This window comes from Anopheles cruzii, chromosome 2, assembly GCF_943734635.1.
Source record: "Anopheles cruzii chromosome 2, idAnoCruzAS_RS32_06, whole genome shotgun sequence".
In the NCBI taxonomy this organism is placed as follows: domain Eukaryota; kingdom Metazoa; phylum Arthropoda; class Insecta; order Diptera; family Culicidae; genus Anopheles; species Anopheles cruzii.
The window spans coordinates 33,544,582-33,608,827 of NC_069144.1; the positions used below are offsets into that span (position 1 = coordinate 33,544,582).

At 41.2% G+C, this 64,246-nt stretch overlaps 6 protein-coding genes and 3 pseudogenes across 33 annotated transcripts in view; 3 read left to right on the plus strand and 6 right to left on the minus strand.

The window, feature by feature from the left end:
- Window positions 1-13,904, minus strand: part of LOC128268247 (microtubule-associated protein RP/EB family member 3) — a 15,256-nt gene extending 1,352 nt beyond the window's left edge. Inside the window, exons 1-6 of one of the 11 annotated variants that reach the window (XM_053005293.1) lie at window positions 13,765-13,904; window positions 7,956-8,248; window positions 3,340-3,586; window positions 1,348-1,371; window positions 205-424; window positions 12-81 (exon numbers count right to left, since the gene is read on the minus strand). In XM_053005293.1, the coding sequence (XP_052861253.1) occupies window positions 12-81; window positions 205-424; window positions 1,348-1,371; window positions 3,340-3,586; window positions 7,956-8,222 (828 nt within the window). In that variant the 5' untranslated portion in view covers window positions 8,223-8,248; window positions 13,765-13,904. Of the gene's footprint in view, window positions 1-11; window positions 82-204; window positions 428-1,347; window positions 1,372-3,339; window positions 3,587-7,416; window positions 7,655-7,955; window positions 8,249-8,674; window positions 8,758-11,524; window positions 11,640-12,033; window positions 12,120-13,764 lie in introns of those variants that run through there. The other 10 variants (XM_053005295.1, XM_053005296.1, XM_053005291.1 and 7 more) reach the window with 10 other exon arrangements.
- A 1,074-nt stretch (window positions 13,905-14,978) lies between these two features.
- On the minus strand, window positions 14,979-16,015 carry LOC128277557 (40S ribosomal protein S17). Its single transcript, XM_053016032.1, has 3 exons — window positions 15,947-16,015; window positions 15,467-15,618; window positions 14,979-15,394 (listed from the first exon to the last, which is right to left on the minus strand). Exons 1-3 carry the CDS (start codon window positions 15,947-15,949, stop codon window positions 15,154-15,156), a joined length of 396 nt encoding a protein of 131 aa, XP_052871992.1. The 5' UTR covers window positions 15,950-16,015; the 3' UTR covers window positions 14,979-15,153.
- A 747-nt stretch (window positions 16,016-16,762) lies between these two features.
- Window positions 16,763-23,506, minus strand: LOC128278904 (ADP-ribosylation factor-like protein 5B; annotated as a pseudogene).
- Window positions 23,507-31,142: 7,636 nt separating this feature from the next.
- LOC128277997 (G2/mitotic-specific cyclin-B2-like) lies at window positions 31,143-33,557 on the minus strand (annotated as a pseudogene).
- Window positions 33,558-34,788: 1,231 nt separating this feature from the next.
- LOC128267983 (ADP-ribosylation factor-like protein 5B) lies at window positions 34,789-36,240 on the plus strand (annotated as a pseudogene).
- Window positions 36,241-41,062: 4,822 nt separating this feature from the next.
- Window positions 41,063-45,854, plus strand: LOC128268689 (SANT and BTB domain regulator of class switch recombination). Of its 9 annotated transcripts, none has more exons than XM_053005873.1 (5): window positions 41,063-41,124; window positions 41,432-41,705; window positions 41,913-44,055; window positions 44,123-45,050; window positions 45,122-45,854. In XM_053005873.1, exons 3-5 carry the CDS (start codon window positions 43,265-43,267, stop codon window positions 45,818-45,820), a joined length of 2,418 nt encoding a protein of 805 aa, XP_052861833.1. In that variant the 5' UTR covers window positions 41,063-41,124; window positions 41,432-41,705; window positions 41,913-43,264; the 3' UTR covers window positions 45,821-45,854. The 9 variants fall into 9 exon arrangements, with proteins under 9 accessions (XP_052861833.1, XP_052861834.1, XP_052861835.1 ...); XM_053005874.1 differs by lacking the exon at window positions 41,063-41,124 and having other exon boundaries at window positions 41,187-41,705; window positions 41,913-42,130; window positions 42,204-44,055; XM_053005875.1 differs by lacking the exon at window positions 41,063-41,124 and having other exon boundaries at window positions 41,187-41,705; window positions 41,913-42,060; window positions 42,204-44,055.
- Window positions 45,855-46,271: 417 nt separating this feature from the next.
- LOC128267811 (ubiquitin-conjugating enzyme E2-22 kDa) lies at window positions 46,272-49,080 on the minus strand. 4 transcript variants are annotated; one of them, XM_053004743.1, is made up of 5 exons: window positions 49,034-49,080; window positions 48,902-48,948; window positions 48,432-48,608; window positions 47,577-47,729; window positions 46,272-47,496 (listed from the first exon to the last, which is right to left on the minus strand). In XM_053004743.1, the coding sequence occupies exons 3-5, from the start codon at window positions 48,492-48,494 to the stop codon at window positions 47,113-47,115; spliced, it is 600 nt and encodes a 199-aa protein (XP_052860703.1). In that variant the 5' UTR covers window positions 48,495-48,608; window positions 48,902-48,948; window positions 49,034-49,080; the 3' UTR covers window positions 46,272-47,112. The 4 variants fall into 4 exon arrangements, with proteins under 4 accessions (XP_052860703.1, XP_052860706.1, XP_052860702.1 ...); XM_053004746.1 differs by having other exon boundaries at window positions 46,272-47,370; window positions 48,902-49,080; XM_053004742.1 differs by having other exon boundaries at window positions 48,902-49,080.
- LOC128267810 (ribose-phosphate pyrophosphokinase 1) lies at window positions 48,101-60,147 on the plus strand. Of its 6 annotated transcripts, none has more exons than XM_053004736.1 (7): window positions 48,103-48,266; window positions 50,102-50,456; window positions 51,984-52,167; window positions 54,546-54,599; window positions 58,792-58,890; window positions 58,981-59,439; window positions 59,512-60,147. In XM_053004736.1, the coding sequence occupies exons 1-7, from the start codon at window positions 48,212-48,214 to the stop codon at window positions 59,602-59,604; spliced, it is 1,299 nt and encodes a 432-aa protein (XP_052860696.1). In that variant the 5' UTR covers window positions 48,103-48,211; the 3' UTR covers window positions 59,605-60,147. The 6 variants fall into 6 exon arrangements, with proteins under 6 accessions (XP_052860697.1, XP_052860696.1, XP_052860698.1 ...); XM_053004738.1 differs by lacking the exon at window positions 48,103-48,266 and adding an exon at window positions 49,902-50,020; XM_053004737.1 differs by lacking the exon at window positions 54,546-54,599 and having other exon boundaries at window positions 48,101-48,266.
- A 1,737-nt stretch (window positions 60,148-61,884) lies between these two features.
- Window positions 61,885-63,785, minus strand: LOC128277942 (UPF0046 protein C25E10.12). Of its 2 annotated transcripts, XM_053016553.1 has the most exons (3): window positions 63,356-63,785; window positions 63,248-63,273; window positions 63,084-63,179 (listed from the first exon to the last, which is right to left on the minus strand). In XM_053016553.1, the coding sequence occupies exons 1-3, from the start codon at window positions 63,618-63,620 to the stop codon at window positions 63,144-63,146; spliced, it is 327 nt and encodes a 108-aa protein (XP_052872513.1). In that variant the 5' UTR covers window positions 63,621-63,785; the 3' UTR covers window positions 63,084-63,143. The 2 variants fall into 2 exon arrangements, with proteins under 2 accessions (XP_052872512.1, XP_052872513.1); XM_053016552.1 differs by having other exon boundaries at window positions 61,885-63,273.
- Window positions 63,786-64,246: the final 461 nt, after the last annotated feature.

The following is a 64,246-nucleotide window of genomic DNA, read 5'->3' on the forward strand; positions in this document are numbered from 1 at the left end:
CCGACGCTTACTTCTGTTGCGTATAGAATTTCCAAAATTTTTTGAACGAACGGGCTCTGGCTCTGTTCATCGTCCTGGCACCTGATTAGCAAGAAAAAAGTCCGAATCAATCGCCGGTATAAGAACAAATAAGGTTAATATGTTTCGCTACTAAGCAAACAACTCTACGCTTAAATTTAGGGTCAAAATGAAAAAAAAACTTACAAAATTTCAATATCGCGTAACTTGCTGAAATAGAAATCACGCTCCTTCTCCAATCCCTCAAAGTTTAATCGCATGTCCGTTACTTGTGAGGTCAGTTCTTCGATCTGTTGATTTGTTACACTGTTTTGCGAGGATGATTTGCTAGTGTTCACATTGACGCCACTGCTAATTCGAGCGGGTGGACTCTGAACCATCTGTCGGGTGGGTGCAACTTTGGACACTGGATAATGTTAGACAGGTTTACGTAATCGGGTAAGTGATTACAAGCCCGAAAGAACGGGTGTTTTTAAGTACCAATGCATGCCCGAAATGTTTACAGAAGGAAATCATGCAGGATTATTTTGTGATGAAAAAAGAGATGAGGATATTTTTTTGGGTTGGTTGCAGTACATTATTGTGTATAGATTAAACGATCAGATCGATTAAAAGATTTAAGACCAGTTTCAGAGTATCCAGGCGAAATCGCCAGGAAAGTAATATCGTTGAACCAAAAATGAAAAAGAAATAAGAAAAGGTCAGATGAATGTAGGATTTAAATAAGAACGGAGCAATAAATATGTGTGCAAGTGGAATGAAATAACTACTCTACTCCAATATGCTGCATGCGAGGAGCAAGTCAATGCCCGATAGAGAATTTTTACGGATTTACGGATGTTACGCAGAAATTTTTTTTTTCGGATTTTTCAAGGGAAGGGACGACAGTTTTTTATGTAATTGACAAAAAAAAAAATAACAAACAGCATTCGTTAACAAATGTAACAGCATAATACTCAAACACAAAAACGAATTTTAACAAAAAGAACACATTTAAACGTGCATGTCAATTATGTTTAGGTTTCATTATAGTACTATATTATTAAATACAGACAGTAAAATAACATGCAATATGAGTTTGATTGTAAAAATTCTTATCCATTGTTGAAAAAATAAAAAAAATAAAATTTTAAAAGTAAAATAATATGTTTTTCAGACGAAAGGTTGGCGTAATACACGGACTTTTATGAATATCTCTATACACATACATGGTTCTCCTATTTGTTTCAAATTTTTACCAAAAAATAAACAAGAATACACGGACACAGGCGTTGGCTGGGCGGGCGTATACTTCTTCTTATGCGACTATAAACACTGAGCGATCTTTGCCTGCACCAGAGGCAATGTAAATCTCTGTTGCTTTGAGTAATGGCGTGTAACACTAGTGTATACACTATAACAAAAAGCTGTGATCCCATTGGCTGAATCAGCAGGTCACAGCTTTTGAACGCCTTGATTAGTTGGATAATGCGTTCTGATGGCGTTCTTCTTCTTATTTGACCTTATACTGGATATCCGGATACCGGTGCAACCATCCGGTCACATCGGTATCGAAAACCCAACCCAGGTCAGCTGCGGGATAACGAGGAGCGTTACCGACTACTAGAAGTCGTTCTAATGACATTGCCAGTGAAAAATATGACAAAAATTGTGATTGATTAAACTATTTGTGCACTATAATGTATGATATTTTATAGCGTGTCCCGATTGTACATAGTTCGAATATATTTGGCCGAACCAGACCGAAAGTTTTTGACAAATTTCAAGAGTCTGAATTTTCCATCATGACTATGAAACTAAAAAGAAAACCATGTATATGCCTTTAAATTACATTGTTCCAAAAACATATGAGAAGCTAAATTGGTATTCTCACCTACAATAATGACACTCATGTATATAAATCATCGACCATGCATTAAACAAGCAAACTCTACCCATATTTCGGGTCAATCTCAAAGGAGCGTAAAAGTTCCATATTAACACACATGATCTAAAAAACATAATCCAATGTACGAGAGCTGTTGAAAAAGTTGTGGAGCTTTTGAATTTCCGCGGGTTGCGTATATTCGATTTTTAATTTTTTGTGACGTTATGTTGGTACTCATGTCACTCACTTAAGTTGACAGGTTCGGCAATTTTTAATGAACAGTCAATTTATTCCAGTTGCTATGTTTGATCGTGTTTTGGCTCATCGTCGATTTTTGTCTATTCCAAACAATTGATGACAAAGAATCTGTATCAAATTTTGTATGAAAACCATAATTAAGTGCGCGGACGCATTCCGAATGTTGTGGTTTATGGTGAAGGTAAAATGTTCTCAGAGAACTCAGTGAACGACGAAGAGCCAAATTCGGTGGAATGTGAAGGTTTTTCTTACAGTTTTCTTCGATTGCAGGGACGTGGTGCATCATGAGTTCTTGCCATAGGGTAGAACAATCAATAAGGAATATTAGCTGTAAGTTATGTGCAATTTGCGCAAAGCAATCTGCCACAAACGCCCCGATTTGTGGAAAAACAAAAAATTACTTTTGCGCCCTTGCTCACACATCGTTGTTTCTGTACCGTATTCCGCAGATCTGGCCCACTTGTGTCAAGCCCCACGATTGAGCAGATAAACAGACGGAGCAGAACAAGATCACAAAAAAAATTAAAAGTTATAAAAAATTATTTGAAGTGCTGAAGGATTTGCTTTGCGAATGAAGTGCTTCGAGGATTGGAAAAAAATGCTGGTACAAGTGTATCTGATGGGGATTAATTTAAAGGGAACAAATTAGATATTAATGAATAACCCAATATAAAAAAAACACACACGCAGAAGTCCCAGAACAATTTAAACAGCCATCGTATGTATCAAAGCACCGCGCAGATAACGGCGATCATGAGTTATCATAGACAAAATAACATAAAAATCAGGAAAAAATGCCGATATTTGATTTTGTAAGGATGGTTACACTATGTTGTATATAATTTCTGCATATTACATAGGAAAAAAACAAATTTAAAAAAAATTACTGACCGTTACTTTTGCAAATGCAAAAAGCCGTTCTATACAGAAAATAGTGATGGAAAGAGGAATGAAACAAAACACAAAATGGAACGAAAGAATAAACATAAAAGATGGAGAACTGCCTCGTCAGTTTTTTTCAGAATATTGAATTAGTGTTATTAGTTATTTAATACATAAAGGGGTAAAACTGCTACGAGATAAGCATTGTAGCTCCTGATCGTTTAGAATAGGAGCCATAACGACAGGATGGACATAAGGTTAAATCTATTTTGTTGATCAGAATACGATAAACTATTTGATGTTGCAAAACGTACTCGGCTTTATTCTATCACGTTGCGCAGCTGCGACGATGGGCATTTTCCGGGGCGCTGTAACACCCGACACACCGTTGCCTTTAGGAGCACAGGCACCTGAACCCATACCCATCGGCAGGTTATCACGCGCGAGCATCGCATCGTATTCACGACCATCATAGTTGGCATCGAAAAACTTTTTAAACCATTGCAAAAACTCAAAATTATCTTGGAAGCGACCTTTTATTAGCTTATCGATTGGTATGATCTAGAAATGAGTAAAAAAAAAAGTACATTAAATAAAATGGTAACAAAACTACCATCAACCTGTAAAAGCAAAATATGTTAAGACCTGTAAGTGCACACATGTTGAAAAAGTATTGAATAAGCATAATTAACCAAAATCTATTAAAATCAATAAATAAAACATTGTAAAAAACAAAACGAACTCTGCTTGAAGTGAGGCAAATCGATGCTGAGAAAAAAACTACAATTGCTTAGAAAAATAATACAGGGTGGTCAAAAATGCGTGCACTTTTTCATTTGGTTATAAAACAAAAACGGCTGAATATTTTTTTATGGTTGAACTTTAAAATTTTCCCAATTTTCTGCAACCGAAATAGTATTTTATACATAAATGTGAAGAATCTACCTTTCAAATAAAAGTTCAAGCATCGAAAAATATTCAGCCATTTCTGTTTTATGAAATGAAATTTTACGAAATGAAAAAGTTCACGCATCTTTGACCACCTTTTTGTATTTGGCATCATAAATAACCTTCGCGTAGAATTTCACGATTGCTTCACTCCGTATTGTTTGCGCTTGTAAAGGTAAATTCAGCAAAGTAAAAAATGTCCTTCTTTCATACGTTAAATTTCATATTCATATGAAATTGTGAAACTGTAAACCACGATGCTGAAAATTTGCACAGTGTTTATTGTTGCAATGCTGTGTATGAAAATAATGTTACGAGGTTTCGCTCTGAAACACAAACATTCGAATACATCGAAAAACAAAACTTGAATAATGCAGAAGAGCATCATAAAACCCTCATTAAATGAATTGAAAATGAAAAACATTATCAAACAAATGGATGGATCTTTTACCCTAATAAGATAGCTATAAGTACGAGGCTTGGTCACAAATTTTTGCAACTTTTGAATTTCCGCGGGCTAAGTATATCCAATCTAACACCACAAAAAAAATCGAAAATCGGATATACGTAGCCCGCGGAAATCCAAAACACACCTCACAACTCAAATTTTGCACAAAATTAATGGCAGGTTTACGATTGCTATAATTTCCTGAAAATATATTCCAATCACTTGTGTCTTATATTTAAATTATTGAGGTGCGAATCTGAAAATCCAAATCTTAAAAATGAACAACAATCCAAATTCAAAATCATTGAAGCGTGGTAAATGGAAACAAAACTTTTCTCCTTTACTACTGTTTTTATATAATATATTTAATTATGATTATGTTTTTGGTCAAAAATATTTTTTTACATAAGCTTTTCATAAAAGATGTGCATTTTGGTACACATTGTTGTGCAATAGTATATATAGTATGTAAGAAAAAAATAAATGCCGATTTGGTTACGATGCAATCACGGAGAGTCCTACCAATATTTCGAATGTCTGTCTGTCTAGCACATCCACTATAGGATGTGCATCTTACGCCTGTCAAATAAATTCTATAGGATAACCCTACTAAACGTTCACACCCCTAAGACAAAACTGGAAGAGTAAAGAACCATTTTTATACCATCCTATGAAAAGCACTTGACAGATGCACTGTAAAGGGCCAACACAGATTCAGATCACTACCTGTTTCGCACAGTGATTCCAGAATGTATTTGGAATTGTGCCTAATAAGTCTTGGGCGAGCGTCGTGGAAAGATCAGATCAAATCAAATCAACTCAAATTGGTAGGGAAAGGGAAAAGACCAAACCATGGGAAAACCCATGGGAAAGCATAAAAACCTAACAACCTAAAATCTGCTTTTTTTAACAAGTTCTCAAGAAAAAGAAGCGACTGTGGGAGAAATAAAGCCCACTTGAGGAAAATAGAGTGCGTTACAGACCCATAAGACACTTTTACAAAGCGTTAGCAGGTAACCGAAATTGGAAATTTGATCAGTAACCAGTAACCAGAGTTCCGTTTGCAATGGACATTTTGATGATCTACTCAATAACCAAATTACCGAGCAATCAGAGGTTCCACTGAAGCATGACAAGCACCGACGTAATTGTAGCCGAACTCATAAAGAATGGAATAGTGAATAGAGAGCGAGATCCATTAAATTATAGATGGGATAGCGAATCCAGGCGTTGTGACTGGAATCTACGCATCATGTACCCCATACACAAAAAAGGAGATAGACTATTATGTAGGCACTAGGGGTGAGAAATGGGATACATACGACAATATTGTGCCCAAACGATCGTGGTCAAAGCGTGGTAAACGGTTAACGGCTTGAACGGCTAGGGATCTACTGGGTAGATGGCGTGACTTGAAAGGAATTATTTATTATGAGTTGCTTCCGTATGGCCAAACGCTAAATTTACATCTCTACTGTCAAATACTGCAACGTTCGATGCTAGCGATTGACCAGAAACGGCCAGAATTTGCCACCAGAAGAGGTGTTCTGTTCCATCAGAAATGTCAAAAACGACTCGTCAAAAACTCCGGGGGCTTGGTTGGGAAGTTTTATCGCAGCCAACGTATAGCTCGAACCTTGCATCAAGCCAATTGTCACATTTTTCGCGCATTACAAAACTTCCTGAGTGATAAAAAATTAAGATCAATTTTTTTTATTGTAAAAAAAATGCTAACATTTTTCACCAATAACGACATCTATGGCCTCTATCTAAAGACATCTGTGGCAACAAATTATGCAACAAAACGGTGCATATTTGACGCAAATCCATGTGAAATGACGTTGACGTATTTGACGTTGACCATGTGAAACATTTTAAATAACGTTTTGATATTCACGCAGAATAATGGATTTCTTTCCAGCCAACCTTACATGTCGCTCACTTCTCGTATCGAGTCGGTCGAAGCTGGGGATAACCCCAGCTACTTCAAGAGTAATCGAAAAAACTTCACGGCGGAACACACGACTTGAACAGGGCCGTAGGCGCTACGGCAATAACTATAGAAACAGCCAAGCAGCCTGATGAACGTCTTCGACTATGATGCTTATGAAAAATTCGATCAAGATCGAGTAATCTGATGAATGCTGCTTTTAACCATTGTAGCCATCCCGATGCAGTAATTGGTAACATGGATCAGTTGCGTACGTTTTGTGATGCTTTAAAATTTGGAAAGCATCCGACTGCCATGTGTTGCCCGAATGGTAAAGTTCAACTTCCATCACTGTGTGAGCCTCCAGAACCACGTCATTAATGGAACGTCATTCGGAGCAACAAAATGTTTTAACGAAATTTACATGCCCACCCACAAGGACAGGTGTATCACCAACTCGGTTCGCTTCTTCTGTTCCCGGGTAAAGATTACAAGTTCTTACAGTTGATGTCAGGGCGAACTGATGTCTTTATCTTAGAAACCGTAATCGATTAATATCGATGCAGCTCAGACAAATGATCTACGGACGATCCATCCGACCAAGCAATTCATTGGCCACCAAATTAGGTAAAAAGCAATACAAAACAAATAAACATAATTACACGACGATTACAGTATAACCAAACCCAAACCAGCGAGAGCCATCAGTTACAAGCCGATAATGCATTCACTTGAATAAACATTTCAAATGACTTCCAGATGATACAGCTCTTCTCATCCATACATATGAAGTCAAACAATGAAATGAAAAATGTTTAGAAGTTTCTACTTTTGGAACATGTGTCTGAATCAGATAAATGTAGCTAAGGCGAGTGATTCAATATAAACTGCAATACAAAAGACGAATGAATGTATAACCAAACAAGCAGCATCTTGGAGCAGAGAAGTTCTGATGAAAACAGTTTGATGATTGGAAAGATAGGAAAGTGGAAAGGAAAGGATAAAAAACGGTTTGGTTTTTGCAAAAATTGCAAGTTCCTTGTATGAAGGTGCTAGTTACTGTACCGATCGACCCTCGTAAGGCAGATGTCGCCGCAGGTCGGCTGTGAATCCGAGGTGCCGGAAGCTCACCAACGCCCAGTTCAGTCTGTATTGCTCTCTGGCCGAGCATTATGCCACCGCGTGCCTCTAGCGCATCATAGTCTCGACCATCGTAGTTGGCATCAAAAAACTTTTTAAACCATTGCAGAAATTCAAAATTATCTTGAAAACGTCCCTTGATCAGCTTGTCCACCGGGATAACCTAATTAAGAACACAAACGGTTGTTTAAGGGTTCGAGTTCGAAAAGAATGAAAGAAACTGGGTTGGAGTCAATCAATGATAATAATGCAAAATTCAGAATCATCAGAGAGTAATTCTCAATAGAACCGAACAGTTCTCCGCTTTCAATAATGTTGTTCGATTGATTTTATACTCCTCAAACTCCTAAATAAGGAATTCCTTAACTCTCATACATGAAATATATTTTAAATAAAGCATCACCCAATTGCTGCAATAATAATTCGACACTTAAGAAGGAGGCTAGAAACTTAATAAACCATACCTTGTCAACGGCCATCTTCTTGAACGCAGCCTGTAGGATTTTAAAGTTCTGGATGTACTCGTGCTCAAGATTGGTGCGAAATTTTACTCGCTTCATTGGCACAGAACCTGGAAACAGCATGTCCATGTATTGGCAGTAAGCAGCACCGGTGCATAGTTCCTCGATTTTGGTGAATTGCGAACGCAGACAGTCGTTTACCCACGATAGCATATCGTGCCGCGAAAGGTTATCTGTCGTAACATTCGTCGAATATACATTGACAGCCATTATGCTTACACTGTTGATTTACGGTTCTAAAAGCAGAAAAATAAAAGAATACATGAAACACATAGAAAACAATCAATAAATTCTATCAAAACCTTAACCTTATGATGAAATCAGAGTGAATGACTATTACAAGCTTGACGGAACCTTGACCTTGGTAACAGATTTTAACAAGCCCTAAAACGCGTATGCAAAATAACCTTTCACTTTACATGTATTAGGACTTTGAATAGTCACTGGTGATGAAAAGTTATTACGAGAAATCTAAACCCCTTCCTCTCGTGTAGCGAGAAATCCTTCCCGTCGTGCAGCGTATACGAATCGCAAGGTTCAGGTGGACTCATGAAAATGGCTACCACATGCCGAAACAACGTTCATCGATGGTACAAAAACTTCTCAGACGGGCCGATAAGTTCAGAAGAGCGTACCAGACGAACGAGCGTACCTGAACTCACCAAGAACACATGAAAACATTGTGGAAGTAAGGAAAATAGTGTTGGCTAAGTGTTGAAGAACCATTCCAGAAGTTACTGAGAACCTGAAAATATCGATTGCTTTTTGTCGATTCGATTTGTACCATTGATTTCGAAATGAGACGAGACGACTCGTAGAAAAATGGGACCTAAAATTGCTCAATTTCGACCATTGCTTGTGAGTTGTTTTTTGACAAAACAACACGCTAATGAGGCCGCAAACTGCATACTCCACACATCTGACCTCCGGTGACTTTCTAATTTCTCAAAGCTTTCTGAGTTTGATTTTTTACTTGTCTTGTGTGCAGTACCAGTTCAGGATATCCTGGTGAGACACCAGCTCGTTTGTAAGCCCTTCCCGCCACGGTCTTAAGTTACCGGGCAATGTGATGGTCGCGTATGCCGATCAGTGTCCGGGGCCTTACACTTTCATAGGATTTCAGGGGTAGACCTTTCAAGTGCGAGTATCGGGCGGCTGCGTGACAATCGGTCCCGGGATTCGAACCCAGGCCAGCTGTGTAAAAGCGACGAGCGTCACCTGCTCTAAACGGAGCTGTGACACTTACTACACGATTTTGCATTTTATCGTTCGCCCGGGCCTTAACTATGAGCCACTCATGCCTCAGCCGCTCATGAACTTGCATCGCCATGAACCTTGCACAATTTTCCAATTTACATTGTTTGAAGCACATGAATCATGGAGGTGAGGCTGCACCCGGTTCGTCTTGTTCGGGGCGACTGTGCTCTGGAACTAGAACATGTGCATTAATATAGCTCGTTAGTTTGCGATTATTACCGGGCTTAGCAGGCTTGCCGTCGCTACGTGCTCATCGTATCGGTGAGTGTTACGTTACGATGCTGGCGTCGTCCACAATTTCGTTTATGAACTCCGGCCCGCCAAACTCCGACCCGGGAGGTTCGCCAAATCCCGTGACCTTTGTTTCAAGGCAGATCGGTGGACGAGGTGGCAGATCGACAGGACGATGTGATCGCAGTGTCCTTGCACAGCCGTGCCGTATTCTATCTTTGTCTCTAGGTGGGTTCAACGCCAACATATCCTCCAGCACCACGTCCAATAGCTGTTTCGGTCGCCCAAATCGCCGCCGCAGGGACTCTATTACGTTTGTCACCTAACCAGGTAAGACGTCCTTGAGGCACCTTTGCAAGTGGATCATGTTCGTAGCAGTAGATCATGGATCATTGAGTAGCCGACCAGTTCCGTCGAGCACACGTAATTGGTGTAAAAGATTGGCCACTCAGTTGGGCTTCTCGAGGAGGTAGGAAGATCTCTCGGCAGTGCCTGGTAGCTGGGGGCCCAGCTGCCATTTAGACGGGTCAATAAGTTCTCTAAGAGCTTGTCGAAAGGCACCTCTAAAGAGATAGACGCTGATCTGGCCATTTAGATGCTGTCGCTTCTCGCTCACGTTGTTACCCATCGATTCACGGTGGCACGTGGTGTCAACTGTCTGCTGGGTTGACTGTTCGGTTCTTGGAGGAAAAGCTAGAATACGGGGCTTTTCCTCCAAGAACCTTTTATAGAGCCCATACCTTTCTTCAAGCCATTTCGTAGCTCTCTTCGCTCCTTTCTACTGTCCCTCGACGCCGACGTTCTGCCGATTCCGTTGATCTACCCCGAACGCGTATTCATTGTCACCACTCACACTTGTGGTAACCGCCCCGCCGTTCTTCAGACAAGGATCGCAGCAAAACGATCTGGTTTATATGGTTTCTATTAACAGATGATTTTATTAGCAGTCCCAAGGAAAGAACGCTTTAAAAATTACAGCTTGTCGACTCCCGATCTCGATTCGCACTCTCTAGGTTTTGGTCGCTTGTGCTTCGCTTCTCTCTTCGGGCCCGGATAAAGGTACCGACCTTTGGCCCCGATCGTTCGCTGCTGCATCATAGTTTCTGCCATCGCTTTTTCGCGTGGCTGACAGCAGAAAGTGAACCCTTTAGCGGCACCAGCAACCCACTGGCGCAAGAGAGAGCGTTTGCGCACCATCAGCCAGTGGCAAGAGCAGTGGGCGGCTGGAGGGCTAAAACCAGACGCTAGCCGGTACCAGCGCTGGGCCCGCCGACTCATCCGTCACGCGCTGGGTCAGCAGGAAACATGGAAGTGTGGACTTCCATTTGTCCCAGGTGCTCTCGGGGCACGGCGTCTTCCGAGAGTATCTACACAAGAAGACGTTCGCACGATCCCCTGACTGCACCTGGTGCCCTGGTGCCGCGGAGTCAGCGGAACATGCTATGTTCCACTGCCCGCGGTTCCAGCGGGAGAGAGCGGAGCTACTGGCGGATGACGGCCGCACCCCCCTCACGCCGGACAACCTGGCGATCGAGATGCTGCGAAGCATCTCGCTCCCCAGGACGTTTTCCTGTAGTGGGAATCGCTCAAAAAAAAGCAACCCACTGGCGAAGTAATGCTATCTGGTGCCGTTTACGTTGAATTATTTCCACAACTAATGTATTTTCTTTAGCGTGTTCTTCTGGATGAATGATGAATGAGCAATAAATAACATAATGATACTGCCACAGAACAAGAATCTTCGTATCCAAAAAAATTTCTTCTTCATTTGATGTAGAAGGTGTTACACCAAAACCCCCAAATGTGTGTGTCATGAACATGCCTGGTTCTAGTTTATCTATCTTCTTTTTATTATTCGACTACAACCGCCGGGCGGTCTTGGCCTGCACCAGAGGCAATATTAATCTCTGTTGCTTTACGTAACGGTGTCCTTTTACTAGCAGAGTTGTTGGCCCCGCACCAACCCGACATCGGTATAGCTCGGAATTTGACTTTGTGGATTGCCACTATAGATGGAATTTTACCGATTGAAGGAATTTAAATTTTTTTTGTGATGCGGCGTTTAATAAAATTGCATATCACTTTTTTCACCCAACATCACAGTCCTTCAGACGTTAGTTTTCTTTCGTCGTTTTCTCGGTTTAGTTATACTGCGGTACCACACGGTGCATAACTATAACACGTAACACGTAACATAGTGTCAAATCTGGTATGCGCCCTGTATAACGTCGTGTTATAGGGTCTGCTGAGCCACAACGCTTTTGACGCCTGGTCGCTGTACTGTCAAAATTGTTATATGAGGCTGTTATATCTACTGTTATGCACCGTGTGGCAGCGCAGTAAAAGCAATGTGTAATGCCAAATCGTTGACGCTTCGTGTGGCAGGCTTAAAATATAAAAAAGTCGTCACCGAAATGTCAAACGTGTTTACATTCGTGTTTTGGGCCCGAGAAAAAAGAAATTGAAGAGGTGAGTGGATTTCTGAATAATTGTTTTGTACATTTTGTTGCTGTACCAGCAAATAAGAACTTACATTATCCTCTGTTTGTAAACAAAGCGTTACGTTTTACGCTTGGTTTTTACGTCTCCGCGAACGTAGAAACTTTTTGACATAAGCGTAAACGATTTGGCATTAAACTTTGCCTTCACACCAGGTTTTACGCTTCGTTTGGCCCTAGCTTAACGGTTAGTGAGCAGGAATCTGTCACTCTGTGAAAGAAGAGTTAGAGAAAATATCCCCTACTATAAAAAAAACGCCAACAACACTCTGGGTGCTTTGACCGTTTTGGAAGAACCATTTATCGATTTTTCAATAGATGTTAGCAATGATTTGATTCGTTTTTCAATTGAATTTTACACGTCGAAATTCGCATAATCGTACTGATATTCGGGGCGATGCGATAGGCAAAAAACATATCTCCTATATCTGATAACCTAAAAACGTATCGTTAGATACCAAACGATTTTTTTTAACAAGCTGTACACTCCATACAGCTGTACTGTTAGGTACACATGTAAACAACGCTATCATTTACATTGTGCTTTCATTGGTTGAGTTAGAACATCAGAACGTGTGCATGTACTGATTGGACGAAACACAACCGAATAATGTCCAAACGTGACGAAAATACTGGAATTTGGTAGGATGTTACCGGTTCAGAAACTGGCCACGAGTTCATTTTGCACACAACTACACTCGTCAACAGTGAACTGACACGCGCTACTCAGGTGAAATCATCGCCTGTATCACCGCAAAAGGCTTCGAGCATTGAATCATCTTTCACGCTGAGCTTCCCAAGGTGCCGATGATGAATCATGCTGCACGACTCACCAGAAGCCACATACACATAAAAAGACAAAACACATCTACAGGGCAATAGAGCGATTTTCAAAACTTCGACAATATCTAGACACAATAGACGGTTGCAAGGAAAATGTATTGCATTTCCTCGATGATACGGTACGTGGAGATGGAACGGAGTAACATTGCAAAATATTTGCACGAGGTAACTTGGGTTGTTTCTTTGGGAAGTCTTATATTTAGCTATGGAAAGCTTTTAGCATAGCAAGATCAAAACGGTTTGAACAACAACACAGCACAGTTTGAACGCGTACTAGCACACGCACTCCACTTTTCACTGCTGCGGTAGCTTGCTTCTTTTCACACATTTACCAGTTTTTCTTTCTATTCTTTGAAACTTTATTTATATATGTGTATATAACATTACACATATTATATTATATATATGTGTGTATATAACATACACTCCTAGTTCCAAATCTCTAGCTCAATTCAACACAGGCGCTCACCCAGCCTAACGGGTGATGGTTCACGATGAACACAAAGGGAAGATTGGTTCTTTCCTACACACGCTGGCAAAGTCGCAGAAAAAGACCGACCGACCGAAAAAGACCGCCTTCCCTTCCGTTATACTCCATCCTAATGTTCCCGTACGAATCTGCACTTCGTTTCAAAGCCAAAGATGGGAAACCAATATTCTCTTAATGGCGGCGACTGATAAACATGGAAACTGAATACGACAATATGCAGGCAGTTGAATGCGGCCTCTTACAACCATTGTAAGCTCGTCTCTTCAGCTGTTCTACATATGTTACCTACTTAAATTGTCTTTGAAACATTCCAACACTTACACTAAACTATGAACAGCTTCGACACAATTTACACTGTTAGCTCTAATTAAAACAAAGTAATGAGGATGCAAGAAGGTGGAGATATTAAAATAAAATCAACAAAGACACAAACCCAGTGATAAAATATCCAACTGCAGAAAGATTCGGCTTTTCGGACTTTCAATAGAGTACGCGATAAAATATGTAATGATCAAACCCTCCAGAATACTTTCTGCGGCTCGCGCACTGCTTTACATTCACCAAGATAGAATTCCACCAGCAACTGAGCGCTTTCAACGACACACGGCACCTACCACGATGCATGTTCGGTAGAGACCCTGTACGAGAGATGAGCAGAAAGAAATATTTATTCATCATTCAAAACAGATTCTTGTTCATTTCCAATTTCACGGAAGATATTATGGAAAATATCACTCCGATTTATAATTAAAAAAAAACTCGGCTCAATGTTACGCGAAACAATTAACTTCAAACAGCAAAGGTGTGTTTATATGGTTTCATGCGTAATTTTAACTGAAGAGATCAAATCAAAGTCACATCTTCGTTTTTTCAGTTGTTTGTATTTGAGCTTGCATTTCGCTATTTCTTTAGAGGAAAACAGCGCCATAAGTTCATAGAAAATAGTATATTAATATGTACAATAATGACAAGAAGTTTAGTGTTCTTCTTCTTCTCCGGGGACAACCGCTTTGCGGTCTTTTCCTGCATCAGAAGTAAATCTCTGATGCTCTCTGTAACAGTTCGTTTTTGCGAGCGGGGTTGTTGGCCCCCCTGTCTTAACTTTAACCGGTTGAGTGACAACCAGTATCGAGAATCGGAATCATGGCCCGCTGCAGGCCAACCGGTCCCCGGGTCAATTAACTTCGTGCAATTGTGTTTTCAAATGTTTGGACTTGTCTCTTAATACCCTCTACTCAAAATGTCATTGCCAGAGAAAACAGTAAATGTGGGTTATATTCTTTTCTTACAATATTATGTCGTACCATTATCGAACCACTTTGGCAAAACATATAGAAAACATGAAATGAAGGTTATGAACATAATCTTCCAGCCTTACCGCAAAATACCAGTCTTGGTTATACCGAATCATTTAAAGCATTTAAACTTTAATGCAATAATCGTACGTTATACACAAAGCACCCTGCAACCAAACAAAAACGATGGTTCTAATTAGCATTTACTTGTATTTCTAAGCACCAACTTTGTGAAGATGGCTAGCTAAAACAAATGTTTTTGACTTAATAAGCATTCACGATGTGAACAGCCTGTTGTCTTAGAAAAAAAAATTTTGCTAACAAAATATGTAGATGAAATTAAAACAGAATAGGAACAATAAAACACATACAACTTTTACTGTTTCACGAACGCATTTTCTGCGCCTCGTTTACATGTGGTTTTAATTTAGTTTCGTTTGAGGATGTTCTATGTAGGACCCCTTCAAGCCTTTCAAGTTACATTTTAACGTGTTCCAGGCTGAAAGCGCTGAGAAATTACCCCGTCTTCAGTTGCGCCTGTTGCTATAACCGGGAGCAGTTGGATTTGTCAGCTGGACAACGATGTTGCTGAAGTCCAAGTGCTTCAACATCTCTTTTGTCTCTGGATCGACCTCGATGATGTCCTGCTCCAGTGCTGATACTTCCGGTACATAATTATCACGGCGCTCGCGTTCTTCCTCCTGCAGCTTGATGGAAATACCACGCACTTGCGAGTGACGCAGGCGTTTCATGAGGTGAGTCACAAAACTGCAGAAATACATTTTATAATGAATTATTAATATAAAACCCGGCAACCCTAAAAGTCTCGAACGCGCTTACCCAGCGATCTTATTTCTCAGTGGTTTCGTGGGAATGATGGCCACTTCCTCGACAATGCGCTTGTTAGTGTCGAAATCCATCGTCAAGCGAGTATAGTATTTCTCGATGATAACCTTTGAGGCTTTCTTGACCGTTTTTGTACGTACACGACCCTAAAACGGTAAGAGGAAATTAGGGAACATTCAGCTGCAATTTACACCATAGTGCAGTATTCTCTTAGCAGTAGTTGATCGGTTCTAGTTTCTGCACAAATTCGATTTTTTTCATTTTTTTTTGAATGAAGCTGCGAAATAAGGCGCTTGGTGTTGAACCGACAGAGGATGCTACGGTGGTAGCGCCGATTCCTACCAACTTTTGGCGCATCGCAAAACACGATTACATGGCTTTTACCTGCGCCGGCATTTTTTAACGGTTAAACATGCTTTTACCGTGTCATTATCGTGCACATAATACATTTTGTTAATAATTTTAGATAATTACCATTCTGTGCTTAGATTCACGACTGTCGCTCACTACAAAACTTGTGGAAAAGAGTTTTTTGACGTCACGTCCTCTCGAAGCTTTGACAGCTGTCAAATAACCGGTGTACCAACATTATCGAATTGAATGCATGTTTTGTGTGCCTAGCAGTGCTATACGCAATTGGAGAAATTCGATAGAAATTTTAGATATTGGGCTACGATTTCAAACAACCAGCGATCAAGGTGCATTTTTACATTATTCACAGCTCGGTTTGATGTCCACCGTTTCTACCGTTAATAATTAATCTTAATTGAATTGAAAGGCCTGAAACATTCAAAGTCCTTGCAAGATATGGATCGACTTAAACACGCGACACGACAATTTTCTGTAGCCCTTGTGTGCTGTTCGACAAAATAACGTTCAACTTTGATCTATTTAAGAAAAGGCGAAAAATAATGGCGCGCCCGGCGTGGTTCATCACGGCTTTGTTGGCCGTCCCCCAAGGAGCAACTATGTCCGATACAGTGTCCGATGGACCATCGGACACTCCAAGCACAGTCCTTTGGACCGTCCGAAGGACGGCAAAAAGCAGCAGCTTTGCAGTCCTTTGGACCGTCCAACGGACTATCCACGGGACTGCAAAACGGCCTATTGTCAAAAAAGCTCATTTTATAGCTAAAAAAGCTCATTATGGCAAAGCTTTGTTAAAATTATAGCTCATTTCAAATATTTAAATCTATTATAACAAAAGCCAGTAAAATTATTTTTCATTATTTATTTATTTATTTATTTTAAAAATACAAACTTAGTTACGTTACCCAGCGACGAACGCACAATCGCCGGGTTTACAATATTATTACTACGCACGTATTACATTACAATCTATCGTTCGAGAGGTGGGTCCGGTTTACACATCAGAGAAACAACAACACTCTGGCAATCGACGATGTTTGCGAATCCGACGAAATAGATGAGTTTGGTGTCAGAAGCGGTTTGTGCTCCTTTGGTACATTCCGTTGCATCGTCCATCGTCCTTAGGGCAGGTCCGGGCGCCTACTCACCTCTGTGTTTGTGTAGTAGATGCTCCATGCGGCCCGAAGCTTTGCTGCCCGCCGAAGTCCCACACCAAAAAGTGGATATTCTTCCACACGATCTGCGAGGCGCGTTAAAAGAACAAACAACCAGTTGTGACTATGAACTTTTGACAGTTGCGTGTTGCACGTTACGAAAATACGCGGCACGGCGAATGAATGAGAAAAGAGGCAAATGGACACCCGTCACCGGTAAGCGGCTTACGAAGTTGCCACTGGTTATCTGGTAAACTGCATGCGTACTTCTTCCACGTTCGATCCGATCGCTCGTGTGAACCACCGGTTCATCGGAAACTGGTACAGAATGGTTGTCTTGTCGGCGTTGTCCAGTCCCACCATGACAGGCTTGTGTTCTAAAATGAAACATAAAGTAAATAAACATTAGCGCTACAACGGGGACCTGGAACATCAAACGAAAACCATTTACGGTTAGTCATTTCAGTTTAATGTTACGTTTGACGATCAGTGAATCCATGTGGCCCACAAACGACGATCAGTGTCGCTAAAAAACCAGATTAAACAAACTATAATTGCAAACCGCGTTTTGGCGTTAACTCACTATCAGTGCTCAAAACAGGTCCCCTTCGTCGCTAACGACCTCACAGCAAAGGGCCCACACAGTGAGCTGCAACATTACCACTGATCCACTGATTCACAATCCACTGAACCGAACTACTGATTGATAGATTATCTCACGCATGACCGTACAGTTGCTTTGGCGCAGGAATGTCCGCAACACCCTCGCCACGCAATATCACGGCTAACTCGGGCCGCGGAGGCTACCTTCCCTTGTCATACCTCTTTGTCCAGTTGCTTGGCTGGGGTACTTAGCAGTGCGCGATATTACGCCATACGGACGACGGCGATACGGTGAGGCGGACTCCGTTCTGAGCAGTGGTTCCCACGGTTGGTTTAACCCGTTCCCGAACTACGAAACCGTGGTAACATAAGTAATTTGAAGACTTCATAAAAATTCCAAAATTTGTTGAAAATGTCGCCGGATCATCAACCATTCCCTGGCAGTTGCTGCGCACATCGTTCTCATTCAATTCCAAGTTATCCAGCACTCGTCTAACCTGCAATGAAACGGATACTCATTTCACTAAATACATTTCTTTACACCTTACTTACCTTTATAATGTTTGAACTGATTCAAAACATATCGCCGCACACCAAATGCTCGTTCCAAAACCAAATGAATGGCAATACACCATTCATTCATGCCGTCGGGTACATGCTAGATCTGGATCGGGTACAGTCGCTGTGTATGTATCTGGCGGCAGCGGGTCGCTTGACGGCGTTTTTACTATTTGTCGATGGGCCAAGTACGAAGCTTAAATAGAACAAGACATCAATCGGTGCACAAAACTATAATTGTTGAAACGATTAGTTTAACTCATAACACGGAACATCCAACGAACTAAACGAAACGAACTACACTGACCCGCCGTCGCCGTCTACTGCGTAGAATGTTTGGCAAACACACATAACACACACGGTACGATACACCGTTCTAATGTAAACAAACAAGTCTCACAAGCGATAAAATAAGCGTTGTCAAAACGGTCAGCTTTGAAGTGTCCTTTCTGCTGACGATACGGACTCTAATCGTCGTTAGAGTGTCCCTTTTGCCGACGACCGGACTGATTTCTCACATTAACGACGACTATAGTCCGTATCGTCGGCAAAAGGGACACTCTAACGACGACTAGTGTCCGTTTTGGTGTCCGTGTCGTCGGCGCGCCGACGATTCGACAGATCGTAGCTCCTTGGGATGTCTCTCAAAATGGTTTCCACTGATCCTTTCGATATTCTAAGGTCTCGGACTGTGAACAAACGATTTTGGAGCACCAATTCATTGATTTTATAGACGAGTTCATCAATTGATGTTGATTGTCGTTCTGGCCGTGCTTCGTTTTTAACGCTTTCCAGACCCTTTTTAAACATTTTGTACCACATATTAAATAAATGTTTGTTTCCGATACACCTAGTTCACCGCAGGCCTTCTGTAACATTTTAGGATCCCGACGCTTCGAGAAACATAGGCTCTCCTCTCCGTGTTGCGTGAAAATATCCCGCGGATTATACGTAAACCCGGTAATCCTGCCGCCAGGTGCGTAGTAAAGCTAATTGAATAGTTGATGTGACTGTGTGTGCACGCACCGATTGGGCCAATAAAGTAATTATGATCGCTCCCCGACTCGACTGATCCATTCCCAGATTCTGCCGGCAACAAGCCCGGGCACCTCTGTTCTTCGGACTAATCGATCAGATTTGTCCCGCCCGTTCTCAGCTTCCCAGCGGGATTTTGCGTATCTTGTGTTCAAAAAGGTATTTATTAGTATTTTGTTTTGGGTTGCATTCATGATAGCTGATATTGTGCAGCTAGCTGATTGCTTGATCAACACTTTATTAAGAACATCGTTGTTAACTTTTTTTCTTAGCCAAGGTAAAACGTTTTTATTTTGTTGGAACCAATGTTGGAACTGTGCTGTGTTCTTTCTATCTAGTCACGAAAAAGTTTCGTTCGAATCTGTTGGATATCTTTTTCGCTTGCATTTTGTGTCTCCATGTACTTGAGCAATTCTTTGATAGCTGTGGATTAATGAAGAGAAAACCTTAAAGTGAAATGTAACTAAAGAAGATTACACATTTACTTGCCTTTTCGATCATTACAGTTAAGAAGTAAGGAAAGAATGTTTACACATTCATTTTTCGCAATTTCCAGCATGATATTTGTCACGTCGATCTTGTCAGGAATAAAACGTGTTTGCATAACGTACAGTAATTCACCCAGCATCTCGTTCGATAACCCGGCTCCGAAGAGCTTGTTTAATGGTACATCCTTTAGAAGCTACTAGCAGGCCCGGCGAACTCTGTTTCGCCCCAGAGGCAATGGGCCCCCGGTGATAGGAGCAGTCGGTAACGCTCGTCCCTGTATCGCAGCTGGCCATGGGTTCGATTCCCGATTCCGGCGTTCCAGGGGGGTTGGCGCGGGACTAACAACCCGGCCCGTAAAAACGAACGTTTAGAAAGAGCATCAGAGATTAACATTGTCGCTGGTTGGTGCAGGCTAAAACCGTTCAACGGTTGTTGTCCAATAAGAAGAGAAGCACTTCATTTCGTCAGCTGATCTTGGAATTACTGGCAGTGTTTGGCGGAAATTTCAGGACAGTAAAATCATTGCCCCTCCAAAACATCTCGCAACATGCGCCAAACATCTCGATTATATACGTCATTCAGTTCACGATTTGGCGCTGGCATTCCTAATTGTTAGCTGGTATCTCCTTATTCACCTCAAGATCAGGATTTCTGGAATTGACACGTTAATCTTCACATTTTTCCCAAACAAAAAAAATCCAAACATTCGAACCCATCTCAAATAATACACGGTACGGTACAATTTAACTATTTTTAAGTAAATACTTACTGATAAATGTTTCCCTACGATTAAAATTACTCATCGAAATAAGAAAGTGCTTAAAAATAATGTATTCAATATTATTCCACGCACGTTAATTTTTTTACGACGCGAAGGATGAAAGGAGATATGAGAAAGGAGATCCGCCTTTGTCGCTAAACAATTGCTCACAGTGGCGGATCGCGAGAATAAACTGGAGGCTCTCTCACTGGCTGACAATTTGCCAAACTATTCGGCGTTCGTGAGAGAGAGTGTAAGCATACGCAAGAGAGAGACAATTGCTTGCTGTTTCGCTCTCTGTCTATCGTTTGTCGATGCCGCCTCAGCGGGAGAGATCGCGTCGACCTTATTTGGATGGGTAAGGGGTGGGGAGGGGGCGGGGAACGCTTCATTAGCGAGAAAAGAAGCCAACAATTGTTTGCTGTTGCGCGCTCTGTTTGTCCCGTTGCAGTATGAAAAAAAACACATTGTGCGTATTGTGGCTTCATTGTGACGCGATCGGATTATAAAAAGTATCCTATGTTACCCCCTTGGATCTAAGCTACCTCCACACCAATTTTCAGCCAAATCGGTTCAGCCGTTCTTGAGTTGTGAATAAAGAGCCAATAACGCGGTACTCTTTTATATATATAGATTATATAAAAGAAAACACAAATATATTTTCGATCGCGAAATATATAAACCAAACACATATTTACGAGTTATCTATATGAAAAATTACCTTTAAGTATAGGTATTTGAGTTCCTCGTTCAAACCGCTCCAAGTAGTGTAGAATTGGCCAATCGAATTTGGAATTGAAAGCAAAGAATTTGTTGGAGAAATAGAACTTTTTGCCTTGGCGACCTAAAATAAAAGAAATTGAATATTGTTTCTATTTCAAAGGTAATATTCTAGAACATTTTTTTTGGATGGCAGTTTGGGAATTCCCTACGTTTCTTTCTTTATTCAAGTGTTACAAGCACCTAAGAACTTGGCCAATGTAAATTAACATTCTTCCTAATGGTAATGCTAATGCCGCAGCCTATCAATCAGACATAGACGAAAGTGACGCCGAGAGCAAGCTTGTGACGGCAGCTCCAGGATTCGGATAAGTGCTTGAATGCATTTGTGCGTTTCGAATATCAGATGCTAACAACCAAGTCCAGATGGCACCGCTTCTCTCCTCGTTATTTTATAAATTGGTAGATAATTGTTACACCGAAGGCTTTGTATCCTCTCCTCAATTCATTTATTCACTTACCTTGGCGAAATGTCTTCGGATTGGTCGAACTGGGGTTCGTGGCAGCTGATGGTCCATAAGCCAGCATGTCCGTTAAGAATTGTATGCTTCGTTTGTTCTCTTTGCGTTTCTCTTTCGTACATCTGTGGAGTTTTCGTCTTTCTGTTTTAAGTAGCTTTACTATGTGAGTTATACTGTAATTTGATGCCACTGTTTTTTGCTGTTTGGGTACTTTTAACTCTTTTCTTGTGGACGCATACTGTGACATTGAATGCTGGCTTTTTATAAACTAAACGCTTGCAAACTGCGCTTAAGCGCTTTTTGCAAATGTTATCGAAATGTCGATATGTGACTTTTTTCTGTTTAGTGTTAATATTAATTCAGTATAGTTAACTTTATGTTGAAAACATTTTAATTCTGTTTTGAACACCTGACTTTGTGTTTTACAAAAAGAAGATATATAGTCGCCTATACTCTATTGATAAAATAAGAGGATGCTTCACTAAATACAGTACACTATTAGTAAGTTATTCATCGTGATGTGCTAACTTACCTAATTAGCCCACGCTCCGTTTGTTTCACTAATGAATTTTCAATCGTTTCATATCTTTTTCTGCTCTAGCGTTCGTGAAAATCTTAGTGGCACAGGATCTGGCTTCAACCGCAACTAATTCAAACGAGCGGGCTGTATGAAGTGGTGAGAATGAACGAGAAGATATAAACTACACACATTATTCCCATCTCCTGATGGTGATCGATGACCGTAAAACACCTGTCCTAGTTGCTGGAGCAATTCGGAAAGGAAAACAATAGAATCGAAATTCAAACTAAATACAATTGGTAACGTTTAAATGATTATTCCTTTAATACAAAATTGTTTCAAGAAAATTGAGCAAATTTCGATGGCTAATTATAATATTTCTAAATTGGAATTATGAGCAAAGTGTGAATTTGTCGGACCAGTGAATTCCTTTGTTTTACTAGAAAGACCTGAAATCAATCAATCAACAATGTTTATGGCTAGAGTTAGTTTTTACCGTCCAATACTGATCCAATAGTCAATCACATACAACTTATTTCTGTTACATGTCACATAAACCCAGCTCAATACACTTCGTGACACAAAAAATGAAAACAAAACGTATGAATGCTAAATCCAAAGGCATTTCTTAATTCTATTGATTGTAACAAGTCTTCATGCGCAGTCTTGGTTCGAAGAGTTTATGAGCCTTGGTAATTTTTCACACTACAACATTCACATTATTTCTCGTTTGATAAGAATCAATTGCCAAAAGATAGCAGAAGTTTGAAAAAGCATGTTTTCTACCATTGTTTATTCCTTTTTGTGTTCCTGTTTTTTTCCATTTGTAATCAAAATCAGTTGCCTACTAGCACTACTGTATCTGGCCTAAACGAAGATTGGGCGATTCCTAATCGGAGCTACACTGTGCGATAAAAACTCAAAAAAGAACCTAAACCTTCCATGACGTGTTACTGCATGACTGTCTTTATCAACTCTACGTGAAAAAATGGAGCTCTGTAAAATGACAGCATACTTAGTGACATTGGCGTTGAGGTTACGTTTGATATATGGTTTTAACACAAATTGCAGCTTCGAAAAGATGCGGTGGTGGTGTACGGCAACCGACTTTTCTAAAAACTGGCAGGGCCATATATATTCCTACTGTTTTAGTAACCAGTGAAAACAGAAGTGTATTTCAGTTTGTTATGGCATTTCCCGTTGTGAAAACCTTAAGAGTGTCATGAAAAATCTAACAGAAAAAGTAATAGCTAAAACGCAAAGCTCGTATCATAACTAATTTTACAGAACTGAACTCACTGTCATCTTGATTTTGGTGACATTTTCGTTTTAGCCTTATTCGCCGTTTAATCAATGAATGATATAGTCAAAGATATGGGAGGTTCTTGCATTTCATTAGTTTAGACAACTTCCTGCAATGATAGTCATATAATCACCATCTACCGATTTTGGCAAAAGCGAAATACAGGAAACTAAATAAACTATTACTATAGACCAACAATTGGCAAATTCAGCCTGCATAGTACCTCGAATGAGAACGGGCAACGACTGATTCTCTTCGCTGCGGAGCGAGGAATGGTGGTAAAAAGTACTTTCTTCAAGCACAAGCGCAGGCATCTGGCTACTTGGCAGCACCCGAATAACGCTCTCCCGGATAACCAAATCGACCACTTCCTGATTAGCGGCAGGCATTTTTCGGACGTGATTGACGTGAAGACGGCCTGGCAGGCAAATGTGGACTCGGACCACTACCTAGTGGTGGCCACCCTAAGAGCACGCCTGGCTCGGGCACACACAACCCGCCCGGCTACGGTGAGGCGGATAGCTGTCGCTAGGCTGCGGGCCCCCGAGGTAGCTGCTGCGTATGAGCGCAGCATCGCCGAGAAGCTACGGGAGGCACGACAAGGAACAAGTGAGGCACTAGAGTGGCAAACGGTGGGCACATTAATAACGGAAGCGGCAACCAGCAGCGTAGGCTACCAGAGGCCTACACACTATAAAAGCTGGTTTGACGATGAATGCGCAGAGATCACCGCCACGAAAAACCAGGCCCGTGTGAAAATGCTGCAGCACAAAACGCGCGCCAACAAGGAGAGATATACGACTCTGAGAAGCAAGGAGAAACAGGTGCACCGCCGCAAGAAGCGCGAAACCCAAGAGGCGGAGTTACTTGACCTTGAGAAGCTTAACAACGCAAGCGAATCACGCAAATTCTACAAAAATATCAACAATCAGCGCCGTGGTTTTAGAGCCCATATAAACGTGTGTCGCAGTCGGGATGGCAACCTCCTGACTGCAGAACTGGATGTTCTTAACCGCTATAAGGAACACTTCGACACACTTCTAAATGATGGCGCAACTGAAGCCAGCGATCCAGACTACAGCTTCACTGACGATGACGGGAGAACGGTCGAGGACCCGACGATTGAGGAGGTTGCTGATGCCATCCAACAGCTCAAGTGTAACAAGGCAACAGGACCGGACAACATTGCCCCAGAGCTGCTGAAGTATGGGGGCTCTGAGCTGATGACCGTAATGCACCAAATGGTCAGCAAATCCTGGAGAGAAGAGCAGCTACCAGCGGGTTTACTGGAGGGAGCGATCGTCGCCATCCATAAAAAAGGGGATAAAACGCTGTGTGAAAACTATCGTGGCGGCGGCGGCGGTGGCGGCGGCGGAAGTAGTGGCGCAGGTGTTTTTCGTAACGGAGCTGGTAGCCGTGGCAATGGCAACAGCGGTGCTACTGGAAGTGGGTACGATCGGCGAGGAGATCGATTCGATGACCGAGGACGCTCCAGTCGCGGTGGCGGAGGCGGTGGAGGTTACGAACGAGGAAACGATCGAACGAATCGTGGTGCGGTTGGTACGGTTGTCGGGGGAGGCGTTACTGGCGGTGGCGGAGGCGGTGCAGCAGGTGGCATGAGGTGACGATTAGTTTTGTGGGCGAGCAATGTTGCACTACTTACTGACTATTGTTTCCGCACAGAGACAGAGACTACATCAATCCGTGGGCTAATCCTATCAATGGCGGCAACATGGGAGGCAACTTTGGAAATAGCACTGGTATCGGGTTGGGCAGTCTGGGAAGCCTCAACCTTGGCGGCGCTGGAGGCAATTTGGGTAACGGAAATTTACCCAACTTTGGCGCCGGTAACAATGGCGCGATGGATAACAAAACATCTACGCAGGTGACGATTCCGAAAGATGTAAGTGATCACAAAAATCCACAGAAGCATCATTGTTTTGAGTGAAAAGCCAAATTGATAATTGTTATATGTCGGTTTTGTGTTACAGTTAGCCGGAGCTATCATTGGCAAAGGAGGTGGCAGAATACGTCGAATTCGAAATGAATCGAACGCTTTCATCCAAATAGATGAAGCACTGCCCGGATCGAATGATCGCATCATCACCATTACTGGCACACCGAAAGAAATTCAGGCTGCTCAGTACATGCTTCAGCAAAGGTAGTTATAATACTGTAATGAATTTAATAATATTAAGTCAAAGTGAATCAAGTTAAATTGTTCTACAAGAAACTCTGAGCACCTTTTGAGTTACAGGAGAGATTTTTTTGCTTTTGCTGCTTTTTTCTTTCATGGCAATGTTTTTGATTCAATTAGATAATTCACATCTTGAACTTATTAACTCTACAAACAAGACGAAGGCGAAAGCGATTGTTGTATGGAAGACTAGTGATTTTGTTGTTTGATTTTAGATACTAACAATAAATCTCTTGTCTTGCTACAACGATCGCTGCTTGCAACATAACATTCTAAACCTTCAGTACTTGTAATCGCGACATGCCGACCACCCATTAAGTAGCTTTACTATGTGAGTTATACTGTAATTTGATGCCACTGTTTTTTGCTGTTTGGGTACTTTTAACTCTTTTCTTGTGGACGCATACTGTGACATTGAATGCTGGCTTTTTATAAACTAAACGCTTGCAAACTGCGCTTAAGCGCTTTTTGCAAATGTTATCGAAATGTCGATATGTGACTTTTTTCTGTTTAGTGTTAATATTAATTCAGTATAGTTAACTTTATGTTGAAAACATTTTAATTCTGTTTTGAACACCTGACTTTGTGTTTTACAAAAAGAAGATATATAGTCGCCTATACTCTATTGATAAAATAAGAGGATGCTTCACTAAATACAGTACACTATTAGTAAGTTATTCATCGTGATGTGCTAACTTACCTAATTAGCCCACGCTCCGTTTGTTTCACTAATGAATTTTCAATCGTTTCATATCTTTTTCTGCTCTAGCGTTCGTGAAAATCTTAGTGGCACAGGATCTGGCTTCAACCGCAACTAATTCAAACGAGCGGGCTGTATGAAGTGGTGAGAATGAACGAGAAGATATAAACTACACACATTATTCCCATCTCCTGATGGTGATCGATGACCGTAAAACACCTGTCCTAGTTGCTGGAGCAATTCGGAAAGGAAAACAATAGAATCGAAATTCAAACTAAATACAATTGGTAACGTTTAAATGATTATTCCTTTAATACAAAATTGTTTCAAGAAAATTGAGCAAATTTCGATGGCTAATTATAATATTTCTAAATTGGAATTATGAGCAAAGTGTGAATTTGTCGGACCAGTGAATTCCTTTGTTTTACTAGAAAGACCTGAAATCAATCAATCAACAATGTTTATGGCTAGAGTTAGTTTTTACCGTCCAATACTGATCCAATAGTCAATCACATACAACTTATTTCTGTTACATGTCACATAAACCCAGCTCAATACACTTCGTGACACAAAAAATGAAAACAAAACGTATGAATGCTAAATCCAAAGGCATTTCTTAATTCTATTGATTGTAACAAGTCTTCATGCGCAGTCTTGGTTCGAAGAGTTTATGAGCCTTGGTAATTTTTCACACTACAACATTCACATTATTTCTCGTTTGATAAGAATCAATTGCCAAAAGATAGCAGAAGTTTGAAAAAGCATGTTTTCTACCATTGTTTATTCCTTTTTGTGTTCCTGTTTTTTTCCATTTGTAATCAAAATCAGTTGCCTACTAGCACTACTGTATCTGGCCTAAACGAAGATTGGGCGATTCCTAATCGGAGCTACACTGTGCGATAAAAACTCAAAAAAGAACCTAAACCTTCCATGACGTGTTACTGCATGACTGTCTTTATCAACTCTACGTGAAAAAATGGAGCTCTGTAAAATGACAGCATACTTAGTGACATTGGCGTTGAGGTTACGTTTGATATATGGTTTTAACACAAATTGCAGCTTCGAAAAGATGCGGTGGTGGTGTACGGCAACCGACTTTTCTAAAAACTGGCAGGGCCATATATATTCCTACTGTTTTAGTAACCAGTGAAAACAGAAGTGTATTTCAGTTTGTTATGGCATTTCCCGTTGTGAAAACCTTAAGAGTGTCATGAAAAATCTAACAGAAAAAGTAATAGCTAAAACGCAAAGCTCGTATCATAACTAATTTTACAGAACTGAACTCACTGTCATCTTGATTTTGGTGACATTTTCGTTTTAGCCTTATTCGCCGTTTAATCAATGAATGATATAGTCAAAGATATGGGAGGTTCTTGCATTTCATTAGTTTAGACAACTTCCTGCAATGATAGTCATATAATCACCATCTACCGATTTTGGCAAAAGCGAAATACAGGAAACTAAATAAACTATTACTATAGACCAACAATTGGCAAATTCAGCCTGCATAGTACCTCGAATGAGAACGGGCAACGACTGATTCTCTTCGCTGCGGAGCGAGGAATGGTGGTAAAAAGTACTTTCTTCAAGCACAAGCGCAGGCATCTGGCTACTTGGCAGCACCCGAATAACGCTCTCCCGGATAACCAAATCGACCACTTCCTGATTAGCGGCAGGCATTTTTCGGACGTGATTGACGTGAAGACGGCCTGGCAGGCAAATGTGGACTCGGACCACTACCTAGTGGTGGCCACCCTAAGAGCACGCCTGGCTCGGGCACACACAACCCGCCCGGCTACGGTGAGGCGGATAGCTGTCGCTAGGCTGCGGGCCCCCGAGGTAGCTGCTGCGTATGAGCGCAGCATCGCCGAGAAGCTACGGGAGGCACGACAAGGAACAAGTGAGGCACTAGAGTGGCAAACGGTGGGCACATTAATAACGGAAGCGGCAACCAGCAGCGTAGGCTACCAGAGGCCTACACACTATAAAAGCTGGTTTGACGATGAATGCGCAGAGATCACCGCCACGAAAAACCAGGCCCGTGTGAAAATGCTGCAGCACAAAACGCGCGCCAACAAGGAGAGATATACGACTCTGAGAAGCAAGGAGAAACAGGTGCACCGCCGCAAGAAGCGCGAAACCCAAGAGGCGGAGTTACTTGACCTTGAGAAGCTTAACAACGCAAGCGAATCACGCAAATTCTACAAAAATATCAACAATCAGCGCCGTGGTTTTAGAGCCCATATAAACGTGTGTCGCAGTCGGGATGGCAACCTCCTGACTGCAGAACTGGATGTTCTTAACCGCTATAAGGAACACTTCGACACACTTCTAAATGATGGCGCAACTGAAGCCAGCGATCCAGACTACAGCTTCACTGACGATGACGGGAGAACGGTCGAGGACCCGACGATTGAGGAGGTTGCTGATGCCATCCAACAGCTCAAGTGTAACAAGGCAACAGGACCGGACAACATTGCCCCAGAGCTGCTGAAGTATGGGGGCTCTGAGCTGATGACCGTAATGCACCAAATGGTCAGCAAATCCTGGAGAGAAGAGCAGCTACCAGCGGGTTTACTGGAGGGAGCGATCGTCGCCATCCATAAAAAAGGGGATAAAACGCTGTGTGAAAACTATCGCGGAATCTGTCTTCTCAATACAGCTTACAAGGTGCTAGCCCGAATCTTGTACACACGACTACTGCCGCATGCCGAGACGGTAACTGGGGATTACCAATGCGGATTTAGACGCAACCGCTCCACAGCGGACCAAATATTCAGCCTACGTCTAATCCTACAACGGGGAAGCGAGTTCAACGTCCAGACGCATCATCTCTTCATTGACTTCAAGCAGGCTTATGACCGGATTAAGCGACGTGAGCTGCTGGTCGTCATGAAGGAGCTTGGCTTCGAAACCAAGTTGATACGCTTGGTGAGAGCGACGCTGACTGGTACCCAGTGCCGAATGAGGATGCAGAATGCCATGTCCGGGGCATTCGAGACAAGAGAGGGGCTGAGACAGGGTGATGCTCTTTCCTGTTTACTCTTCAACCTAGCCTTGGAAGGGGTAATAAGGCGGGCCAACATCCCAGCACAGCGAACCCTGGCCACGAGCATGGTCCAACTCCTGGCCTTCGCTGACGATTTGGACATCGCCGGACGGCGACATGCGGACGTCGTCGACGTGTTCAGCAAAATAGAGAGGGAAGCAGCAAGGCTTGGCCTCATCATCAACAACACGAAGACCAAATACATGATGACCGGCCAAAACACACCCCACCAGAGCCAGAGCGTAACGATCGATGGCCAGGAGTTCGGGCTGGTGGACGAGTTCGTCTACCTTGGTTCACTCGTTCGACCGAACGGCGACACATCAGCGGAAATCTTGCGGCGGATCATGGCGGCGACACGATGTTTCTACGGGCTAAGGCGGCAGTTGTGCTCGAAGTTGCTGAGTAGGCGAACAAAATGCAGGATTTACAAGACGCTCATACGCCCCGTACTTATGTATGGGTGCGAGTCTTGGGTCCTGAAGTTAAGCGATGAAAAACAACTGCTCACCTTCGAGCGTAAAGTTCTCCGGACCATCTTTGGAGCTTTACGAGAAGGTGAGATCTGGAGACGCCGCTACAACTTCGAGTTACACCGCAGCTTTGGCGACCCGGACGTCGTCGCCATGGTCAAAACGCAGCGGCTGAGGTGGGCCGGACACCTGGCGCGTATGGACCCCAACAGAGCCCCCGCTGTACTGTTCCGCAGCCAACCGGAAGGACGCCGTGGACGTGGACGCCCGAAGGCGAGATGGATCGACGGAGTGCAGAGGGATCTACTTGCCCTGGGTGTGACGGACTGGCGCAGCGTGGCTCAGGACCGGGCCGCTTGGAACGGCATTTTGGACCAGGCTAAGTGCAGACTTCTGTGCACGTACAGCCATTAAAGAAGAAGAAGAAGAAATAAACTATTAAAATGAATTTCTTTCACATGCCTACAGAGTTATGAATCATTTTGACACACCTTCAGCACATCAACTTATTCATCCTATTCTCATCGATGACGCAAAAGCGCAAACATTAACAGCAATACAAGATACATTACACATTATTAAGGAGAGCAATTTGTAGCAAGAAAATATCGAAAATTACAAAAGAAAAACAAAGGATGCTCTACACATCATTATGCTATTTTGCCAATTGAACTTGTAAACAATACAATGATTTTGTATTGAAGAGAGATACGTTTACTGATTTGTTTGTGACACTTAGAGCTAGCAATGGCGAAGATAATTGTTCGCACATGACCACATTTTCAATAGGATCGCCAGAGAATCAACTCATAATTAAACTATACTAACAAGAGAAAGACGATGCTGGTAGGCAATGGAAAATGATAAAAACCAAAAGGATTTGTTTTCATCGATGTGCAGGCTACAGGGATAGTCGTTCTCAAACAAAAAATCTATACCAAATCGGATCTTACCCACACGTAAGTAATCGCGTGGCATACAATAAATTAAAAAAAAAATTGCATTGGTTGTTGCAAAATTGCAGATCGTCTTCGGTGGAAGCATGAACTCTCCTTTTTTTTCTTTCGAAAATTGACCATAAGGCAAGTACCAAGTCTTATTAACTGTACGTGATGTAGAATCTAGTTTACATTTTTAAATATAAAACAATGGCCGACCATATTTAGTTACAACATTTTAGCTATTTAAAAAAAGAAAACCAAAGTATGAATAGTGTAGATGTTACAGTTTTATTTGCCTACATATTTCTATTTGATCATTCCTGGAATATGCTGAAGATTCTTTTCGATGCCCTATCGTGAGTGAAAAAAGTATTTTGCAATTTGATTCACTTGTAAAAGATTTGGAGCCTTTTGCTACTGCCGCCATCCCACATTCGGTTTTTTCAAACACAAAAAAATAAAAAATAACATTCTACTAATGGTTGTCACTCGCGTAAAAAGAATCTGTGACGTTTTCTATGGGTCTAAAACACTGAAACAGCAGTCATGGTGATAGAAGTCGATCATATTCCATCATCCATCCAGCCTAGTAAAATCTAATTAGTGCATACTTAAAATAATGTTGCATCGACTCTGCTCTAGAAGCGAAGCTTTCCTTCTGTTAATGCGTCTATCTCTGGTCCGCCTAGTTTGTGGTGGGTCGAAATGCCTTGCAGCTTTGCGGAGGAATACTTCAGCCATGGGGCTTTGATCTTTTTCTTTGCCATTTCCGGTACAGTTTTCACCACCTTGGCTAATCGCTGAACGATCGGAACCAAGTCTTGAACACTATATTGTGTGTAATGCTCGAGCGTTTTACTCCAAATCCTTGCTGCGGTAATGTCTTTCTTTGCACCAGTTGTGCAGTTCAGTGGAAATAGAAATAGGGATACATAGAGGGCTGCTGCGGCTATCTGTGGAATGATGAAACATGTTTACGATATATTTTAACAACATAAAAAGAAATGCCATTTCTAACCTCTGATGGTTTGTAGTGCGCCGTACTGTAGTCAACGCTGGCAAGCTCCAATAAGTACTTTGCCAACACATGGTTTAAGTCGGATGCTTTAGCAGCCTTTGAAAAGCGACGCAGGAAATGCGTTGGCAGCGGCTTCCCCATTTGAAAATCGAGTACCTTCAACATTTCCTTTTCCATTTCAAGAATCTGATACTTCTGGTATGTGTCATCGGTTATGAAAACAAAATCCTGGATCTCTGGCGGAAACAGTTCTTCGTACTTGGATGCAATGAACATAGCTGTGACTCCTACTAGTTGTAATTTTTTCTTAGGAATATTTTGAACTTTCTGCAATAAAAGGACCATAATGATAATGATCAGATTCGTGATAATGTTGACGAACATTATTTGAGAAACAACGTACCTGCAGGTAACGATCGATGACCGAAACGGTCATATGGTAGGTATCGATGTCCAACTTAAACTGGTTATGCACTTCATTAATCCAGTCGATCAAAATGATACGCATTTTGTGGGTGATCTTAATTTATAGAACAACAACAAAAAAAAACAAAACCAAAACATAACGTTCATACCTCTGCTTGACCTTCTAAAAAGTTTTCTTGCAGCATATAAGAGCGCGTAGTTTAGTCAGGTAGCGGTAGATATCGCTGCCATACTCTGGATGGATACAAGCATCGGATACAAGCATCGGATTCCATGCATCGTTCTCGTCTATGTTTTCGATAGTTTCCAACAATTTCTGCGAATGTGTGTCCAATCTTTCTGGGTGCTGAGTTGAGGCATGCTAGAAATTTATTTTACATCAAATTTGTATGGTCAAAAAATTCTCAGCTGACCTGAGCGTTGCTATACCTTTGTCGTTAGAGATGTTTCAATTTCGTTTAGCGAGGAAGCGGCATCATTTCTAGGGCATTTTGGATCCGCTACAGTCTTTTTGATTAATTTTCGTCAACTGTCGCAAGGATAGCTGACTTTCTTCCCTTTTAAGGTCAACTCGTTTTAGCTCGTTTCCGTTGTTCAACTGAACATGCACTTTCACAGCCCTTTGGGATTGATTTTGCTCGGATCCTTTAAGCGTCTCTGCCTTCTCGTTACTTTTGGCGGCTTTGTTAGAATCGGACTTTGTCAGATGTTTCTTGGGGATGATTGTACTGCCGGCGACTGCTGAGATCTCTTCCTTGCGCCAGCGTGTATCGACACGCGCCTTCACATTTTTGAGTCCCAAATTCGTAACCTTCAATGCTGTTCCCTTTTCAGCAACTTTTATCTCATGAGAACCATTCCGGATGACTTTGTTGCCCAGCTCCCCTAGCACTGGACGCTTCGTAACAGCAGCAACTTTTTTTATCCCTTCACTCACATTTCCTGCCCCATGGTTCTTAATAAACATTTTGGAAAGAATAAAACATAAGCCAATATAAGATCATGCATTCTCACACAAAAACAGCTAAGAAAATTCTATTCAAAATGGTTGCGACGTCCATCACATTTGCAAATCAGCTGCTGATGGCAAATCAGCGGCGTCATCTAGCCGCAGCGGTGTATTTTTCTGAACCAACCAACTTACCTCGTCAATTCTTATTATACGGGACATTGCTAATGCTCGATTATCGCTTTTGTTTCGAGAACACCAACTCACGTTCGCAATTACTGAGTGCGCGAAGGTTATAAAGAATCGAAATCTGAGAGCGGTACGCCACACAAGCCAACGGCGTTGACCTATCTTGACCGTTTGAAATCGTATGCGCTTTGAGAATGAGGTCTCTGTCCCTCTCTGTCGCTAGTGAGCTACTAAGATGAAAGGTGCTGCGTTTGAGCTACTGCGTTTTTCATGTCGACTGTCATTTGAGCAACGGCTTTTGTCGACACATATTATAGACGGACATATTATAGACGGACGGACGGACTCAAAATATTTTTTTAATTTGAAATATTTTTTTTATATAGTTAGTTTTAAATTGTTTTAATGGTTTTATTTAAAATAAATCGTTAAAATATGAGCGAAGACTGTTATAAATTGGGTTCTCGTGTAAAAAAAGTGTCTTTAAAACTAGCAGGGACGAAATATTTATTCATTAATTTAATGATCAAATGGATTTAATTTACTATGATTAAACAGTTTGTTGCGGAGAACGAGCAGACTCTGCACCTTTGTTTTGATCGGCCGCAAGTTTAGTCGCTGGTGCCGCGTAGGACGCAAAAGACGTCAGTCAGGTAGCTCACTTGCATGCCACACCGCAAGCAAGCTGTGGCCTCGCCGAGTGAGTGAGTGAGGGAGAAAGCCAGTGAGGGAGTGAGAGCGGCGATCATCGACCGATCGATCAAGAGGACTTTTTGAATTAAGGAAGAGAAAGAAGCAGTGATAACCGAAACGCCGCGAACGGCGGACTAATTTTGAATCTCGCTCGCTCGCTCGTTTACCGAGAAATAAAAGGAGGACTACAAAACACCGAACAATCGCGGTGGTACTTTTGCTTATTCTTAACAAGTTTGTTTATATTTTTTATTACAGGCCAAAGTCCTTACCCAAGGAGCCACGATCTGTCGAATCGTCGGCGCACCGACGACACGGACACCAAAACGGACACTAGTCGTCGTTAGAGTGTCCCTTTTGCCGACGATACGGACTATAGTCGTCGTTAATGTGACGAAATCAGTCCGGTCGTCGGCAAAAGGACACTCTAACGACGATAAGAGTCCGTATCGTCAGCAGAAAGGACACTTCAAAGCTGACCGTTATAACAACGCTTATTTTATGGCGAATAAACTAACAGATTCGATTTGTTTGTTTACATTAGAACGGTGCACCGGTGTGTATGTGTGTTATGTGTGTTTGCCAAACATTTTACGCAGTAGACGGCGACGGCGGGTCAGTGTAGTTCGTTTCGTTTATTTCGTTGGTTGTTCCGTGTTATGGGTCAAACTAATCGTTTCAACAATTATAGTTATGTGCACCGATTGATGTCTTGTTCTATTTTAGCTTCGTACTTGGCCCATCGACAAATAGTAAAAACGCCGTCAAGCGTACCCGGCCAAACCCCGCTGCCGCCAGATACATACACAGCGACTGTACCCGATCGGCATAAATGAATGGTGTATTGCCATTCATTTGGTTTTGGAACGAGCATTTGGTGTGCGGCGATATGTTTTGAATCAGTTCAAACATTATAAAGGTAAGTAAGGTGTAAAGAAATGTATTTAGTGAAATGAGCATCCTTTTCGTTGCAGGTTAGACGAGTGCTGGATGACTTGGAATTGAATGAGAACGATGTGCGCAGCAACTGCCAGGGAATCCAGCCAACCAACTGGACAAAGAGGTATGACAAGAAAAGTGGTATGCGTGGCGAGGGTGTTGCAGACATTCCTGCGCCAAAGCAACTGTACGGTCATGCGTGAGATAATCTATCAATCAGTAGTTCGGTTCAGTGGATTGTGAATCAGTGGATCAGTGGTAATGTTGCAGCTCACTGTGTGGGCCCTTTGCTGTGAGGTCGTTAGCGACGAAGGGGACCTGTTTTGAGCACTGATAGTGGGTTAACGCCAAAACGCGGTGTTCGTAACCCGTGACAAATACCCCAAAAAAAATGCCGCCAGCAAGCAATTATAGTTTGTTTAATCTGGTTTTTTAGCGACACTGATCGTCGTTTGTGGGCCACATGGATTCACTGATCGTCAAACGTAACATTAAACTGAAATGGCCAACCGTAAAATGGTTTTCGTTTGATGTTCCAATTCCCCGTTGTAGCGCTAATGTTTATTGTAACTTGCTAATGTTTATTTACTTTATGTTTCGTTTTAGAACACAAGCTTGTCATGGTGGGACTGGACAACGCCGACAAGACGACCATTCTGTACCAGTTTCTGATGAACGAGGTGGTTCACACGAGCGATCGGATCGAACGTGGAAGAGGTACGCACGCAGTTTACCAGATGACCAGTGGCCACTTCGTAAGCCGCTTACCGGTGACGGGTGTCCATTTGCCTCGTTTCTCATTCATTCGCCGTGCCGCGTATTTTCGTAACGTGCACCACGCAACTGTCATAAGTTCATAGTCACAACTGGTTGTTTGTTCTTTTAACGCGCCTCGCAGATCGTGTGGAAGAATATCCACTTTTTGGTGTGGGACCTCGGCGGGCAGCAAAGCTTCGGGCCGCATGGAGCATCTACTACACAAACACAGAGGTGGGTAGGCGCCCGGACCTGCCCTAAGGACGATGGACGATGCAACGGAGTGTACCAACGGAGCACAAACCGCTTCTGACACCAAACTCATCTATTTCGTCGGATTCGCAAACATCGTCGATTGCCAGAGTGTTGTTGTTGATCTGATGGGTAAACCGAACCCACCTCTCGAACGATAGATTGTAATGTAATACGTGCGTAGTAATAATATTGTAAACCCGGCGATTGTGCGTTCGTCGCTGGGTAACGTAACTAAGTTTGTATTTTTAAAATAAATAAATAAATAAATAATGAAAAATAATTTACTGGTTTTTGCTATAATAGATTTAAATATTTGAAATGAGCTATAATTTTAACAAAGCTTTGCCATAAAATGCTATAAAATGGGCTTTTTTGACATGTGACGAAAATGAGTCCATTGTGGTGTCGAAAATGAGTCCACTGACGCTGTTTCGGACAGTCCAAAGGACTGTCCATTGGACACTCTTCGAGTGTCCAATGGACACAAAAACGGACATAGTTGCTCCTTGGGTACCCACATCTCATCTACACAGGCAGTGCCACCGACCGGTGGACGGCACAATCCACATCTCACACGGCGAGCGAATGGCACTGGACCGCATGGAAACTGCAAATAGAAAAATCATTATTAATAACTATAGTTAATATTAATAAACAAATTAAAAACTTACCACGCCGTAACCTTTCAGGCTTTAAATTCAGTCTTTGGTACGAATTTTTTACGTACAATGCAATTTGTTTTTCAAGCTTCTTCTTCGTACCATTGTAGTTATACCTCTGCCGCATGACCTCGAACAGCACCTGCCAGGTCTGTGTAAACCTGCACAGAACGGTGGAGCTTCCGTCTCTCGACCACATCCAACAGCATGACCTTAGGAATTCGCGCTTCATGTACCAGTCTATTAAGCGGCCAAGCACTTTAGTGTAGCCGCGCTTAGGTGTGCAGCAGACATGGACATGATTGCACAAATATAAACCCAAACTTGTGGCAAAGTCTTCTGTTGCCGCCAACGCTTCCAATTTCTTCAATTGCTCGAGAGAGCTCACCGGAAGCACTTGGATGTCTATGGCAGCAACACAAGGCAGCGGCTGCCGGGCGGAGGGAACAAGTACAGGTAAAAGTGCAGGCGAAGTTCTAACCTGTTGTGACGGACGAGGCAGGAAGGACGAGGCTGCGTAAACTCGGGCGGGTAGGAGGGACGAGGAGGACTGTGGGGCGGAAGGCTGGGTGGTAGAGGGCTGCAGGGCGGGCTCCTCAATCTGAACGTCCTCGACGGTGGGCTGGTCGGTGGAGGACTGGGCGGCGGAGGGCTGGTCGGTCGAGGACTGAGCGGCGGAGGGTTGGGCGGCGGAGGGCAGCAGGGTGGACTGCAAGTTCTGCAAATTTATTGTCTGCTGGACAACGGATTTCAACTGCTTCAGCATTTGCTCTTTTTTGTACAGCTCGCGCAATATCTGCTTCAGCTCCGGCACACCAGTGTTCATATTGCACTCCGACCCACCGTCCATCGTCGCTCTTGGTGCTAACCTAATAAGTCGGTAAGTGAAAAAAAATTTATAGTTAAAAAAAACTTGAAGTTATATTTATCCCTGTGGAGTTTCGGACGCCTCCCCAAGCAGCTACGAGCTTTCGAATCGCCGGCGTCGCGAAACACCAAAACGGACTGCTATATACGTCGATAGCAGTCTCGGCGGACTGCTAAAGCTCACCGGACTAACAAAGCTTATTTTATGGCAAATAAATTGTCAGATGTCTGTCAGCACCCATTGTTTACATTATTAGAATACATTATACTCAGTAGATACACGGCGACGGTGAGACAGTTTAATTCTAATAAGAGAGCGTGGTTTTGCGCAGTAATCTGGATATACGTGTGTCCTTCGTGATGGTCAAATGAGAAGTGACAAATACTTTATTGACAGATGACATATCGATGTTGCTATAAAGTTACGTTATTATGGACGCTAACGGTTGCTATATTCCAACAAAGTTTTATTTTCAAGACGGCACAGGACTTAGACAAATTCAAATCAAAGCCCACCTACCTTTATGGTTTCCTGTATACTGAAGATCACAGAAGACTGAAGATCAAGATCACTATAGAAAAACAGCAGATATTAGTGTCAAGCAATAAAATAGGAAACATTAGTGAAACAACAAAAAAAGGATTATTATTTAATTTCAGTCTAAAACTGAAATCTTTTTAGTTCGAAACGGCAAAAAAACAATGAGAGTCTGCCCAAGGAGCAACTATGTACCTTTTAGTGTACGTCGTACCGTTCGGCGTACACTCGAAGGACCGTCCGTCGTACCGTTCGAAGACCTGCAAAAAGCAGCAGCTTTGCCGTTCTTCGTACCGTTCGCCGGCCGTACGTTGAACCGTTCGCCGGCCGTACGAAGTACCGTTCTTGATACGGTGTTTCGTACACTCTACGTACGGTTGTAAAAAGCTAATTTTATAGCATTTGTTATAAAGCTTTGTTGAAAATTATAGCGCATGCAAAATATTCAAAATTATTATAGCAAACCAGTAAAATTATTTTTTATTATTTATTTATTTATTTGTAAAATACAAAATAATTTCGTTACCCAGCGACGAACGTACAATCGCCGGGTTTACAATCTTATTGCTACGCACTCAAAGCATTACAATCTATCCAATCTATCGGTTAAGAGGTGGGTCCGGACGACCCATCAGAGAAGCAACAACACTCTGGCAATCGACGATGTTTTCGAAAACGACGAAATAGATGAGTTTGATGATGGTATCACAAGCGGTTTGCGCTCCGTTGGTACACTCGGCTCGTTGACTTCGCGCTTTCTGGCCAGTTTCACACTGTCCAGTTCCGTACAGCCAGCGTTGACGTATTCGCTGAGACTGGAAAATACCGTTGTCACATTCACGCCGGTTGCCTTTATTTCCGTGGAATTTCTTCATGGCAAGATGGCACCGCCTCGGAACGGGTGTTGATGTGTACCACACGGGGCCGGGTGTACAGTTTTGGTTCGCAAACGGTGTCCTTTATTTAGTTTATAGTTGCGATCATCTTTAACAGCATCCGAAGGGCTGCCATCTGTGGTGCTCCAACATGGAAAGTGCCAAAAGTGACCAAGATTTGGACTGATCCCATTCAACTGCGTGTACCTTCATATGATCGTCGTGGGTCAGGAGCAGCTTAATCGTCTCAGCTGACTCCGGTTCTTTAGCGTTGCCTCCCCTCGCTGGGAGAGCTTTCCTTCTTCTCGGCCGACAACTCCTGTGGCCGCCGAAGCAAACACCAGCAAGCGAACAACGCTGTTGGGTGGCAAATGTAAATTCGTTTTCGCGAAACAGTGCTCTTTTGTGACGCACCAAATTGTTACACAGCATCGCGTCTTACGCTTTCCTGTCATTGTGCTCCGACTCGCTTGAGCCAGCGCCGGGACTCGCCGTCGGGGCTGCGTCGAGGGCGCCTCGCTACGTAATTACGATGTACCGCAGCCGAGATTTTTCGTTTTCCTTCAACTTAGATTTTTCCTGTACGTCGGAACCAACGTCGACCAGGTTGGTTCCGATTTTCCTCCATTCAAAGAGTCTGTTGCGCGTTGAATTACCGATCTGGTGTCTACAAAACGGTAAGATCACAATGTTAGAATGATGAGACAACCATATTACTAACCATACCCGTGGAAGATTGTGCGTAGCGTTCTTGGATCACCTAGCAGTTGCTGCGCACATCGTCCCCATTCAATTCCAAATCATCCAGCACTTTGTCAATCTTTACCATTTCCGTTATTTCGAATACCGACACAACACACACAAGCCGTTGTGTGATCACTGGCAGATTTGTTCCAATTACGCGAAGCATCTTGTTTCCTGCGCGAACTGTCCTAAGTCGGGAACTGGGTTCAGTACGGTTATTCGTCGATATTCATACGGGAAATCATACGTAACACGTTATAAACCGACACAACCTGTAGTCTGTTCTGTACTTTACAAATGACACTGAACATCCTTCAGACTAAACAGCACCTGTTTTTTGGGACCTGTTTTTCGTCACACTCACTTAGGATTGCCTGTAGGAGTTCGATGAGTCGATTTCGTGTGGGATTCTAATAGATCTTACTTTCCACTTCAAATAAGTCGGTTCTAATATGCACTACACACAACAAATATGTCTCTAGCATTGATGAAATCACATTCGAATAACTGCTTATGTTTTGCAATTTCTCTGGCTATACCAACTTCACAAACATTACATACATATCAATCACAAACAATAAATGGAGTAAAATTTCGTTGCGTAGGTTCTGATTGTTTCAACGGTTTACCGCTTGTGGAAGAAAAATTTTGACATTTGGCCTAATAACAATTTTGATCATGAGATTGACGATGTCAAGCTAATTTTATAGCATTTGCTATAAAGATTTGTTGAAAATTATAGCTCATGCCAAATATTTAAATCGATTATAGAAAAAATTCAAGTAAAATTATTTTTTATTATTTATTAATTTTTTTATTTATTTATTTATTTATTTATTGGTAAAATACAAAATAATTTCGTTAGCCAGCAACGCACGCACAATTGCCGGGTTTACAGTCTTATTGCTACGCACGCATTGCATTACAATCTATCTAATCTATACAATCTATCGGTTAAGTGGTGGGTCCGAATGCTATATGGAGATCCATCAGAGAAGCAACACACTCTTGCAATCGACGATGTTTTCGAAAGCGACGAAATAGATTAGTTTGATGGTGGTATCACAAGCGGTTTGCCCTCCGTTGTTACACTCAGCTCGTTGCCCAAGGAGCCACGATCTGTCGAATCGTCGGCGCGCCGACGACACGGACACCAAAACGGACACTAGTCGTCGTTAGAGTGTCCCTTTTGCCGACGATACGGACTATAGTCGTCGTTAATGTGAGAAATCAGTCCGGTCGTCGGCAAAAGGGACACTCTAACGACGATTAGAGTCCGTATCGTCAGCAGAAAGGACACTTCAACGTTAGGGAACAGCATAATGCCACTCGGGCAATTAAGCAATAAATTTGTAAACAATAAATAAGTAGGACGCGAGCTCGGCGCATCACGCCACACCCGCGAAACAGCTAACCTAAACGTTTTAACCGCGTCACGCCACGGTTGCGCACCAATAGGGTGACAACGGCTAGAACGGCTAGGTTAGCATTTCCTAGGCCACTAAGGGCAATCGCGCTCTTGGCACGGCCTCTTTTAGGCAGTCTCGATCAGGCAGTTAATGTGCGCGGCAGTTCGTTACAATAAAGAGTAATAACGTTCCGAAAAACCCATAACTCAAAGCTGACCGTTTTGACAACGCTTATTTTATGGCTTGTGAGACTTGTTTGTTTACATTAGAACGGTGTATCGTACCGTGTGTGTTATGTGTGTTTGCCAAACATTCTACGCAGTAGACGGAGACGGCGGGTCAGTGTAGTTCTGTAGCAACTGTAAGCAAGCAACTGTACGGTCATGCGTGAGATAATCTATCAATCAGTAGTTCGGTTCAGTGGATTGTGAATCAGTGGATCAGTGGTAATGTTGCAGCTCACTGTGTGGGCCCTTTGCTGTGAGGTCGTTAGCGACGAAGGGGACCTGTTTTGAGCACTGATAGTGAGTTAACGCCAAAACGCGGTTTGCAATTATAGTTTGTTTAATCTGTTTTTTTTGCGACACTGATCGTCGTTTGTGGGCCACATGGATTCACTGATCGTCAAACGTAACATTAAACTGAAATGACTAACCGTAAAATGGTTTTCGTTTGATGTTCCAGGTCCCCGTTGTAGCGCTAATGTTTATTTACTTTATGTTTCGTTTTAGAACACAAGCCTGTCATGGTGGGACTGGACAACGCCGACAAGACGACCATTCTGTACCAGTTTCTGATGAACCGGTGGTTCACACGAGCGATCGGATCGAACGTGGAAGAAGTACGCATGCAGTTTACCAGATAACCAGTGGCAACTTCGTAAGCCGCTTACCGGTGACGGGTGTCCATTTGCCTCTTTTCTCATTCATTCGCCGTGCCGCGTATTTTCGTAACGTGCACCACGCAACTGTCAAAAGTTCATAGTCACAACTGGTTGTTTGTTCTTTTAACGCGCCTCGCAGATCGTGTGGAAGAATATCCACTTTTTGGTGTGGGACCTCGGCGGGCAGCAAAGCTTCGGGCCGCATGGAGCATCTACTACACAAACACAGAGGTGGGTAGGCGCCCGGACCTGCCCTAAGGACAATTAATTAATTAATTAATTTCTAAATTAATTTTCTAAAACTGCGGCGATTGCCAACAACGACAAAAGTCGGTGCAATTTCGCTGTCCACACTGCGATGCTACACGGTGCATAACAGCAGATATAACAGCCTCTTGTATAACTGCGCTGCCATACGGTGCATAACAGCAGATATAACAGCCTCATATAACAATTTTGACAGTACAGCGACCAGGCGTCATAAGCGTTGTGGCTCAGCAGACCCTATAACACGACGTTATACAGGGCGCAAACCACGACGTTATACAGGGCGCATACCAGATTTGACACTATGTTACGTGTTACGTGTTATAGTTATGCACCGTGTGACATCGCAGACACGTTACGATTTGTCTGTGCGATGCGATTGCACAAACTAAAGCCCGGTCCACACGTTACGACTTCACTTCTACTTTAGTCTGTGCAACCGCATCGCCGCAGACCAATTGTAACGTGTGGACGGCGAAGTTGCAACGACTTTTGTCGTTGTTGGCAGTCGCCGGCGACGTAGCAAATTAGGCACCTAATACACATGACGAGCGCATGCGCGCAATAATATAATTAATATTTACTTGAAATTATGATCTTATCGCGTATAGTAGTTTGTACTTTGATGTTTTCGATAGTTTTTGTTTCAAAAAAATTTGTCGCAAATATGACGATTTTCTACAACATCCCTCTCAGTTTTGGTTAGAAAATCAAAATGAGTCAAATGGCAAAGGACGAAACGAGAATTGGTGGCATGCTGACGGCGTTGCCATGGGAAATGAATAAATAAATGTTTTCCAATTCTTCTAGTTCTCTTCGAAACAATATCTTTGCAGACATTGTTAGTTTTTCACGGCTGGTTTTATTGAAAATATTTGCAAATTATTTAGTTGTATAGTTCGACGGATCTGGAGGATACACAATTTCATCGAAATGGCAGAAACACTACCTACAGATAAAAACGATTCGATTTCGATGCACGATTTTCTGGAATTCTTGAATGTAACATGCCAAGTAAATGATTCTTTCAATAACTGTAAGAAAAATCTGTCAACTTTCGACTACAATCAACTAGCTCGGAATGAGCTGGTAAGTAACATTCAACAGAAAAGCCTGCAGGATGTTGGCAATCCTACCGATGGTACATCAGTTGCCTCACCTATAAAAAACCCGACAGTCCCAATGGGTTTGGCAAAAAAGGATTCAAAAAGTACTGACGACAATGCCCTCGTCGTCCTGCGATCGCCAACGGGAAAAAAAATGTTGATGAAAAAGAGAATCATTTTACAAAAATCACAAAAAAGTAAAGCCGAACCACATGAAGTTCCGAAAAGTAAAGTTGAAACTATCCTGAACGAAAAACTGGACGTGGTGCTTAACGAAGGCATACTCGACTCTGTGCTACCATTCGTTTGTCCCTCGAATGGTTCCGGATATCATCATCATAGGGGAGCATCAGGACCAAAAGCAACTAGTACTAATATGTCTGTCGGCACTGGCGTAAGCGGCCATAAACCAGGGACGGGAGATTTCAACACCCATTCAACACATTCAACACCCGAAACCCAGCTACCCAATACTGCTAGCGTTGGGGGGAAAAAATCAACTATTTCCGCCGTAGGCGATGTTTCACAGAACTTTTTAATCGCGAGCAGCTCGACAAAGACTGGAGTTCGAAGAAAGTCTTCAATTGCCCAGATTGCAATTCCGGACAGTCGCTCCGAGTAAGTACTTGCTAGCAAATTTAGCAGCTACTGTTGTGTAATATTTTTATCGTTTGTTTTTTCAAAGGCCGGAGGTCATTATACATGTGTGTGATGAGGTGAAAGGTTCTTCAAAAGATTTTACGTGTCCGCAGAAACTGTTGGTCTCCAAGATGGGCTATTTTGCGGACGTAACAGCCGGTCAGCGGCTTGAGGATATGGATATCTCGGTGCACTGCGATCTGCAGATCTTCGAGTGGCTCATGAAATGGGTGAAGAGGGAGTCGGTGACGCAAGAAGACTGGCCGGCTCTTGATCCAACCAATGTAATTCCAATATTGGTCTCGGCCAGTTTCTTGCAGATGGAACCTCTTCTGCTCGACTGTCTGTCGTTTTGTCACGCTCGACTTAACGAGGTCGTAAAGGCTTCTGCAAATCTAGCCTGCTTGAACGATAGCATCATAACCAGACTTGCAGCTATGTTCACCAACCTCGAGTTAGAGCTGGTAAAGGATAAAAAAGATCGCATTGCACCTCGTCTATGGACTAAACTGATACAATGTCTATGCGAAAATGAACCACAAGCTCTACGAGGACACTATGCAACGTTGGTTGGAATGTTCCGATGCTTAAAGTGCGGTAAGTTTCTAACTCAAACGGTCGCGACGTATCTGCACTGTCTGCCGCAGAATATTCGCCTCAATCGGTGGGGTCAACTTATAAGCGCCCATATGAAGGACCCTTCCTGGAACGTCACTAACTACGTTTCGAGCTTGCATAAAGAGTTGCGCTCATGGCGCAAGGTTTATTGGCGTCTTTGGGGCAATTGCCACTTTCTCTACTGTTCCACCTGCGATACGCACTTCCCTGTGAGTCAGATGATGTGGTGTCAGTATCATCCAGAGCAACCCCAGTTTCTTGGACCAGCAGCTGAAGGACGTGTGGCAGGACCAGCTGGGCGCTTTCCTTGCTGTGGTAAACATGCGTATCGTTACGAAACGTTGCCGGGACCAACGGTGAGTAAACTGTTTTGTTTGTTAGACTTCGTTGATTTAAATATCATATCAATCGGTACTCTTGACTATAGGGATGTCTTTTTCGCGAGCATACCGTGCAAGTGGATACTGATCGCGATCGTGCGGTATTGCAACTAGCGCTTCACGCCTCTGATGGTGGCTGCCTATATGAGCCGCCTCCCTTCAAACATCCTAATTCATCGGCAGATCCATGGTGGAATGGGATCGGCATCCTTCCGCACCGATCGCGTCAGGGTTTGTTGCCGACCTTTCACGTTGATAGTGACGCTATATTGCAAAATCGTTCAAATCACCGAAATATGTCACAGTCCCTGATGGATACTGAAAGTGATTCTGACTCCGAGGAATATGATAAGTCCGCTACCAATCAAAGTCGTAGCACTACCAGCAGCTCCGACGGCGAAGAATCGGAATACAGCAGCACGCCCTCCTTCCATCAGCAACATCATCTTCAGAATCACCAAAGTAATAAGGATATGCGAAGAAAATCGAAACTTTCATACGGTCGAAACTGGGCGGGCGATATGTCTGCTCGGAGCAATCAGGACAACCAGCGAGAATTTGAAGAGCGTGCGATGAAACAAATAATCGCTTTGGTTGGAAAGAGAACTGGTGGAGAGCAAAATCTGCAGTACCAGGCGTACCAGCATGGCGGAATGTACATCAGACTCGAGACAGATTGGCGAGAATCGATTAAACAGAAAAATCTTTCCAGCCTTAAGATTAAAACAAACGGTGGCCAAAAATGATGGCTTTGAATCAGTTTGCTAAATAAATTGGGAATATTCAGTGAAGCGGATTGTTTTTAAAGTTTGTGTGAAGTTATGGATATATCAATATAACTATATCAAATATCAAAATAACATGCCTTAAATCTGCAGAAGTAGCAGCAACAACACCTCACTAACCTAATTTCCTAACTAACTAACTCTACTACTAACTACTACAAATACCTCAAACGATTGCAACGGAGCAAACGATTGCAAACGGCATCCGCTATTGTAAAACGATTTGAAGCAGTGAAACAGAAACAATTTGGTGAGAAGCGAAACGACAAAATATGTATTTCACTTTTTCACTCATATTTTCTGCCCTTGTAACCTGTTGACTCGCTTGTGATATGTGACAAGAACATATGGTCTTCCCATATTCATATTGCAAGGCTAGTATTTATTTGAAAAAAATATGTGTGAATGTGTATGATAGTGTAGTTATGACATTTTATTATTAATGTTATTCTCAATACACCACATCTATTGCCGTTCCATCAACACGCACCAAGTAATGCCTCACCTCTATTGTATCATGCGTACGTGCGTTTGTGTAATATGAATTCATTTTTTGTCTTTAACTTATGTTATCACATTCTTCCGACTAAAATTTCCAACTGCTTCTCCTAGACATGATTGCTCTACAATTGTCAATACGAATTATAAAAAAAAAACTGGTGTTCCTTCTAAAAGGGCACATCTCGAATATATTTTCCTCCGAACTTCGCATGCGAATTGCTATGTTCAGTGTTTTCTAAGATATTTTGTGACCAGCACCAAACCTTTCATGATCTATTCGTATGCATTCTATGGCAGACATTCAAATAGTATCAAAATGTGTATAAGAGCTATAGCAATAAGCACTACCGCAAGTACCGCATTTTGTGCACAGACACGTCGAGGAACTGCTTTAAGGAGGACGAAGCAAATATGAACATAACGAATTTTCCAATAACTTATTTTTAAAAGCGTGAGCGAAAAAGAAAAGTATCGTTTTTTCTAACATGAGCGTTAGATTAACCAATTTTTTTTTTATTCCAATGACTATGCACATAAATCGCGTATATGTATGTGACAAACAATACATTTTCTGGGCGAAAATTGAAAACTATGTAAAACTTATTATGAAAGTGGTCGAACAGAATCGCACAAATTTACAATGTATGGTATAGAAACTCTCGGTCAAAGTGCCAATTTATATAAGGTAGTTATGGTAGGAAGGTACGGAAATGTGCGGTACAGAACTAAATGCCTCGCACAAAGTGCCCAAACTAACTGAAGAGTTGCTCCGATGCTCGTTCCAGGTGCCAATTATGGCGAGAAAGAGCAGCTCGAGCATCGTACTCTGGAATACCCATGTCACGTAACCGCTGCACCTTTTGATCAAAATCGGGGTTCGCGAACGGACCGCCAGCGTAAACGTTCGTCCAATGTTTCGCTGTGAGGATGAACATTTCGTGGCTTTCTTTGTACTGCGTCGCAACGACTGCATCTTGTGGATCGTCAGGTTCGGCCGCTGCCAGAAGTGCCTGCAATGATAATAGCACCGTTCGTAGGGTCATCGCTGCCGCCCAGTTATCCTTTAGTATATCCAGACAGATAGCGCCAGTGACGGAAGAAATGTTGGGATGCCAAATTTTGGTCAAGAATTTTACCTGCATAAAAGAAAATTAAATTCTACCCAAAATTATTTTCATTGCACCAATGTTTTGAACAAGGTACCATGCACTGTTACCTTGGGAGGATTGAACGGGTATGTTTCAGGAACCTTTATTTCTAGCACAAATTTTCCTCCTTCGTAAGGCGTATCCGGTGGACCGGCAATTTCACCACGAAGTTCCGTGAAATTGTCATTAACCATGTCCAGCTTTATCGAGCATTGTACTATCTGTCGAAATTGGAAGCACACAGAAACAGTTTCGGACGATATTTGTTTAATACAATTGTTATCAATATTTAATAACGAAATCAACTAATTAAAAACTAAAATATAAATTTAAAGATGAAGTACGTCTAGTACACTAGCAGCCACTCTGGAATGGTTAAATTGGTAATAATTTACAAATATGTTTACATGCATGAAGCAGAAACACGCCCAGGCATTTTGTCATACAGCGCAGCGATAATACAGCGATTGATTTGAAAATAAGCATGAAAGTTCAAGGTGATCTTGCGATAAGATGAAACTGGGCAATCACTGCTGAGTGGGTCAGGATTAGTTTAGTGACAACAGTGAGAATTGACGCAATTAGCTACCAGAGAACTGGAAACTAGAACTAGAATTGTAATAAATTCGGTACATGTTTATTTCTAGTGAATCTAAGTGAGTTTACTAAGAATCTAAGTGAGGGTGTACAGCAGAGAAAAAACATGAGTAGAGAAATACCCATCAAATCATCCAAGGCACTTCATACGACCGAGGACGGTATGTTAATAACGATATGAAAGCACCGTGAAAGGCTGTAATGTAGAATAATGTCTGTTTGGAATATTCCACAAATTCTAGTATTATGCAATGTGCTGAGTGACGAAACAAATGAATGTATTGCTAGTGTTTTTAGCAAGGGATTGGATAATTCTGTAAACTTACCTCCTCACTTTTCAGCACTTCCTTAAACTCCCGTTTGATACGAGACACTGCCATATTCGCCATTTTATGCAGCGCGTGCTTTTAATAGCGGAAGTGTCAAGAGATCGCGACCAACTATAGAACTACCACTTTCGAGGACCAGTTAATGAATGTGTGCTTCCAAACGGGACCGGGACCCTAAAATGAAAAGAAGCATATGAGAACAGCTTATGAGAACAGCAAAACGACGTTGAATATAGTATGATCGTTCCGAATTAAGATTGAACTAAAACTGTGAGAAATCCTATTCCATGTCACCATTTTTACATACATTTTCGGATGTTTGTATAGTCGAAATTCGTTTGAAGTTTTATTGACTTATAATTATGCTACTATTACCATTTGTTTTGAGAAATCGATTTGCAATTTGCCAAACTATTGCTAAAAAATTTTTACTTCATGATTTGCTCGTGTTTAACTCCACTACCTACCGCACTATACACTACGATGTACAACCTTCGGCAGGGGATTCTTTTATCTAATTATCAACAAAGGAAAAATAATTGAATTAACATCGCTATCAAGTTTCGATGGAACTATTGGTACAAACTGGGAATGAATACTTTATAACAAAATATATTTGCTTTATGTTTGCTCTAAATTATTCCCGATTTCGACGCAACAATTTGTTTCGGTGTGCGTGCGAGTCAAATGACAGCGTAAATGATTTCTACACGTAAGAAGAAAAATCATGTACATATACATAGACGCTGGCATGGCAAGCAGACTTTGCTCGTTTGACAAAATGCTCGCGCGGATTACAATGGTGAAATTGAAAGAAAGAGGTAAAGTGCAATCAAAAATATCTTTTTGTTTAGTTTGGTTTTTTAGTCGCGATTATTTATTTCTTCTTAGGGTAGAAATTAATTGGTGGCTTTCTTCCATTGAAACAGTTTTCGAATATTCGAAATGGAGAAAATGCAAGATTGTTGGTTTGTTGTTATTTTCATCCAATGAGGGAGCCTAATTTTTGACATACATGGTCGGTAACGATTTACGAACACAGTGTTAAACCAATCACTTCGTACAGAGAGTCTGATATGATTGTATAAGCCAATCAGAACGCAGCTTTTTGTGTTGTTATATCGTGTTGGTGATGTATCCTGAAGTGTGTATAACCTTTAAAAGAACTCGCTTAACCCAAATCATTTGCAAATAAGGCACAATCCGTCGCTCTGAGGATAACCGAAAACATAATCGTTTACAACCATTATTCATCACTGCATTGCTTAGATTCGCAACAATGGTAATAGATAAGCTCTAGTTCTAGTCAAGGGTTGTTCGACCTCATCAGGGTGAAAAAGGCTGACAAGCACATAAATGGAACGTGTTACTGTAGGTGTAGCAAATTGTAGGTGCACTGTGTGAATGTTTCCTTCGCCTTTTTGTGTGCTCAGTTGGGCTGAGTACGTTCCATGTCGGTAGTAGTGCGAAAGGAAAACCAACACACGTCTATTTCTGAAAGGTTGGTCGAAACGTCAGTCATTCGAATAGCAAGTTCTCCAGGTAGAAGCGGTCAAAAGCGGCGTGGAGCGTTTGAGTTTGTGGTGGTTAGCGAGGCATTCATTTTTCTCCCGTTCCAATGCTGCCGCAGTCATGTATACAATTGTAAACTCATTTTGACTTCCTAGATTGTGTGATGCCAGTGCGATCATCTCATCCAGTCCGCGCCTTAACGCTTGCTCGAAGTAACGTGGAGCAGGTTTGCGTTATCAGCTGCTCCTGTCCCAGTAATCTAGTGCATCGCACGCATTCGGATCATAACTTCGCCAGCAGCAGCAAAAGCAGCATAGAACCAGCAACGTCTATTTGTAGTACAAGTAACCGATCCGATAAAGCCGATCTTCGTCCGCTGGTGTCCAGAATGCCTAACATCAAAGTGTTTTCCGGCTCGTCTCATCCGGATCTTGCGTCTCGTATCGTTGATCGACTCGGTATCGATCTCGGAAAAGTGGTAACGAAGAAGTTCAGCAATTTGGAAACATGGTAAGTGCGTTTGCAAATAATAGTGTCAGTGAACATTTAAAAAGAGTATGATTTTATGAAGCTGTACTTAGTTTTTTTTTATCAGTGAAAACTGATAGTAAAGGAATTTGAAGTGTAGAATTTTTATTGTTAAACCACCAAAGATTACCAGGGCTGAAATATGAGGCTTACAATTTGATCACCCAAGCTCGTGATTCCCATCACCGGGAAATAATGGAACGTGGTCAGTTAAACATTAATTGATTTGCCAACACTTCCACGCTCTTGGCCTTCTGCACTGGCCAACAATAGCGAAATGCTATATTCTGAAAAAACTTGGATTCTTTATAGAAATGAGGAGAATATTGTTTAGTGAATTACTATCAGGGAAATTAGCTCAGTTCTCAATTAGCCTAGCAGTTCAGCGCAGCTCACACGTGTTTGTTTGGGTGGAAGCTGTTAGTTGGACAATCTGCACTCAGCCGTGCTTAAATGGCTTATTGACTACTTTTGGGTTATTGTTTTTGAATACTCCAATCGCATATGATCGATTATTCGGGATTTGCCAGAACATACAGGCTCGTAATGTGCAGAAGACTATCAGATCAGATTTCATATGATGTAACGTAATTCGCATGCAAAAATTTCAACGATGTTTGTTAGATAGCAACCGAGTTAGTAGCAGCATATTTAGTTTTAATCATTGCTGAATAATCTACTTTGTCGTAACTATCGTTGCTTGACTGTTGTCGTATCGATATGATACAACTATGAAAACAATGGTGGTTTCTGAACCTGAGTCCCATTAAAATGCAAAATGTACGAGTCCTGAATTTCCTGAGTCCGTTTATAATTTGTGTTTGGTTTTGTTGCGGGACGACCCTATCGTTACCGATCGTCTCACAATCTAACACAGATCATCGAGCCCGCAAACAATTGATCATTACGTCTTCATCACCTATAGGAAGACATGTTCAGACTGATGCTTTTATTTTGATTTTTAGAAACGCTTTTGTTCTTTTGCAATCATTGCAGTAGCTTATGCCAATGTCACATGTTAATAGTTTTGTTGACAACAACGTACTTACAAAAGTACGTTGTTCAATAGAACGACTATAATGTCTGCCTATCAACTGTAGGCTACATTGTATGCTGGTAGAGATATTCGCCCTTCGCTCTTGTCTTACATGATAATTCTCTGACAAAAAATCTTCAATCCTTAGTTTTGATGTATCGCATTTGTGATCAAATAATTTAAATCTTAGCCTGCTTAGCTGATATAGCGAGTGTAAGTGACATGAATTCCACTCAGGATTAACGTTATGTGACGTGATAAAATAACAAAAACATAAAATGATGAGTCTAAATGTGTCCTCTAATGTGCGAAATTTTTTTACTTTAGTATTTAAACAACTTCTTTCCCTTTTAACCGGAACCTATACAAATCTGAAGAAAATTGGATGGCTCTACTAAAGTCGGTTGCTTTCTATAGTAAGAACCGACTTTATGCTCTACATAAGAAGTTTTAAGAATCTACTCTGCTTACAGTGTTGAAATCGGAGAATCTGTTCGTGGCGAAGATGTGTACATTGTGCAGTCCGGCTCCGGTGAGATCAACGATAACTTGATGGAGTTGCTGATTATGATAAATGCTTGCAAGATTGCGTCTGCCTCGAGAGTGACCGCTGTGATACCATGTTTTCCTTACGCTCGACAAGACAAGAAGGACAAGGTGGGTAAAAGAATTCAGCCACTGTGGGAAGGTCAATATGGTACAAGGGATTTTTTCGCCATTCTGGCTTTATTATTTTTTCGTTTTTCCGCCATTCCAAATTTCGACAAGCAAACATTTTATGCACATCTAAGGCAGTGCCATAAAAATTTTTACTAGAGAACTGCTCTCTTAGTTTTACTGTTGTTGGTCTCTTAATAAAATAATGTGAAGATTTCAATTAACACGATGTACGAGTATTCAGAACATCTGGTCTGCTGTGCGTGTTCTTCTTCTTTCCATCCATTATTTTCTTGCCGTTTTGTGAATTGTTTTTTGCAAATTCATTTACTATGATTTAGTCAGGGGAGTACAGTGTGGAAATACTATTCGCTTTCTTTATTACATTTCTGTTTTTCGTATTGTATTTTTCAACCTTCGACTTATTTCCCTTCGGTTTCAAATTACTGAGAGCGGCGTTTCTCAAATCTGTGAAACATGTTTTGCTACGGCTAGTCGATCGCGTTTCCATGACGATAGAGCAAAAATATGGAACGTGACGACAGCTGTGAAATAACTGGCTACGTCGTTTGAATGCATGTTTTGTTTCTTTCAAGCAAAGGTTATCAGTGAGAAACGATGGAATCAACATTAGACATTCTAGATTGTGCGGGACAGCTCAGTTGGTTTTATTTTATGGCCTTTTGAAATGAATCAACGGGATCGTTGTCAATAATGCATAACCATTCGATTAGCTGCTCCACTAAGAAATGTTATATTTTTTATTATAATCGTAGCCATGATGAAACAATGTCGAAGCATCTTGTTTTTTTTTATTTTGGTTTGATTGGAAAAGATTTTTTCTATGACTAGGGCAGTCAAGAATGGGGTTTTGTTTTCAACTTGAATGGATATGGGCCAATGTGATCATGCTTATTGTAGTAAACCCACTTTAATTGCAATTAACATTAACATTATTTCTTTCCTTCTGTAAATACATGTGAGCGGTGTTATTTGTTTTGACACTCACACACACACACATACATACACACACACAAACACACACACATAAACACACACTATATGTCTAAATAGTCTAAAAAGAAATCCATTATTTTTGCGTGTACTTCAAAACATTATTTAAGATGGTTTTAATTGTCCGATTAGCGTCAAATATGCACCGTTTAGTTGGAAAATTTGTTGTATCTTTAAAAACATCTTCATAATACCTCTCTTGTTGAAGGATTAGTCGTCATTGGCGAAAAACTCGAGCAATCAATTTCCACAATCCTTTTTTGATCACAAGTTTTCATCATTCAGGAAATTTTATAATGCGTGAAAAAGGTGTCAATCGCTTGGTGCAAGGTCCGGACTATACGGTGGATGCCCTAAAACTTCTGAACCAAGCGCTCGGACCTTTTGGCGAGTCACTTAAGACGTGCGTGACATTTCGTTGTCCTGATGGAACACAAGACCTCTTCTGTTGGGCGATTCTGATCGTTTCTGGTCAATTGCTAGCTTCGAACGGTGCAGTAATTGACAGTACAGATTTGAATTTAGTGTTTGGCTACACGGAAGCAACTTATAATAAACGATTCCTTTCAAGTCCCAGTATATACCCAGTAGAACTTTCCTGGCCGTGAGTTCTGGTTTGACCACCGGTTAGGCTGCATCACCACGCTTAGACCACGATAATTTTTATACAGTTTAGAAATGTTTCAATTTCATTCCGTTTGGCCTAACTTACACAGATGGAAATTCGAGCCATCATGTATTTTTGGTGTAAATAGGGTGGCGCCCAAAGATTGAGCTTCTTTGTGGATCCAGCTTTGCACGAACGGCTTAAAACTGTTTGATAGTTAATCTTTATCTCCTGGCCGATGCTCCGATTACTAAAATGCTGATCAACTTTGATTATTTCTGTGATTTTATCGACATTTTCGATGACGTGTTAGCCTAGGCTTCAACATAAAAAATAACTGAAATGGTTCAACGAAATCAAAATTACACATTACTAGCGGTTACAGTATCGGCACCACAAACACCATGCACAATTTCAGCGCCCTAGCTTTAATTTTCGCATTTTTCGGACAAAAACTGTAAAATGTACCGAATTTTCTCTTCGTTGACCTCAATTTTTAACACCCTGTAAGTCACAAACAAAAAATAATGCAACCATTTTCTGAAGTGTGAATTGTCAGCTTTCAAATGAACTTAAACTTGAAACTGTACGATCAATACTTCACGAGATATCGAGCACTAAAGGCATCGACCGAAAAAATAATGGATTTCTTTTTAGCCAACCCTTTAGCCAATATATGTATATTTGGTATATAAAATATACCAAAGAAAACCAAAGAAATAAAGAGACATTTAAACGTATCCAATCACTCTCCTAGACGGGCGACGATAAGCTGGCAGAGCTTATGAAAACCAATGAATGGAAGTTCCGGGTAGGGAAACTAGGGGTCATGCCTCTTTTTTTATTTATCATCATCTTTTAATACGTACACTGCAATTAGCCAGTATTTTTGTCATATGTTTGCGTCCTTTCATTAGCTCAGCAAATATGCATCAATCGTTTCTTCACTGGGTTCAAAATTTTAATCAGCGCCTAAAGCATATTCGTATACAAAGCATTCTTTGAATGGTATGTGGAAATGAATAATTCGATCGGCCATCGGCATACTATATATATATATATGTATGTATTTAGATAAAGTGTGTGTGTCTGTGTATGTGTGTGTGTACGTGTGTGTGTACGTGTGTGTGTATGTATGTGTGTATTCCTTGTGTTTTAAAATATTATTTGATAATTTGATGATACAATAGGACTAGAATAAGACATTCTTAAGTAACGTAAAACTACTATATGGTATAACAACGTTCGATAACGTTGCGAACTGCTTGTTGGCATCAGAATGTCAGAACGTTTGTACGCCTTGATTGATTAAACCAGGACGAATTTGCGTTGTTTTGTAGAAGAATCAATGTACAATGTATGATGCGGTAATTTGTATCATCAATGTTATCATTACACAGATAAACCTTAATACAGTCAATGTTACGGGAATGTCTATGTTTTTACGGTAGAAAGCTAATCAAAATGTGCAAAAAGCTTTTTTATGGCCGTATTTATATGTGCAAAAGTTTTTTTTAATCATAGAAAAACGGACCGAGCCGTATTTATTACGTGCAAAAGTTGTTTCCGTCTGAAAACTAATTATACTGTTCCTGATCAGGCTCTTCGACCAGGTATAATGCAATTCCTTGTTGATTTTTTATCATTTGAGATTTTAAGCTTTTGAACTCAATTTGTACATTTACATAGGGTGTTTCAGTAACGACACATTTTTTCATTTGGTTATAAAAAACGGCTGAATGTTTTTCAATGCTTGAACATTGCTTTGAAAGCTTCATTAAAGATATTTATGTATAAAATATAATTTGGTTTGGTAATACCCACAAAGAGTGACTGTTTGGTGCAAATTTTGGGTGATTGATCTATTTTTTACTAAAGCGATCAACGTTAGTTGCAGACTTTAAAATATTGGGCGGTCGAAAAAGTCTTTTCATATTTCTCATCAAACTTCAAATTATTATTTAAGATACTTTTAATAGTCCGATTTGCGTCAAATATGCTTCATTTTGTTAGAAAATGTGTTGCCTTTTTAAAAATACCTTCATAACTCTCTTGTAAAAGGCTTAGTCGTCATTGGCGAAAAACTCGAGCAATCCATTTTGATAATCCTTTTTTGATCTCAGTTTTTTATCATTCAGGAAATTTTGTAATGCGCGAAAAAGGTGTCAATCGATTGGTGCATAGTCCGGACTATACGGTGAATGCATTAAAACTTCCCAACCAAGTTCCCGGACTTTCTGGCAAGCCACTAAAGATGTATGTGACATTTCGTTATCCTGATGGAACACAAAACCTGATCTGAATTTAGTGTTTAGCTACTTGGAAGCTGATAAAACGATTCCTTTCAAGCCCCACCATATACCCAGTAGAACCTTCCTAGTCGTGAGTCCTGGTTTAGCCACCAGTTAAGCTGCTTGACCACGCTTAGATGAAGACCGATTTCACATAATTTTGTTGTAAGTGACCCATTTCTCATCCTCAGTACCCATCCGTTTAAGATATGGGTCGATTTCGTTCCGTTTGGCGAAAACTTCGCAGATGGAAATTCGAGCCATAATGTTATATATGGTGTAAATAGGGTGGCGCCCAAACTTCGAGCTTCTTTGTGAATCCAGTTTTGCGCAAATGACTTAAAACTGTTTGATAGTTAATCTTAAGCTCCTGATCGATGCTCTGATTACGAACATGCCGATCAACTTTGAATATTTCTGTGATTTTATCGACATTTTAGATGACGTATCTGTCTAGGCTTCAACATAAAAAATAACTGAATAGGATCACCGAAGCTAAAATTTAACGTAGCTAGCTGTTAGGGAATCAGGAGGAATAAACACCATGCAAAATTTGAGTAGCCTAGCTTGAATTTTGGCCTTTTTCAAAGATAAATTGTAAAATGTACCGAATTTTCTCTATGGTGACTTCCATTGTTAACACCCTGTGACTCAGAAACGAATGGAACAAACAAAAAACAGTAAAAGCAGTTTTAAAAGTGTAAAGTATCAGCCTTAAAACGAGCCTAAACTTGAAACTGTACGATCGATACTTCACGAGATATCGATCATTGAAGGCATCTGTCGTGAAAACGTCGATTGCTTTTTCCCCAGTCTTAATATATACACGCTCAGACACACACATATTGACACGAGATCAGTAAGAACCGCATTTTGTGATTGGTTGCCAGGTGGTTGGTGATTGGTTTACCAATAATATAATTATCGAGAATCTGATTACTTCGTTAGATAAATTCTTGGTGAAAAGATGATATGAAGCAGCACCTGAGTAAAGCATGCTGCAAATTAGATTTTTATAGATTTAAAAACTGATGACTTCAACTGTAACTGATATGTATAATTGCCATATCTTCTTCTTTTGTGTGAAATAAATATCATGTTTTTTTTTTCTTTTCTTCATTTTTGCACGTCTGATGTGTTTAAATCATTTATCGTTCGTCATAAGGATTATATGCCAGAAGCATACCTAGTGAGTAGTTTAAGCATTTGAGTTGTACATTTAAAAATAAACAATAGAAAAAAGCGTGTGTTACATCACCACAATCATATTACTTGCTTTATAAGGGAAATAAAACAAATCCCAAAGTCAAACTCAAACATGAGAGTTTTTTAAAAATAACAGTAGAATTCGCGTGGGGTGTGTCTGGGTGGAAAACCATGAAACATATTGAGCGTGTGCCGAATTTGTTATATGTAAAGGGCGTAGTTTTCCCATGTTTTTGCACCTAGCCTAGACTCCTTCTATAGTTCATGAATCAATTCCTATTTGAATTCCTATTATTTTAAGATTTTCGATGATGCTGTATTACACAAGCATTACTAACACAGAAAATAAAATAGCTTTTTAGTTGGTTCCAAATCATTTGAATTCGAACACTGTGACTTATCTATGGTTATGATTCAAAGTTTATTACTATTATGTTTGTATTCATCATATTTCTTTGTTATAGGATGTATACCGAAATAAAGTACAGAAAACTTCATGCAATTGCATTGAAAGTGGTTTCATTAGAAGCCTGTTTTTATTGTCATTTAAGTTATAATTTTATTTTGGGCATGTTGGCGACGTGAGTGATGCGTACCACGCGTTATCAGGAAGGTTTTGTTTACACATGTTATATTTTCGCTGTTTTTCAAGAGGCAGGCAATTTCAAAACGAATTAAAAACATGCAACGTCAAAACGTTTCGTCAAGACGTTTTCGTAATATAACAAATTATATTTATGAGTTTTGGTTTGTTGTAAAACTACATTGGAGTTGCGTTAATGTTGATAAAAAGTAGTTTCAATATGGCGGCCCAACAATACAGAGCTTTTTGAACATCGATATATTTCACTTAATGGGTTGACAAATTTGTGGAAGTATCGCTCATCGCGTTCGAGCGGTTGCACCTTGTTAGCGTTTTGATTGTATAACGTATTCACGAAATCACGCTGTACAAACCACGTCGCCCGTCAGCCGAATAATTATATTATAACCTAAGTACCATGACATTATAATTTCAATGATTCATTGTTATTAAGCGAAGATTCTTTGTACAAATTTAACATTTACCTTGCCCATTATGTACTAATATTAAAATATGTTAAAGTATTTTTTTTGACATTACTTGTTCTAATTCGTTGTGTCGAATTAACTTACATTTCTGTCGAGTTATGAAAATAGTTGAATATAAAGTAATATGATGGCAGAATAATAATAATAATATAAAATATCGTTGTACTAACATTCTTCACAATGAGCAATGTTCTGATTACATAATAAAACTGTAGTGCATGATCGCATTTTCGATCGTGTAATGTTTGTGCGGCCTATGTGTTGCGGTTTCAATTAATCCGGGTAGGGTCGACGTTGGATGTATGTTTTATGTTTGGATATATTTTTATAAGTTTCACGGGGTCCAATGTTGCATTGAATATGGAAGGGGCACGACTAATGGAACATTTTATTACTTTTTAACATATCTACTGCTTTGTCGATGTACGCACGCAGAGCCGTGCCCCCATCTCTGCCAAACTGGTAGCTAACATGCTTTCGGTAGCCGGTGCTGACCACATAATAACGATGGATTTACACGCTTCGCAGATACAGGTGAGTAGTCTTTACATGTAACATGTTAATGTACATCTTACACAAGTTTTAATAACATTCTCCACCTTTTTTACATTTGTTTTAATTCAGGGATTTTTCGACATTCCGGTTGATAATCTATATGCTGAACCAGCAGTTCTGAAATGGATTCGCGAGAATATAGTTGAATGGCGAAACTCGATCATCGTGTCGCCAGACGCGGGAGGTGCGAAGCGTGTCACTTCGATTGCTGATCGTTTGAATGTAGAGTTTGCGCTGATCCACAAAGAACGGAAGAAGGCTAATGAGGTCGCGTCGATGGTACTCGTGGGTGACGTAAAAGATCGTGTTGCCATTCTTGTCGATGATATGGCAGACACTTGTGGCACAATCTGTCACGCTGCGGACAAGTTGGTGGAGGCAGGAGCAACCAAGGTGTACGCTATTCTGACGCATGGCATCTTTAGTGGGCCTGCTATTTCGAGGATAAACAACGCTTGTTTCGAAGCAGTTGTCGTCACAAACACCATCCCACAAGATGGACACATGAAGGACTGTTCGAAGATTCAGGTAAATTCATCCTTCTAAAAAAAAATTATTTTAAAGAAAAAATTAGTATTACTGTTATGATTTCTCTTATAGTGTATTGACGTTTCTATGATGTTTGCTGAGGCTGTCCGTCGGACGCACAATGGAGAGAGTGTGTCGTATTTGTTCTCAAATGTTCCTTACTAAAATATGCGGCCTACACGACCAAGTACTTTTCAACGAAGCCCCCACAAGTATAACACAAGATCAAACTATCAGCTTCACAGTTGTTGAAGATGTTTAGTGCCAGTCCACAACAAGTATGCTGTTCGAAAACGTGCGCAATATTTTGTCTTGAAAAGTAACACACTAAGCACGTCAAGTATAGTGCATTACATTTCAAGGTCTCTATATAGGAGGTCCCGCCGATTGATTTGTGGGGTAAGCTAGGTTCGTTAGCGGAAATCCAAGAACTGTTTTTGTCATTACCAACATAACTGCGGGATGTGTTGTGCACGCGCTATCATTTTGCGGCTACGCATACACTGCATTTTTTATATGTAGTTGATTCGATTGCAATGGGTGTCAGCTACGGTCATGCAGTAATTTGGTGATAACGGAAGCATTTGTTTGCATCGCAAAAGAGTTCTTGGACATCGTTAGTAGTATTTTAACGAACCTCCTATCCAGAGACCTTAGTCAAGTAGCGTAAGAGAGAAAATAAACAATCTATGCAAAAAAAGCTAAACTATTGTACAAATACGTCGATACGTTTCTAATGCAGCACAATTAAGAAAAATTCTTGATGTTATTTCCTGTTTCGATGTGTCATATTTCTAAATAATATCTGGAAGGCCAGACGAACCGTAAATCCGAGCGTAAAAATGTCAAATCGATCCCGCTTGTACCAAATCGTATATGAATCCGCACACTCATAAACGATTTGACGTTAAAGATTAATGTCAAATTTATTTCCGCTTCGTGTGGCCCTCCAGTATGGTTTTATTGCTTTATGATATTTTATGGCACTGGTAACTATGCTAACTATGTTGTTGTGATGGCAGTTGTTTGAATCCTTAATTGTTATAATGGTTTCAGCAGCCCCGAGTATTTATAGCTTTGATTTCAATAGACAATGAGTAAGCAACTGTCTTTAATATAAGTGTGGTAGAATCAATGGTTTCAATGTCGGTTCATAGGTAGAATAGGACTAGCCTAGTAATGAAAGCCGGCCATCAAAGCAATTTTATTCTTGGTAGACGATGGTTCCGCCCCATCGTCCCCACGCCGATAGAGCAGTCGGTAGTGCTCTTCGCTGTCACGCAGCTGGCCTGGGTCCGAATTCCTGGATCGGTTGTTACGCAGCCGGCCATGGTTTCGATTCCCGATACCGGCGTGACAGCGGGGTTGGCGCGGGACCAACAACCCCGCCCGTAAAAACGAACTGTTACTACAGAAAGCATCCAGGGATTAACATTATCTCTGGTGCAGGATAAGACCGCTCAGCGGTTGTTTCCGAAGAGAAGAAGACGATGGTTCACGTAACTTTTTACTTCCTTGCCGAAGTAAATCTAGAAGTCCCGGAAGGAGTAGGATGGAGAATAAAGTGGTAAATGGTTTGGAGGGAGTCCCGAACAGTAACAATTTTTTTTTACCGTACTTCGCGTATTCTCTCATCCAGTCAAGAACAAATTACTTCTTCTCGCCAAGACAACCGCCAAGCGGACTTGGCCAATATAAAACTTCTGTTTGTTTCTGTAAAAATGTGTATTTTACGGGTGGTGTTTGTTTGTTTATTATAAAAAAACTCATTGACCAGCATCGGCTAGATGAGTAGTAATTATACATTTTTTTTCGAGCAGACGCACACAACATTAGACTAAGAGAATCTCAGGCGCTCCCTGAAGTCGGCCACCGGCAGATTGTAGTCGAAATATGACGAGACAGTATTAAAACATCGAGAACCCATGGGCTCATGGTCGGCGTATTGAAGGGAGCGCAGGATTGACAAAGGTTGGCGGTAACGAGCGTAAAATAAAAAACGTAAAAAAATGACGTGAAATCGAACAGCTTGTGGCAAAACCTTTGTGCCTCAGCGGACTCTGTCTGGGAGGCCACACGATGCATAACATATAACATAACATAACAAAATTTGACACTTAATCGGTAAGCATGTGTCAAAAGCTTTATGGCTCAGCGGACCCTGTAAAACATAACACATAACACGAGCGTTTGTTTACAAACGTAAGGATAATGTAAGTTCTTATTTGTGAAGTATTTTTAATTTAAACTATAAATTTTTATATTATTGACACATGCTTACCGATTAAGTGTCAAATTTTGTTATGTTATGTTAAATGTTATGCATCGTGTGGCTCCCCAGTATCAAATCGTTTTAAGAAGACTGAAATTTTTGACAAGTTTCAAGCAGAAATAGAAAAGCCCTGTATTGAAATTGATTAAATATATTTATTAAACACAGCTCCGAGTCGCAGCATGGCGAATAGCGTTAATGCATGTGGAAGGCGTAAAGAGAACAGCAATGTACGAACATTGGGCTATTGTACGTGTTTCGGCAGAGAGCTAGTAGGGTCAATCCAGGATAGGCGTCGGAAAGCAAGCATGGCGAATTTGCTTACCGATGGCTTCAGCTGTCAGTATCTATTTGGTAGTGTCATTTAGACACCATAAGCCAGGATCTGGCTGGGCTTGTATTTGATGATCCCTGAGTTTCCACAAATTTAGCTTGACCACAGCTTATGTTTAAATTCAAAGATCAGAATATCGCTTCCTCGGTCGTGTAACGTCAAATTTCTATGTGGATATGAATGTTGGTTGAGACAGTAAAACAAGCATTGCTTTATCGGACCTTCCGTCTTTGGATTCAGATAGGGAAATGGAAAAGAAAATTTGACCAAATTGTTCAAAACATATTTTCGAAACATGATGATTTAAAAACTGTCATGTTGGAAAGGCATTACTTTTCAATCTCATCTCATCTCAATCATAGTATTACATAGTAAGTCTAAGCTTATTTGTATTTGACCATAAACTGGAATCGCAAAATGTATGAGTTTTACTGATGCATACAACATTTGAGTATTTGGAGGGTAATCATATGTGGGGGAAAACAGAAAACAAAAACATAATTCGCCAGTGCAAAGGATTCAACAATTCGAGACAAACTAACTTCAAAATCTATGTGTATCACATTTTTGATGTCCCGTGAAACTGTTGCTATATACAGTTACTCGTCTTTACACCATCCTGTCGGTAAGGTTATATCGAAGACTATAGGCTGATTATTAGGTAAGTAGTTAATGTCACAGGTAGATGCATTCACAAATATGATTCTGCCATCCGAAGTTATGCCATAACCTTCGTGTACGTGTCCAAATACATGATATTTAGGTTTAACTCTTTGCTGCACTGTCGATAACAACTCAACGCATCCAGCGCGCACTCCGGAGCAGCATAAATCACCATGACCAACGGGAGGAGTGTGTGTTATTAGTATATCAACACTTTCCGGTATTTGTTCCCATTTTGCGAGACAATCTTTACCGCGTTTCAAATTGAACGCCCATTTGCAGAACTCTGGTTGCCAAGGTGTACCATAAATCTTTAGTCCGAACAATTCAACACCCTCGTCCTGCAAATAGATGCAGCTATTTAGATATTGCCGAATGTTCTCCGTTTTGATTGCTTCTGCCAGGCTTTCTTTGGAATTTCCCAATGTTGGCATTTCATCCAGGAGGGTGGTGCACGTTTTCCTGCAGCAACTGTTCGCATTTTGAAAAGGATGAGTGAAGGTGTTATCAAAGCTTAGCTCATGGTTCCCAGCAATTACCAGCTTGTGTCTGTGCGGTAGTTTTTCTATAAAAAGAATATGTCATCAAAGTTTTAATTCCTACACATATAATGCACATGCAATATCCTAAACTATGTTATTACGCACTTAACCATTCGTTGAAATCGATAACTTCGTCTAGTTTGCCACAGCGTGTAAAATCACCAGCATGAATAAAAATATCGCCGTTTGGAATGTCGAATTTGATGTGATGCGTCAGTGAATGTGTATCCGACATGCAAACGACTCGCACCTTGTTTGGTGAGACATCCGCAACCGGAGGTTTCGTGTTGATTTTAATCACGCGCTGCGATTTTGATATCTCCTTCCACGCTGAAGTGGGGTCGTGCGATAAAGGATGAATGCCTAACATGGCAATGAATTATTAGAACGCTGGACAAACTATTTCACAAGTACCAGAAGAAACCAATCCTATCGTATCGTCGTTTTCTCACAACACTTTAATTCGATCTCCTGGTGGTTAAATATTCACTTCTACGGATACGGATGGGAGATTTAACAATGGATGTTGTTGCTGGGGTTACAGAAACTAGGATTTTAGAGACTTGAATTACAGAGACTTAGACCCAACAACATTGCCTTCCAGACCACGACCAGCGGCGTGAGCGTCAGAAATTTATATGACTGCGGTGCCAGACGGCACGAAACAGTTACGCGCAACATGTAACTTGGTGTCAAATCTGTTTCGTGCCGTGTGGCAGGTGAAATATTACAGCAACAGAAACAACTAGTAAGAGAAATGTCAAACTTGTTTACATTCGTGTTTTTGGCCCGAGAAAATAGAAATCGGAGAGGTAAGTTGATTTCTGAATAATCTTTTCGCTTTTTTTAGATATTGTTGCTGTACCGGCAAGATGGGATTGAACAAAGTGACAACCGGCCAATCGTCCGGCACCAGGACCGCACATCCAGGATCATTGCTAGCCAAAAGATGAAGAGATGACCATTACGGCGAACAGGATTATGAAGGCGATAGAT

Excerpts from the sequence above, each read along its gene's own strand:
- LOC128277557 (XM_053016032.1), bottom strand. Across the intron at positions 15,395-15,466 it reads CTGAGAAATAAGATCGCTGG|TTTTGTGACTCACCTCATGA; the intron begins GTAAGCGCGTTC and ends GTATTTCTGCAG.
- LOC128268689 (XM_053005873.1), top strand. The coding sequence starts at position 43,265 with ATGGCAGAAACACTACCTACAGATAAAAACGATTCGATTTCGATGCAC. Across the intron at positions 44,056-44,122 it reads ATTCCGGACAGTCGCTCCGA|GCCGGAGGTCATTATACATG; the intron begins GTAAGTACTTGC and ends GTTTTTTCAAAG. Across the intron at positions 45,051-45,121 it reads AAACGTTGCCGGGACCAACG|GGATGTCTTTTTCGCGAGCA; the intron begins GTGAGTAAACTG and ends TCTTGACTATAG.
- LOC128267810 (XM_053004736.1), top strand. The coding sequence starts at position 48,212 with ATGAGTAGAGAAATACCCATCAAATCATCCAAGGCACTTCATACGACC. Across the intron at positions 58,891-58,980 it reads TACACGCTTCGCAGATACAG|GGATTTTTCGACATTCCGGT; the intron begins GTGAGTAGTCTT and ends GTTTTAATTCAG. Across the intron at positions 59,440-59,511 it reads AGGACTGTTCGAAGATTCAG|TGTATTGACGTTTCTATGAT; the intron begins GTAAATTCATCC and ends TTTCTCTTATAG.
- LOC128267811 (XM_053004743.1), bottom strand. The coding sequence starts at position 48,494 with ATGGCGAATATGGCAGTGTCTCGTATCAAACGGGAGTTTAAGGAAGTG. Across the intron at positions 47,730-48,431 it reads AAGTGCTGAAAAGTGAGGAG|ATAGTACAATGCTCGATAAA; the intron begins GTAAGTTTACAG and ends CAATTTCGACAG. Across the intron at positions 47,497-47,576 it reads ACCCGTTCAATCCTCCCAAG|GTAAAATTCTTGACCAAAAT; the intron begins GTAACAGTGCAT and ends TCTTTTATGCAG.
- LOC128277942 (XM_053016552.1), bottom strand. The coding sequence starts at position 63,620 with ATGTTAGGCATTCATCCTTTATCGCACGACCCCACTTCAGCGTGGAAG. Across the intron at positions 63,274-63,355 it reads CGATTTCAACGAATGGTTAA|AAAAACTACCGCACAGACAC; the intron begins GTGCGTAATAAC and ends TTCTTTTTATAG.